The sequence below is a fragment of the Eucalyptus grandis genome, chromosome 11 (genome assembly GCF_016545825.1).
Source record: "Eucalyptus grandis isolate ANBG69807.140 chromosome 11, ASM1654582v1, whole genome shotgun sequence".
In the NCBI taxonomy this organism is placed as follows: Eukaryota; Viridiplantae; Streptophyta; class Magnoliopsida; order Myrtales; family Myrtaceae; genus Eucalyptus; species Eucalyptus grandis.
Window position 1 is genome coordinate 1,294,448 of NC_052622.1, and position 70,317 is coordinate 1,364,764.

The 70,317-nt window shown below is 38.4% G+C and overlaps 7 protein-coding genes and 1 pseudogene across 9 annotated transcripts; 5 read left to right on the plus strand and 3 right to left on the minus strand.

Annotated features, from left to right (window-relative positions):
• Positions 1-10,507: 10,507 nt before the first annotated feature.
• On the minus strand, positions 10,508-11,446 carry LOC104424381. The gene has a single exon (XM_018865165.2). It carries the CDS (start codon positions 11,346-11,348, stop codon positions 10,944-10,946), a length of 405 nt encoding a protein of 134 aa, XP_018720710.1. The 5' UTR covers positions 11,349-11,446; the 3' UTR covers positions 10,508-10,943.
• A 3,799-nt stretch (positions 11,447-15,245) lies between these two features.
• Positions 15,246-18,456, minus strand: LOC104426954 (L-idonate 5-dehydrogenase). 2 transcript variants are annotated; one of them, XM_010040121.3, is made up of 7 exons: positions 18,335-18,456; positions 18,051-18,169; positions 17,337-17,404; positions 16,997-17,233; positions 16,173-16,463; positions 15,791-15,978; positions 15,246-15,611 (listed from the first exon to the last, which is right to left on the minus strand). In XM_010040121.3, exons 1-7 carry the CDS (start codon positions 18,397-18,399, stop codon positions 15,419-15,421), a joined length of 1,161 nt encoding a protein of 386 aa, XP_010038423.3. In that variant the 5' UTR covers positions 18,400-18,456; the 3' UTR covers positions 15,246-15,418. The 2 variants fall into 2 exon arrangements, with proteins under 2 accessions (XP_010038423.3, XP_018720709.2); XM_018865164.2 differs by having other exon boundaries at positions 18,242-18,348.
• Positions 18,457-18,944: 488 nt separating this feature from the next.
• LOC104426955 lies at positions 18,945-21,958 on the plus strand (annotated as a pseudogene).
• A 1,917-nt stretch (positions 21,959-23,875) lies between these two features.
• Positions 23,876-27,411, plus strand: LOC104424382 (sorbitol dehydrogenase). 2 transcript variants are annotated; one of them, XM_010036783.2, is made up of 6 exons: positions 23,876-24,092; positions 24,295-24,362; positions 24,818-25,054; positions 25,336-25,626; positions 26,152-26,339; positions 26,643-27,411. In XM_010036783.2, exons 1-6 carry the CDS (start codon positions 23,984-23,986, stop codon positions 26,833-26,835), a joined length of 1,086 nt encoding a protein of 361 aa, XP_010035085.2. In that variant the 5' UTR covers positions 23,876-23,983; the 3' UTR covers positions 26,836-27,411. The 2 variants fall into 2 exon arrangements, with proteins under 2 accessions (XP_010035085.2, XP_039160330.1); XM_039304396.1 differs by lacking the exon at positions 24,295-24,362 and having other exon boundaries at positions 26,643-27,155.
• Positions 27,412-31,120: 3,709 nt separating this feature from the next.
• On the plus strand, positions 31,121-34,860 carry LOC104424383 (calcium-dependent protein kinase 26). The gene is made up of 5 exons (XM_010036784.3): positions 31,121-31,491; positions 31,906-32,799; positions 32,895-33,191; positions 33,840-34,238; positions 34,316-34,860. Exons 2-5 carry the CDS (start codon positions 32,211-32,213, stop codon positions 34,582-34,584), a joined length of 1,554 nt encoding a protein of 517 aa, XP_010035086.2. The 5' UTR covers positions 31,121-31,491; positions 31,906-32,210; the 3' UTR covers positions 34,585-34,860.
• Positions 34,861-35,586: 726 nt separating this feature from the next.
• Positions 35,587-36,717, plus strand: LOC104424384. Its single transcript, XM_010036785.3, has 2 exons — positions 35,587-36,175; positions 36,263-36,717. The coding sequence occupies exons 1-2, from the start codon at positions 35,714-35,716 to the stop codon at positions 36,536-36,538; spliced, it is 738 nt and encodes a 245-aa protein (XP_010035087.1). The 5' UTR covers positions 35,587-35,713; the 3' UTR covers positions 36,539-36,717.
• A 488-nt stretch (positions 36,718-37,205) lies between these two features.
• LOC104424385 (post-GPI attachment to proteins factor 3) lies at positions 37,206-41,406 on the plus strand. The gene is made up of 5 exons (XM_010036786.3): positions 37,206-37,483; positions 38,467-38,728; positions 38,843-39,039; positions 39,869-40,056; positions 40,774-41,406. The coding sequence occupies exons 1-5, from the start codon at positions 37,389-37,391 to the stop codon at positions 41,058-41,060; spliced, it is 1,029 nt and encodes a 342-aa protein (XP_010035088.1). The 5' UTR covers positions 37,206-37,388; the 3' UTR covers positions 41,061-41,406.
• A 9,604-nt stretch (positions 41,407-51,010) lies between these two features.
• LOC104426956 (ethylene-responsive transcription factor ERF025-like) lies at positions 51,011-51,535 on the minus strand. The gene has a single exon (XM_010040122.2). It carries the CDS (start codon positions 51,533-51,535, stop codon positions 51,011-51,013), a length of 525 nt encoding a protein of 174 aa, XP_010038424.2.
• Between the last annotated feature and the right edge of the window lie 18,782 nt (positions 51,536-70,317).

The window sequence follows — 70,317 nt, forward strand, 5'->3', positions numbered from 1 at the left end:
CCAAACAAGCCCAAAAAGAGCCGAAAATATGTTAAGTGAATTTCTTGCCGAACATATCTAGCTTCCAAGTGAATTTCCATTTCAACATAAGACTGGACAAATTTTTCCTAGGACGCATGTATTCAAGGAAGCTGTTGCCAACCAGATTCAAGGCCCGGGTTGTATTTGGGTTGTGAATCTATTAGGCCATAAAAACATCGAACCAAACTATTTGGGTTTCAAGGAAAAAAAAAAAAAACCAACCCAATCCATTGATGCCCAAAATTGGCATTACTTGTTCTCTTCTGAAAACATGACCTGTACAATTAAGGTTTGAAAATTGTTGCATCCGATATCAATTGCCTATGGACCGTGATTGATACAGTTTAGTAAAAACGAAATTAGAAGGAAAAGTGTTTGGTTGGGGTGGTTTTGCCTTCTCATGGAGAGAGAGACCTCGAACTTAAAAATTGAAGCAGAGATTCTTGAAAGATATGAGCTGTGATGTTTGGCAAAAGGTAGTCAAGCACAAGCAGTCACAGGGCAACCTTCCTTTGGCATGTGATTGGTGATGACCGAGGATGACAGCATTCTGATCATGCATTTCATACATGCCAAGCGAGAGATGCCCTATCACTAATTTAGCTTCCTGACGACCCCCATACTCAATGCCAATTTCCTCTCTCCCAATGTGCTGCTCGCCACCTGGAGTTCGAAATCGCTTTGCGCATGATGAATTTGGCTCTTGAAGGAGGTCGGTTTGTAAAGCGAGGTAGAGAACAGGATGTGCCAATTTGAAGGGCCTTAGCATATGCTCTTGGATATCCAATTCACATCTTCATACTTTCCTCCACTTCTTAGTCTTCATAAAGCAATGCTATCCAGATTTTCTCCCCGTGCTTATGCGCGTGAGAAGTGGAAAAAAGCAGCTGCTCTTCAAACGCATATGGATAAAAGTGTGAAGGTGACCTCACACAAGCATAAAATCATGTGAAGATATTCTCGGAATCCAACATATTTATAGCATATGACTTTATGGTTATTGGCAGAATTATATCAACGAGATAATCGACATAATAGAAGATAGATAGAATAATGGGAATAACGGGAATAACAAGCATAAGAAAATTAAGAGAAGATGTCAGAATTCGAATCCGTACTTTATGCTCTGAAGTCACGTTATGCAAATTAGTGATTTTCAAAATTCTAAGCCATTTGAGCCAACGATTTATTTATATCATATGGGTCAAAGCTTTTTATTTGTTAGTTTTCATTTCATCAGTAAGAGACACCGAACTAAGAGCGTTCGTAAGTTGGTCTGTTTTCTCAAAATCTAAAAAAATTTGTCAGATGACAAATTGAGCTAAGTCAATTCCTGACTCCCCAGCAAGTTGTCAATCTCGTGCTATAATCTGATCGGCCAAGTCAAGCGTGCTAACAAAAGAACGTTCCGGGCCCTGTATTGGGCCGTCTTTCAAAACCAAACGAGCCCAAAATGACAATCCACATCGATTGCCATGTGCCCGATGATCGGTCCACTTTATCAGCTCTGTGGCATGTGCTATCCATCAGTGTCCTTTTCGCAATCCACCTTACTCAATCTAAGATCGTGAAGAAGAGGCCATTTTTCATAAATCTCTTCATCTCAATATTTGAGTGATTTCCCAGTTATTTTAAATCCGATTCTCTTTTATATAAGAAGTAAGATTTCTTTCATGAAGAGTATTTAAGAGAAGCTTGCGTAGTGAAATACATCATGAGTGTTTGAAAGCATGAAAATCTCGCATTAAGATTTTGTGCAATTCATTTGTGAGATTGATAGACTATTTTGTGAAAAATTGTGTAGGCTAAATTTTGTGTGGAAAAAATTGTTAACAAAATTCTAAATATATTATATGGATGCCAATTCAATCACAATTTTTTTTAATTTAACCAATTTACTCATAATTTTTTTGACAATTTGCTAATGTAATCTTTTTAGTCAATTGTGATCGAGAGTTACTAACGTGGATGTCAATCATTCTACATTATACGATTAGTGTTGATGTGGATAATTTTTTGCATTTAAAAAAAAAGCTATTTTTTTTTTCTATTCTCTTTCCTTTTTTTCTTCTTCTTCCATGGATCGCTCAGTCTCGATGATGGCCGTGATTGGTCATAGGTGAGAGTCAATGTGGGTCATCCTCAACATCTAGTGATGTCTATCTTGCATGATCCTGAGGTTTAGTGGGCGAGGAGTTTGCTTTCTAGATCCTTCTTTTGGAAAACAAGTTTTCATGGCCTCGGCTTATCTATAAAACTCACCAAGTTTCCTAATGCAGTTTCACATAGAAATTAGATTGCGTGTTCTTTCACTAGATTCGATGAGGTTGACTCTTGCCAAATTTGGCAAGAGAGATTCTTGCCGACCCTTGTCTGGGGTCCATTATCGACTAGTGCTGAGGCCCAACAACTTAGGGTGAGCAAAAGAACGAAATCGAACAATTGGTTCTGAGCTTGGTCTTAAATTTTGAACTAGTGCCTGATCTAGTGAGAGACCCTTGTTGGCCCTTGATCGTGATCGATTGTTGACCATCACTGAGGCCCAACAACTAAGGGTGAGCAAAAGAATCAAACTGAATTGGCTAGTTCTTAGCATAATCTTAAATTTTGAACTGGCTAATATTGCCCACTCAAGCCACTAGATTGGATGGATTTTTTTTTTTTTTTAATTCTTATTATTCCAAATTTCCAAAACCTTAATTCTCATTCTATTATCGCTCAAACTTAGTCACATGCTTGTTGTAGTCACATGCTTGTTGCTCATGCCTCTCACTCTCACTTTTGTTAGTCTCAGTCACGAGTGTTCACGCCTCCCTTGTTGCTCAACACTTCTCATACCGCTTCTCATACTTGAATCTTGATGATCATTATAGCTTTTTTCTTGATGATGATTATCATTTAGTTGATCATAAGGTTGTTCTATTAACATCACTTGTGTAAAAGTTTGGCTAGAAAATAGGAAGAGAGAGAGAGAGAGAGAGATACGACCGATTCTTGGAGTCACCCAAGAGCCAGGTTGGACCAATTGGTCTGATTTCCAAGTGGGTCCAAGACTAGGTGGGCTTATAATTCTCATATGTGCGAATACGAATACATCTTTTTCCCCCTTTGTAGTCAATTTGGTTCCACAAACAGAATTGCCCATTTTGTTCCAATTCCCATTTCTAAGGTGGGAATCAATGCACTTTGGAATCGATCATCCTTGCTAGTGACTAATAGAGGAATAAGAAGAAAAAAAAAGAAAAAAATCATAAAAATTTAGAAAAGATTAAAAAAAGTAAAAATTTATCCACATAAGCATAAATCATGTTATGTTGGATGATCGGTGTCTATATTTGTGATTTCTTTTCAAAATTGGCCAAAATGACTATAATGATAAATCATTAAAATACTAAATTAGCCAAATTAAAAGGTTTATAATTGAATTGGTATTCTTACGACAAGTTTATGACTTTTTTGATAATTTTTCTCATTGTATGAGCTATTAGGTATAAATGAGGGTTGGGAAATACCGAAAGTATTTGAATGTTCAAGTATAGTTGTAATTCCCGTTGTATCGTTTGATTTAGAGTGAAATTCAATATTGTTCTCTTTGTGGATGTATATAATGTAAATTTAATGTTTGATTTATTTCTTTGTTATGTTTATTTTTTTTATTAAATCGCTTGTTTTAATGACTGCAAATAAAATTGTACATTTTGTTCATAACTCAATGGGTTAAAATATCATTTGAGCCAAAGCAAATGAAATTGTACCGCAAATTTCAAAACACTAAGAAAATGAACTTGTCACTTGAACAAAATTCTAAAATAGATTTGGACCGAAGATGGAGTCCACAATAAAATATAAAATCAAACTAGAAAATGGAAAAAATGGCACGGTCCGTCCTATCATTTGTGGTCCTATTTTTCCACCTTTCAGTAAGATCTTAAGTGATTTTCATGAATATGATTTGCACATACTAACAATCCAAACAAGTATTTCGCATCTCCTAGGTTAACCGATGTAGTCATTTTTGCAGAGTCGATGCTTGCAAGCATCGCAAATGACGATATCCCTTTATTTTCGCGAACGAAAAGCAAGAATCTCCAAAAATATACCATAAAATTACATCAGAGCTTTGAGTCGAACGTATCAAAACATCTATGTTTCGTCTCATGTTGCCTCGCTAGAAAAAAAAGCTACACGATACATGCGTTTTTGGTGCTTTCTTCGAACGCCATCAAACGACGAGTCGTGTAGAGGACCCAAGCATTTCTAAATTTGCTCTATGTGCGGCTTCTCCACACTTATTAATGTAGATGCGACTCCACCACCTTTCTTTTTGCTTTTCTCCTTTTTCTTCCGTCAAAAAAGAAAGTCACTTTAAATTTAGATGCGACTTTGACCATATTAAAATCCTAATGTCTGCCACAACATACTTGTTGAGTCTTCTCACTCTGATCTCTCAAAATTGAATTTACAAATCCAATCATTCAGAATATCCTAAAATTTAGAAATGAGAACTCATGTTTTCCCAAAACAATCTTCGAAGCAAATGTTTGAGATCGGTGTTAGACAAACCATTTTTTGGGTAAATTTTAAGTAGTTGTGAAATGGGCGAACGGCGTATTTATAATATATGACTGAACAATCACAAAACAACATTTTCTGTCTTTTAATTTGCATTGCAACGAGCAAAATATCTTCCCCACCTAAAAAGGGGTTGAAACATTCTAATTTCACGCATTTTCAGTAAAGTTGAGAGCCGAAAATATATAAGTGAATTTATAATTGAACACATCCAACTTCCAAGTGAATTTCCATTTCAAAATAAGATTCAGCAAAATTCACCTAAAATACATGTATTCAAGGAAGCTGTTGGCAATGCCAATTTGGCATTCCCGAACCCAAACTGGTTCTCTGTTCTGGTTTTATCTGGGCCATATTTATGCATAGGCCAGAAAAGACATCGAACTAAACCATATAGGTTTCAAGAGAAAACCGGCCCGACTAATCAACGCCCAAGGTTGGCATTACTTATTCTTTTCCTGAAAACACGACCCGTGCCATGAAGGTCTGATGGAACACTTTCGCATCCAGTGTAAATTGTGTATGGAGCATGATGGAATAATTAGTAAACGCAAAGTTAGAAAGAAAAGAAAAGGGACCGAGGGGGTTATCAAATGCACCTTCTTATGAAGACTAGAATTGCTGCCACCAATTTGAGCAGGGTGTTAAGACAAAAAGCTGAATTAAGCTGGAGCAGTCACAGGGCAGCTCTCCTTTGGCATGTTAATGGTGATGACTGAGAGTGATAGCATTTGTGGATCACCCACTTCATACATGCCAAGCGAGAGATGCCCTATGACTAATTTAGCTTCTATATGACCCCCAAACTCAAATGCCAATATCCTCTCTCGCAATGTGTGGCTCACCACCTGAAATTTGAAATGGCTTTGTGCATATGGTGAATTTGGCTCTTGAACGGGGTCAGTTTATATGCCATTTGAAGCCCCTAGCATATGCTCTTGGATATCCCTGAGGTTAAAAAATAAAAATAAAATAAAGAGGGGGTTTTTCAGCAATTCACTACTTTATACCTTTCTCCACATCATGTCTCCATAAAGCAATGCTTTCCGGATTCCCTCCCTGCGCTCTTGTGTGTGTGAAGTGGAAAAAAGAAGACGCCCTTCAAATTAGGGATGAGTACGATTTGGGTGGGCAGTTCTCACTTTGAAATAGGAAATCGTCCATTAAGAACCGGTTCTAAAATATTGAAATCGAGAATTGCATGTTGGTTTTATGGATTCACCTAGAAACTAGACCACCGGTTTGGTCCGATTCTCAAAAAGTCCATGGAACCAGTCTCTGATCCCTACAAAATTACATTCACAATTAATATCATTATGAACCTAAGCACCAAAGCTTGTTCGGCTTTAAATTCGGGTTGAATTGTGAGTCGTCGATTTTGATTAAGAATTAAAAATTATAGGGCGAAATGAATCAACGATACTCATAAGCTAAGGACCTAATTTCTCCGAAGGTCATAGCGTGGTTCTCTTAGGGTTTCCCAACTCTAAGAACATGTGGGGGAATTAGACTTTAAGTTAGAAGTCCTAACCTCCACAAAAGCCTCTAATTGTTTGATCCATCTTTTTTTTATGTGAACCTAATTTAATCATGAGAATGACTGAGGAAAGATCTAATTTTGCTCTTAAAACAAACTATTGACTTTTAATTTTGTATTACGATGATAAAACGCCCAATATTTATGGACATCTACAATTGGTCTCTTCCATCCTTTTTGTTTGTTTATTTATTTTGTTTTGACTAAGAAAGTAAGTAAATGGATTATTAGAATGAATAAAAAGTAGGAGGTCAATTCTATGACGCACCCTAGAGATAAAATTAGTCAATAATATCCAATTGTACAACTATATATGCGCAAGCACGTGTACATATACATTGGTCGAAAAATTACAAAATAATTAGGTAATTGAGTTGGAATTTCTTCATATATATATTGGTCTGATTCAAGTGAATAGGTAGGCGGTTCCATACCTGGAACTAGGACCCAGACAGATACTTATTGATTCTAGTAAATTGAAATCAGGAACCAGATTGATTCCCATGAAAACTGTCGGTTCTAGGCCAATCCGATCCAATCCAGTTCTAGGCAGTTCGGGCGGTTCTTGGTTTCTTTGTACACCTCTACTTCAAATACGTATATGAACATACATAAATTGTTATTTAGCGTGAAGCTGGCCTTACACAAGCATATATTCACCCAAACAATGTTCTCTTTCCTTTTGTTACGCAAAAGTTGAATGCATATGACCTAATTGTTGTTGGCAGAATCACATTAACGTGATAATCGTTGAAACAAGAAAAAGAGACAGAATAGCGTGAATGGCAAGCATAAGGAAATTAAAAAGCGAATGGTAGAATTGAACTCCTATCTTTTGCTCCAAAACATGTTAGACAAACTGTTTTTCAAAAAAATTCAAAATATTAGGCAACGGCCAATAATATACTTATAGCATAAGACTTGGATCGGTAGGAGAAACCAAACCAAGAGTGCTCACAAGTTCTATTACTTTCTCAAATTCTACTATAAATTCCTATGAAAAAAATAAGGAAAACTTCTAGAAATGTCGTAAATCAATTGCACTCATGTCAATTCAGTTATTAGCATTTTAATTTGGTCAATTTAATCATAAACCTTTTGACGGTTTACTAATTTAATCCTTTCTACTAGAAATGTAGAGATGAATGCCAGTTGTGCCATGTCAAATGTCCAATATTAAAGTGGACAATTTGTATAATTTTTTCTTTTCTTTGTTTTTCTTTCTTTTTGTTATCAAGTCTGGCAAAGGTTGCCATTGATCTTTGCTGGTCACAAGCGAAGCTTGACCAACCCTCGCTACTCATAGGCAAGGGCCAATCGACTCTCGCTCGCCAATCAAACCTGGGGTCGTTGGTAAATCTGACAATTAGGCCATAAACCCATTTTTTAAACCATATATGGGGTAAGTAGTTCTATAAGTTAGTTTTATTTAGTAAATGAGTTTGCAACTTAGACCCAATCCACCTATATGACTCTATCTTCATTCTCTCTCGCTTTCACTCAATCTCTTGCTTACTCACCTTGCACTTTTACCTAATTTATGTATGAGTGTTTTTACATTTGGTTAAATATAATCAGTTGGGTATGAATTAAGTTGGACATGAATAACTAGATTTGCATTGTACGGAAACGCTCAAAATAGGTTAAATGGGTCTATTTGAGTTAGATCAACTTCAACTTGACTTGACCTAACTTGATCCACCCGTTTGACAAATCTAGTCTTTAGCCAGTAAGCAAGAGCTTGATGAGGGCCTTGTGGCCCTTGCTGGGCTTAGAAGAAAAAAAAATGAAATTTTTTTTTATAAATAATATTATTTTTAAATTATGAAAGATTCATACTTTTCTTTTAAAAGAAAAATTTATAAAAATCGCCTATATCAGCGCCGGTCATATCATGTAAGATGGCTAACGTTCACGTAAGCAATTTCGGCATAATTTGGCTGGGATAATTAAATTGGCAAATTGTTAAAAGGGTTAGAACTAAATTAGCCAAATTAAAAGGTTTATCATCGAATTGGCACAAGTATAATGAGTTTAGAATTTTTTTGGTAATTTTCCTGAGAAACAAATCAAGTGGGGAAGTCTGATTTCAAAATCTAAGAATGTGTCAAATGGCAAATTAAGCTAATCTAGTTAAATTCCAGACTCCTCAGCAAATTGTCCTTCTGATGCCATAATCTGATCAGCGGATGGTTGAATGAATTCAACTTCGATTCGAAGGTTGGTCTCGGGAAAAAGATGCTAATGCTAGTTTCTAACTATAATCACGGCGTTGAAGCAAAATCCATTTCACTCCGAAAGGAATTAGTTCTGCCCCCAAAATCAACCTTAATCCATTGGGTTAGTAATGGGCCGATCTTCGAAATCTCAATTGAGCCCAAAACGAGAATCCACACTGATTGCCACGTAGCCCAAATGTACAGAGGGTCGGTCCATTTATCAGCTCCGTGGCATGGGCTCTCGTCGATTCCCATGAATCTTCCAATCTCAATAGAGAGATGCCTCATCCGCCACCATCTCACCAGATTAGCTAGACTAGACTAGACTAGACTTACTATGAGTTTACAAATTTTTCATCTCGGACATCTTTGATGGATCATACACAAATCCATGATAATGAATTACAGATCTATATACTTCTCGAAATTCATTCGTAATTAATTTCAATAAAATTCATGAAACAGTAGGTACCGATTAAAACCAACTATGATATCTTCCTCTCACTCACTTTACACCAATAAAGTCCAAGGAGAAAGTCAGAAATTTAAAAAAAAACTTTTTGGAAGGAAAAAAAAAGGAGGATAAGAGGCCAACACCGCCAAGTTCGGTCCATGTCGGATATGCCGCTTTACGACCGTCCAAAATTGCTTACCGAGATGGACCATTTTAATGAGCGGATGTTAAACGCCAAAATCGCCGCCACATGAATAAACAATTCTTGGGCTTTATTTTAAAATCGAAACAGTGCTGAGCACAATCTTAATCGAAGTGGCGCATGTATCGTGGTTGTCTCTCTCTCTCATTTATCCAATTTCATGCTTTTTGACGGGGCAAAATAAGTGATGATTCAACTAATTGAATTTGAATTTTCTTCGAATGCACGAGAGACATGGAGAAATATCAAGGTTTTGTGGTCAAGCGCCGGCCCGACTACGACACACCTCATGTTCGAATCACTGCATCTTCTATTCAAAGTAATTTCGACACGCTCGGCTGTCACCCTAGGGATTTCGTCCGGGGGGTTTTTATCCAATTTATATGGGTAATATTGATGAATAGTAAGGATTACTAGGCAGGAATGGTCCTGTATTCATACTATAAAACGAAACCAAAAGAGAAATATTGTGGATAGAGATGAAGGTATTTATCAACGAAGCCGCACGAAATGAATACATCATTGATGCGAAAGGCGAAAGGGGGAGGTTTAAAGTCAATTTCAGCTGGCCAGAAAGGGCAAAATTAGTAGATGAGTGCCATTCAATGCATCTACTGTATTCCCCGTGCATCGATGGTGCTATGCTTTGCCTACACGTTGGTTTCAAGAGCGGACAAACAATTTCGACGTCACCGCATATGTACGAATGACAATTTGGGTTTGCAGAAGGTATTCCACATACCAATCACGAGACTAGAACTGTTACGATTAATCGATCGTATTCATGTTATCTTAGTTCTACTACTTGCAATTGCAAATAGCGAAATATCATAATTCTACTAGTTAGAGGGTTTCCATTTTATTTGGGGGAAACGATCCTATTTAATGTAAAAAACCACTTAAAAAACTTTATCCAATCCTTATCGTTTGGAGAATATTATGGGGAGAACCTTTCTTCACTAGATAAACAACTTAGTTATTATAATGACCCTCATTTCCTCATCCATAAAAATAAGTGCAGGAGTCCCAAGTGGATTTCAGGCATCAGATATCCGATGGGGCTTCCTGCGAAGTATTTAGTCATTTGGCATGTGCCGTTCTGGACGCCGGAAGTGGCGCCGATGATGAATCCAAGACCTAATTGAGGTTTTTCTTTAAAATCTTTTGAAGTCCTCGATTGATGAACTGCAATAGTCTTCTGAGTTTTCTTCTTCGCACTACATCGCTCGCCGTGTGGGACAGGGAAGCGGTAGCCCCAGAACAATGATTTTGAGAGCTACCGAGACATCCAACGAGCAAGCGTTTCGTAGGCGATAAGCAGAAAGAAACAAATATGGTCGTTTTCCTGCTTCGCTAGAAGACCCAGTCGCTTGAGGACTCCACATGATTCTGACTATCAAAAGTTTGATCCATAATGTTTTAGACACGTCACAACATTAGACGAACATATCTTCAATAATTTAATCATATAATCAGCATAATCAGGACTGAAGATTAATCCATTTCAAGACATATTTCTCTATTTTCTGTTTCCTTTTATCAAAGAGAAGAAATGGGAGGGGTGGGAGTGCATCTGACAGAGAAAAACACTAGCGGGGACGATCAAGAATACAAACTAGCAAAGGTCATCATCAGACGTATACGTGTCTCATCATTCGAGGAGGTGTAGAAGTCCCTGCTGATGAATTATTGCAGCACAACTATATACTTTTTATGTACACATATCATGGAGTTCCTCTCCATCTTTTCCTCGGAAACTGATCAAATTCTACCCTTTCCAGCTACTACAAGCTCTCATATGCGTTTCGGCATCGCGCGTGTAAGACTAAAAACACCCAAAAAAAGAAGAGAAATCCTAATCAAAACCACAAAATTCGAGGAGAGAAACAGAGACTCTGGCTCTGTCTGGGGACACCATGCACGCCCCCCTTCTCTCTCTCATCTCATCAAGAGCTTCCTCGCCTTCTTGGTGGGGGTTATCTTGATGACCAAGCCCGGGAAGACGTCGTCCGGGTCGTGGATATGCGGGTTCCGCTCGACGATGAACGGGTCGCCGCACTTGTCGCTGATGGTGTGGAGGGTCTCTCCATCGCCGACCACATATATCTCGTCGCACGGCCGGTCCAAGAACTGGCTCCCCTTGAGGCTATACGATTGGCCGTCACCGCGATCGCCGGTTCCTATTCCATTGGCGTCGTTGCTCTCTCTGTTCGAGGCCACCAGGATTAGGGCTATGAGGAAGAGAGCACACAAGGACGAGGCGGCATCGGCTATTGCTATGGTGGCTCTGAGGGTGCTCTTGTTTGATGAAGAGGGAGAAGAAGGAGAAGGAGAAAAAGCCATAGCTGTGTAAGAAAGCACGGAAGGAGGGAGGAAAAGAAGGAAAATTTACTGTTTTTGCTTTGGGATTGGTAGCTTTTCGTTTAGATGGGATTTAGGGGAGGGGGCATGCCTATATATATGCTAGTGTTTGATGACTTTTGATGCTACGTGTTTTGATTTTTTTCTATTTTTTCGTTTATGTTGGTTTGGGTGCGTGGGAGGAGGAGTCCATGGAGCCCGGCCGTATGTGTTGGGGGCGACGTTTACTTTGGCCACATCGTGTTTCGATTCAGAGGTGTTGTTCCTTTCGTGCTGACCTTGGAAGAAGAGGGCTTGAGCTTAAATTTTGTTCTTGTGGTTTTCACACATGAATGAATCAGCTTGCCGCTACCGAATTCGTGAGAAATGGGTCGTTTGAATGTCGTGCCAATAACGTTGGGGAGTTGAAAAACGGGGGAGTTCTATAATATTTAGGGTTAATGCATAAAAAATTTCAAATTATATCAATTACGATATACATATTTTAAAAATCTCGACTTACCCATTATGACATAAATACATTATAAAAAATATTAAATTTATATCAGCATGATAAATATAGCTTCGATATAACTAAACAACTGAATGGTATATTTGAGTGTGTTAGTTGTTGTTTAGTTACATAAAAAAATTCAGGATATTTATGTCATATTAGTTAATTTGATTTTTGTGTCATTGTATGCATGATTTAAGGTTCTTTTATGGTGTTTGTCCATATATTGAGAATCTTGACATGTGGGTACGAAACTTTCCAGACATGTGGGTCGATTTGATTGGCGAGGAAGGCGGCTTCTCAAACCCCCAAAATTTAGTGGAAGAACTCGTCACCATCCTCTGGGGCATGGTTAGGTGAGCAACGTTTTAAGGACAGCTTCCCAATTCCTCCGTCCAAAAAGTGGTAGTTCGAGAAGAACTTAGACCATATCGTGGGGATCACATATAATAATAATTGTGGTTATTATATGGTAGCGTTGGTCTTCTTCCTTCGAGATGCTTCTGAGTAAGCTTTTTTCATAGCGAAGTTATTGTTCTACTTTAACCGCATCAAGTCATTGCTAGTTATCCTAAAAAAAAAACCTTTATAATTCTATCGTTCCAAGTTTGACGGCTTTCTTTTGGCGATCCAAGCTATAACTTTTACTGATTATATATAATTCTATCAGCCAATCAACAAGCAGAATCAAACGTGAGTTTAGGGGGTCAGGATGAGGATCTTCGAAGGTAGTTTTCTGTACCGTTTTATTTGACTTGGTCTCAAAATTCTAAAGACCGTCGTGGCAAACGAATTGTAGTCAACTAAAGAGTTACAAAATCTTGCTTGACACGTCCTCTTGGGGGCAAATTAGAGGGACGCCTAAGTCAGTAAAGGGGTCCATCGATGAGGCCGGTCGTTCTATGGAGTTGTCCAAACCAGCAAGAGAGAGAAAATCGTCCTTCTTTCTTCCTTATAGACAGGTGGCTAACTGTCGCACGACGATTCAAAGAGGACCTGTAAAATCCCTAACTCGATCAAGCCAAGACAGTGACCCAACTACCAACTATATCTAAACTAACTAAATTACGTATCCTCCCCCATCTTTTACGGGCTACCCCTTGCTTGATTTCAACTCTCTCTCCTGTCGCTATTCAATCTCGTGCCGAGAAGATAAATAATGCGGATGAGGGGACCCAGGAGATCGAGCCCTTTCCACTTCGCTCTCTCCTTTGGGAGACTTGGACTTCGCCTTCTCCACGCGTGGCCCCGGGCAAAGTGGCCAATGAGGGACCATCTGACCGAGTCTTCCACTCGCCTTCTCTTGGTGGAGGTCGAAAAGGATACCATTTTCTCCGCCCGCGGCTTAAAAAAGCGATCGATACGTCGCGTGCGACGGGTGCGGCCGGCGTCCTAGACCATAGTTTGGACTGCTTCATTGGACGTCGAGAGGTAGTGAATACGAAAGTCAGACTGGTCGGACACGGCAGGGATTTTCGAGGGTTATCGTTGGAAATATTCATTAGGCCTTCTCGTGTGGGAGAGTTTAGACCAGGTCTAAGGGCATGGCATACGAACCGCACAAGCTGTTGATTAGTACTTCAATCGGTTTCCATCTCAACGCACTAGAAATGACACATTAGAATACCTTTATAAACATTCTTTTAATCGCATATGATAAAGTGGGTGATCTTGGAGGTTTGTTGTTGGCCTCTCCTTCTACCCTAGTTAGAGAAATCAAATGGACGCACGATTTCCTATCTTGGTTACTATAGGTTTCGGCTTTTAGGTGTGGATTCATGCATCGAGGAATCTGCTGGGTTTGACATACTTGGTCTGGGAAAGCTGAGTTGTAGAAGTAGGCAATGATGTAGACACTGTGTGGCTCTAGGCAAAAAGAGAGAATAGGGTTTCTTATTGAAGATGTGTCGTGATCATATTTTTTTATCAGCAGCAGCATGCTTGGAGTAGTTTATGTTAATTTTTGGTCATTAATCGTATCGATGAAACTCTTCAAGTCCGTTGGTTTCTTGATTTCTTGTGGTGCATGGGATGTTGATGGGCTTTATTGTGGGTTAATAATCACTTTTTGATTATAGCCCACTCGCAAGCCAGTCAAAGCTCTTCTCTATTGGGTTTCACTACTTAGTGATGAGAGGATAATATCACATGATTAGATTCATTATACGGGAAGATTACAAAGAGAAGCCGGCAGCCTAGAGTTGTGGCCTCTATTAGCCTTAATCACTGCTTTTTACTAATTTAGGAATGTTGTCACGTGATATTCTCGAGAGACGTCCGAACAACTTTTTATAAGATAGAATACGTGTCTAGATAAAATTTTATGACTACACTATGAAAAAAATTATATTACTCCTTTCAAGTTCGTTCTGTACAATTATCGACATGACATATTAGGAAAGAAATGTAACTTAAGGGCGTATTTATTTCGCAGAAAATAAATGACTTGGGAAATATTTTGTTAAAGATAATCATTCGTATCGCTTAAAAAAACGAATGAACAAAAAGATATTTTCATTATTTACAAAAATATTTAAATATAAATTGTTTTCGATAATGAAGACATTACTCTTTGAGTAATTCTTTTAAGTGATACCAGTAATCATTCTTAGGAAAATAATTTTTAGATCATTCATTTTTCACAAAACAAACGACATCTAAAAACTTTTTAAATCTCATAACCTTCTTAATTTAATCTTTTAAAGGCATTTCTTTGGGTACGATTGATGACCTCCAAGGACCAAGCTATTACTAGTTACTAAGCTACCTTGTGGTCCCAGTAAATAAGAATTGAGAGTATAACCACACTTTACATCTCTAATTTTTGAAAGTTTCACCCTAGCTAGCTTCTTATTTCATATGATCAAACGATTGGACAATGCAGCATCTTCCTTTTTCGACATTTTTGTCTCGTTTCGTTGAAAAATGAACAGATTTAATTTCGAGCCCCTACAGCTATTGAGCTAGACTGCTATGACTTCTGAGAAGGGTTTCGCAAGTCAAACTTTGATGATCCTTATTTGTCTATTTACCTACATATTTTTATCATTTCGACAACTTGTGCCATTGGAAGTAAGCGTATTTGCCGCCTTATAAATCGTTTTAAATGTTCATGCACTATCACATTAGTTTTAGTCTCAAATCATAACATCTCGAACAAGGAATTTAGTGCTTTAACTTTAGAAACTAGCGAGAGCATGATCCCCTTGTACCTCTGTTCTCCATTATTTTTCTCTCTAGTAAAGCGACAAAGCAACCACTCGATGTCACCGTCAATGTTAATGTTTCGCTCTGCTCTCGAATGGATCAGCGTTTCTGAGGCCTTGGAAGTTGGTATGCATCAATCGGATGCTTGATCAAGTAATTGTCATCTTCCTCACATATCATTTTCAAGCTAATTACGCGTATAATGAAATGAAGCAAAGATCAGCAGAAGCATATCTTGGGCCTAAAATTGCACTCCACGATGAGGGCCTTGGCCTTCTTTGACAAACATAGCCATGTTCAGATTTATTCAACTGTATCATCAGGAACGTATTAATAGCGTTGAATATGGCTCCTACAGGTTAAACATCACTTTGATGGCGTTCCCGCCACCGGCGCTGGTCTCAAAGGCTTGTTCGATCTCCTCCTGTGAGAACCCGAACCGGTGGGTTATCAGAGGCTTCACGTCGATCTTGCCGGTCTGTAAAAAATCGATGCAGAGAGGATACGTGTTTCTATACCGAAATATGCCAATCACATCAGTCTCCCTGCATAAGAGATGAGATTCAGCAAGTGATGACTTTCAAGAAGTTCTGCGTGAGTGAATGGATGCGAAGTAAAATGGAGTAATGCTTGCATGTAGACAAATTGCAGAGGCAGAGGGATGACGTTTGCATTAATCTCATTTGCATTGTCCTCGAAACATCGAATCAAGCTATGCGTTTACCTTGCTGCTGCAGGAGTAAGAGGAACTGTCATCTTGCTCAAGGCTAGTCCGATGAGGCACACTTTGCCACCAGCACGAGTCGCATTCAAAGCTGTGGTCATTGTCTTGTCATAGCCAACACAATCGAAGCTCACATCAATGTCGCAGCCCATTGCATTTTGGATGCGCGCCACTTCTTCATCCACTAGCTGTAATGTTTCAAATTAAGTTACTCAAGATGAACTGGAAGAACTTGAAAACACGTTGAATATACAACAGAATGTTTTTTCACTTGAATAAAAACGAGGGCTTTCCCAACAAGGCCGTGCAGCGGGCCAGGTCTCTAGTATGGTCATGTTCTTTAGTTTACAGAAGTTTAAAGCTTGAAAATTATGCTTATCACCTGAACATCTGTTGAGACTTGAACCACCTCAGAGGCACCAAGCATTTTCGCAATCGATAATCTGCACTCGTCTACATCAGTGATGACGATTCTCGGAGCTCCAAAAGCACGGGCTGCTAATAAGGTAACAAGGCCAATCGGCCCTGATCCTATTATGAGTATGTTGGTCTCAGGATTGATATTTGCTCGGCGACAAGCGTGTACACCAACACTGAGGGGTTCACACATTGCTCCTTCCTCCAAGCTCACATTTTCCGGTAGCTTGTAACACAGATGTGCAGGATGCACCACCTACTCCAAACAATTAGACAGGGAAAAAGAAGAGTTTTCATCGACTATGTTCACTTTATTTCTTTGTTAGCAAGTCAAATTTGCTCTACCAACTTGAACAATCTGAAAAGTTCAAGGAACTCGGAATAGGGAGCTCTACAGCAGCCTAAACTGTATTTGAGTTCCGAGAAGAGTAAAGAAACGTAAGGCCGTTTCCCAAAACTTAAGATTTGTTGCAGAGTAAGAGCAGTGTTGGCAGCACTATCGTCTAGGCATATTGTGCTATGTTGATGCAATGTAAATATAGCAGGAATGGGAATTAATAATCTATGCACACTTTACCTGTCCTTTGATGCAAGAACAAAATAACACAGCAAGAAACATGTCTGATATATGAGGAAAGAAATGTTAAAACAATTATTATACATTTAGTAAAGCCAATTACATTCATGTAAACCATAATACTGATAAAGGCTTATATAGATTTCAATCGGTCAGGCAAGGGCAGTATTTGGCTATAAAAGCCTGAAAAACTCAAACATCGGCAAGCATACCTTATTGGCAAGCGAACCATTAGTTGGCGGAGATCCGAAGAATTTCATTTCTGGGCAAAGATTATAGCGGCCATCTTTGCAGTGACGGCATCTGCCACAACTGATTCCAGGCTCCAAGGCTACACGGTCGCCAATAACCAGAGACTTCACCTCGGTCCCAACTTCTTCTATGATCCCAGCACACTCATGGCCTATTACCATAGGCTTCTTGACGATGAAGTTTGCACACCGCATTGTCTATAAAAAGGATTTACAACAACAAGCAGGAATGAGGTCAATGAAGGTATTTTGCGGACGCAGCTCAATACCCGAAGAATACGGTATGAGTAGAGTATTCCACCTTGAAGTGATGAACATCACTTCCGCAGATACCAAGAGCCTTTACCCGGACCTTAACATGGTGAGGACCTGAAATTGTATATAGAGCGTGAGCAGAACAACAAAGCATAAACTCATTTCCGTCAGAGTTTGAACATTTGAATAGTGTGGAAATCAGAAGAATCTTGTTCAAAATAGCATAAGTAACCTAATTATCGGAAAGCCAAACTAAATTCATGCATTTGGTCAATTCAACGGCCTCAACTTTTAGGAGCTCATGCTTACATTCGGTGACAGCATAAATAGCCATCGTCATAAGAAAAGCTCAATTAGACACATTCTGCTTCTGTGGCAGATACATAATCTACCATAAAAAGATTCTATTCACTCTTTCATCAACATTCTCTCATCGAAAAGGACTATCGATCTCGTTTGAAGGCACAAAGGGGAAATTATAATAGAGCACGAGCCGTGAGATCGCTCAATGGGAGTCCAAATTCAGCAAGAAGCATCATAGATAAAGCACTACAAGCAAAATGCAGGACGATCACCATATAAATGTCCCATAGAAAGAGGGGGTTCCTACCCAATTCGAGCAAAGCCAAAAATTTCTAATTCAGCACAATCAAAGACCTTAACAGGCCGTGGCTTGTGGGTTGGGGGTTGCTCCAGCTTCTTAATCATAGTCTGAATTGAGTTTAAGACTAAAGAGCAAACACGAGAGACAAGAACCAACCGAGAGGAGGGAGGTGGTAGGGTTGAATTTTGAGGTTCTTGACACCCAGAAGCCAAGCTGCCATATTGGTCTCCTCCTCTGCATCTGCTTTGGCCTGTATCTCCATGATGATCACCAACCTGAGAGAGAGAGAGAGAGAGAGAGATGATGATGATGATGCTAGAATGAAAAAAGGAGGCTTTGGAATTCACTGTTCATGGAAGTTGTATATTGCAGTCAGTTCAACTTCATCCCATCAGTCCTACGAGGACGACCAGATCATCGGGATGAGAGGGATGACTCACCTCCTATGCAACACCACATGCGGGGTGCTTTTGTCTGTTTCCTTGCGGAAGCTCGAGAATGACATTTCCGTCTCCACACAAACCAGTCATAATAAAGAGATTATCTTGACTATTGAGAGATTACAGAAGCGGTCGGACCCTTTAAAAACTTCGGAGCAAGCACGCTCGTTCGAGCCCACTGAACGGTTTGCTTTCTCGGTGTTGGTCTGGCTGGCCAAATATGTTTTCTTCTACTGACTATTCATTCATGTCTTTCTATTTTCTAAACTTGAAAATTTAGAAAAAAGATGAGGTAGCAAAAACCATAAAAATTATATTTGATTCTTGCTTCCGGTATTGAGTTGGAGATTGATAATATTTTAAGAGATTGAAAACAAAATTTATGTTAAAATCACACGAAGTAAAAGTACAAAAAGAGCAAAAGATAAAGAAACTACTCTCTGTACAAATGAACTAAAACAATTTTTATTTTATTTTTGTTCTTTTTATTGTTTTGATGCGCTTGTTCCTGTTGGATAATGGCAATGACTGGATTCTGGAGCCCGCAGAGGATGAATAGGAGCGAATCTGCCAAATTTAGCAGTCCCGATAGAAATTTGTTACCCATTTCGGCTCGAACAGAGGAATAAGATCCTACTCTTGTTCTCATCCAGCACCTGCTCCTCCTTTTTCCCTCCTTCGTCTCCAGTTCATCCCAGGCTCGCAAGGCATTGACTTCAGTTGACACCTAAAAGAAAAGAGTGATCTTTTCGAGTGCCTTGAGCAAGAGAGGAGTAGCAAAAGGGCAAAGGAGAAAACATGGCTGCTTGGCTTGTTGATCTCAACACCCTCAAGATTCAACGTTTCACTCTCGGTCATAAGCTCTTAATCTCTTTTCGATGTTCTTTCTGCCTGTGAGGGTGTTGATGGTTTCTTTTGAATGTAATGTGCATTCTTTTCGTCGGTTTCTTGATAATCCATGTGCGGCATTTTGGATTGATCTGTGCTTTATACGTGCAAATAGGCCCCCATGATGTCAGAGTCAGGATGAAGGCTGTTGGCATATGTGGGAGTGACGTTCACTGCCTGAAGGTTGTGGTTTTATGACTGTAATCTGTCTTCTTTATTGCTTTCTTCCCCTTCTGTTAATGATAGTCTATTGGCTATGGCTCGGGTTGGCGACTTAATTTCATGTAAATTGCGCAAAATAAGCTGGTGAAGGGAAGAAAAAAGGACTAGTTGGTACACTGTTTTTTTTTAAAGGGCTACTCAATGAGAGAGGACATTTTAGACACCGGCACATTAGTTTAAAATAAAAAAAGAATGATTCATACAGCTCGGTTGAGGGATTCCTTTATATGCAGGACCATATGGACTGAAATGCAGTGAGGAAGATTTTTCTTCTTGGTTAGCAATAACCATGATTCCATCTTTAGTAAAATCACATCTCACAAGTTGCACTTGGCTAGTAAATGGATTTCTTTTACACTTGCTCTCTTTTGATTGTTTCTTTGCCTCGCAGACGCTAAGATACACGCTTTTTATGGTGAAAGAACCAATGGTGATCGGGCATGAGAGTGCAGGGATCGTAGAAGAAGTGGGGAGTGAAGTCAGGACATTAGTTCCGGGTGATCGAGTGGCGCTAGGGCCTGGGATCAGCTGTCGGCATTGTGATCATTGTAAAGAAGGACGACACAATCTCTGTCCTGACATGGAGTTCTTTGCCACTACTCCCGTACACGGTTCTCTTGCCAGTCAGGTAAAAAAATAGAATATTGTTTCACCATCTGCTGTTTGACATATTCTCTGATAGTAAATGTCGTGTCATGACATAGCTATTGAGCAAGATTTTGTAAGAACATCTGGACATATAGCGAATGGAGATTGATGAAAACTTCATTTGGACATCCTTTGGCATAACTGGGCATGATGCATGGAGCCACACACAGTTACATGAAACTGGGTCCCATATACTGTTAGATTGGTGAGATGCATCTAGACCCTTGGGCAGTGTTGAGAGTACCTCTCTTTCTATTGACAGGTGGTGCATCCCGCAAACCTTTGTTTTAAGCTTGCAGACGATGTGAGCTTGGAGTAAGGGGCAATATGCGAGCCCTCGAGTGTTGGAGTTCATGCTTGTCGCCGAGCTAATGTCGGTCCAGAGACAAATGTTTTGGTAATGGGTGCAGGGCCTATAGGGCTTGTTACTATGTTAGCTGCCCGTGCTTTTGGAGTACCCAGAATTGTCATTGTGGATGTCGATGACCACCGCTTATCAGTTGCAAAATATCTGGCTGCAGATGATATCGTGAAAGTTTCTACAGATATGAAGGTATGCTATACCAAATTTGAAGTAAGCATCATTCTGTTGTTTTTCATTGAACTAACAAGCTGAAGCTAGTGATTGGGGTCTGCATGTTAGGGCCTTTTGCATAATTTGTGTTGATTATGACTTGTTACTGGTTGAGGTGCTCATCTGCCTATACGGTTCAGTCTGTCAAGTTGTTTGTGAAATAATTGGAGAATAATAATTAAGAAAACTTGCCTCTCTTGTGCTATAATACAGCCTAGAAGCACGCCTCTGTAGTACTGTTTGTAAAGAATAAGTTGTGGAAGTTCTTCGACGAATCTATTTTCATTACCATTTCATGGTTTTGGTTTGCTTTTCCTCGTTGTTATCAGAGAATGGCATGACCGAATGGTTCGATCTAGCAGTCTGTAAGCCCTTATAAGTTCATATCTCAAACTTGAGAAAATGACATTCTCACTTGCTCTCGAGTTCATTGTCTTGAGTTTGCCCTTCTGCAGGACGTATCCGAGGTGGTAGCGCTGATACAAAAACTAACGGCAACAGAGATTGACATTGCTGTGCTGGTTTTAATAAAACTATGTCAACAGCATTGAATGCCACTTGATCTGGCTGCAAAGTTTGCCTCGTGGGAATGGGTCATAACTAAATGACTGTCCCGCTAACTCCTGCCGCTGCAAGGTCTATTTTTTCCCTCCTGTATTATTTTCCCCAGCTATGTCACAAATGCCGCTGCAATGTGCTCTGCTAATGTTAGCCAAGGGCTGGCCAGATATGGGCCCGAGCTTTTTACTGCCTAACGATGCTTCGATGGATATATTTGTAACTGAGCAACTATATATCCAAAGATAGCGTGTCAAAATGGCGGCAGGTTAATCGTCGAGAGACAAGTGCTCACATTTGAAGACTAGCATAAGAAGTGTTCCACTGTTACATCTGAATATAAGGAACAAACTCGGTATCTTTGCTCATCCGTGCATACTTTGATGACCTGCAGGGAGGTCAATGTGATTGGCATATGGTACAAGAACACATGGCCTCTCTGTAAGAACAGAATTGCGGCAAGAAATTTCCATCACGCAGTGAAGTGCCTTGGCTGGTGACATGTAAATATTAGTAGACCACATGTTCAATTCCTTATAACGTGAACCTGAGAACAATTACTAGACTGTAAGGGCTCATCTGAATGCATGATGAAATAACGTGGCTAATCTTCAGCCTGTTCGTCCTGTTTTAGCATCTGTTGTGGTTGAAAAAACCCGGCGGTGCTTCATGTGTCGGTGGACTGAGCTAGTTAACTTTGCTATTCAAGCCGAAATATCATGCCAAAAACTCGTTCATCAAACCCACATTGGCATTAGGGAGATCTCTTGAAAAGGTTTCTTGTCGGATCGTGAAGCTACTAAAATCACGGTCCTGTCATGTTTTGCTAAGGTCTGCTTCGGTTGTCACCTTTTTCACTATTTCACTTCTCTGTTTTCTGTTATGTTATCCTGAGGAAGTGCTCCAGTAAGGAGATGAGTAAGAGACTTGCTGAAGGTTTATTTGGCACGTAGAAAACAGTGATTTTGAGAGAAGCTAGTGAATCTTAATACAGAGAGGTTCATGTCAGAAAGGTAAAAACAAGGGAGACCTTTCCTGTTACACAGGCTGGCGGGGGAATTAAGAGTACAGTCTCATCCTTTGCCATTAGAGGAAAATGATGCGTGTTTCGGAATGCAGGCTTTAGTCAAAGTCAAAGGCTCCATTTATTTTATAAAAAATAATTTTTGAAATAATATTTTCCCCATTTTTCAGCGTATAGTTCGCTTAATCAAATTAGTCGACAGAAAATGTTTTCCTAATTTATAAAAAAAAAACCTTATACTTGAATTTAGGAAAATAATTTTCTTTTAAAAAAATTAGAAATCATTTTTCAAAATATGAATAGAAATTGGCGCTTGGGTGCGAGAATCCCGATGCTTGTTCCTTTGCTCTTCACAGAAAACCGGGTCAAGTCCACCAAGGCCAAGATCGAGTCCAAAGAGGTCAAGCTTAGGGATGTGTAAAAGAACTGGAAATTGGTTGACTCGGATTGAACTGGCGATTTCCATAAAGATTGGTCTGTCCCAGTTTCAAAGGTAGACCCACCCACCTAAACTAGACTGGTATATATATATATACACTGATGATGATTTCTACAACTTTGAAGGGAAATTAACCTTTCATTTTTTTGCCAATAAAGTATTGTTAATGTTTTCTCTCAATTTCAAGGTCTCTTACGATGGACTTGCTTCTTCAATGTCTTAACGATGACATTGATGATCTCTTCTTGTTGTCTAGATTGAGATTCATCTCCACTATTATCATCGTCCTCTCTTTTGAGCCTAGTTTTCTCTTGCTTGTTCTTCAATGCCTTTGCGCTAACATCCATGGCCCGAAACTTCAGCATAATCTCACGGTAAAGATTTCAATTTAATGGGTAGAATCACCAACTACACTCCTACACATATATAAGAGTCCCTTCTACATCATTTTTTTTTATGAGGATCACATGCTTAGTGTGGCGTCCGTACAATACACGTTAGAAACATTTTACAATCATGCAATCAACACGTGGCTCTCGGTTCCCATTTTTCAGTTCACAATTTCGGGATGAGAACCGCCTGATTTAAAACCGATCACCTTTAGTTGAGCTTACCTTCCGTGGCCACTCACCTCCACTTCCATGCCTCCTCAATTCCCGCTGGAACTGTCGCCCACAATAATAAATCCCTTTATTAGTCCTTTCTTTCAAACTTTCCCCCAAAAAATATGAAAATAATATGTGATTTTGCATTCCGATAATGAGTTGGAATTTTTCCAATGATTCTCGCTATTAAAAGGGAGATGGATAAAATCTAAAGAAAATTAAAAATAAAAAAATAAAATTCATGCTAAAAGCCACATGAAGCAAAAGTACAAAAGAGCAAAAGAAAAAGGAAACTTATTTTCTTGATAATTGAAGTAAAACAATTGCTAAAGTAATTTTCATTTTATGGCAAATCGTCATTGGCCTTGCCATTGGTGAAGCAGAGTCAGGAACGACGTGGAAGTCTTAACCTTTTTGTTTTTTCCTTGAGCTTCTTTTTCTGAGGTTGCTCGTTCACGTGGGCTGGTTCCCACGACTGGATTCTGAAGCCAGCAGAGATCGGATCGGATCGGGTGGAATCTGACAAATAAGGCAGACCCCACTTGAGATAATAACCATTTGTTCCATATTTCGACCAGAACAGAGGATAAAAAACCCCTGTTCGTCCTGGATTCACAGGGCTTTGGACTTGACTATCAGAGGAAAGGAGTGAGCTTTCCGGGTGCCTCGAGCGACGAGAGAGAAGTAGCAAATGGGCAAAGGTGGCATGTCTCGCGAGGGTGGCGATGAAGAGAACATGGCTGCTTGGCTCGTTGGTCTCAACACCCTCAAGATTCAACCTTTCACCCTCCCTCCACTTGGTCATATGAGCTCTCAATCTCCTTTTTGATGTTCTTTTTTCTTTCCTCGGGAACTTCTAGTTTCAGTGTTGATGTTTTGCCTATTTGGGTTGTGAGAGTGTTAATGGTTATTTTTGTGTGCTTTGTGCATCCTTTTTGGTCGGTTTCTTGATGACTCGTGTGCGGGATTCTGGGTTAATCCGGTGCTTTTTATGTCAAATAGGCCCCTATGATGTCAGAGTCAGCATGAAGGCTGTTGGTATATGTGGGAGTGACGTTCACTATCTGAAGGTTATGGTTTTATGACTGTAATCTGTCTTCTTTATTGATTTCTGCTCCTTCTGTTAATGATAGTCTATTAGCTAAGGCTCGGGATGGCAACTTACTTTCATGTGGATTGTGCAAAATAAGCTGGGGAAGGGAAGAAAAAGGACTAGTTGGTACACTGATATGACTCTGATGAGTCACAGATTGGGGACTTGATTTTACGAAGGGCTATTCAATGAGAGAGGACATTTTAGATACTGGTACATCAATTAAAAAAAGAATGATTGATCAAACTCGGTTGAGGGATTCCCTTATATGTTGGGCCATATGGATTGTGAAATGTAGTGAGGAAGATATTTCTCTTTGGTTAGCAATACCTATGATTTCATCTTTAGTAAAATCACATCTCACAAGTTGCACTTGGCTTATAAATAGATTTTTTTACACTTGCTCTCTTTTGATTGTTTTTTGACTTGCAGACCCTAAGATGTGCGCATTTCGTGGTGAAAGAGCCTATGGTGATTGGGCATGAGTGTGCAGGGATCATAGAAGAAGTGGGGAGTGAAGTCAAGACATTGGTTCCAGGTGATCGAGTGGCTTTAGAGCCAGGGATCAGCTGTTGGCGTTGTGATCATTGTAAAGAAGGCCGATACAATCTCTGTCCTGACATGAAGTTCTTTGCCACTCCTCCTGTTCATGGTTCTCTCGCCAATCAGGTGAAAAATTATAATATTGTTTCACTATTTGCTGTTTGACATATTATCTGATAGTAACTGTTTTGTGTCATGCCATAGCTATTGATCAAGATTTTGTAAGTACATCTAAACATATCACAAATGAAGATTGATAAAAACTTCATTTGGACATCCTTTGGCATGACTTGGCATGATGCATGGAGCCGCGCAGTTACTTGAAATTGGGTCGCATATATAGTGAAAAGGTGAGATGCATCTAGAAACTTGGGCAGTGTTGAGAGTACCTTCCTTTCTATTGACAGGTGGTGCATCCGGCAGACCTTTGTTTTAAGCTTCCAGACAATGTGAGCTTGGAGGAAGGGGCAATGTGCGAGCCCTTGAGTGTTGGAGTTCATGCTTGTCGCCGAGCTAATGTCGGTCCAGAGACAAATGTTTTGGTAATGGGTGCAGGGCCTATAGGACTTGTTACTATGTTAGCTGCCCGTGCTTTTGGAGCACCCAGAATTGTCATTGTGGATGTTGATGACCACCGCTTATCAGTTGCAAAGGATCTGGGTGCAGATGATATCATGAAAGTTTCTACAGATATGAAGGTATGCTAGACCAAATTAGAAGTAAGCATCATTTTGTTGTTTTTCATTGAACTAAGCTGAAGCCAGTGATTGGTTTGTGCATGTTAGGGCCTTTTGCATAATTTATGTTAATTATGACTTGTTACTGGTTGAGCTGCTCATCTGCCTATACTGTTCAGTCTGCCAATTTTATTTTATTTTTTTGTTTGTTTTTGTTTTTGATAAGCTGTTCAGTCTGCCAAGTTGTTTGTGAAGAAATTGGAGAATCACAACCAGCAACTCTTGCCTCTCTTCCGCTATGATACAACCTAGAAGCATGCAGCTGTAGCATTGTTTGTGGAGAATAAGTTGAAATTCTTTGACAGTTCAATTTGCATTACCATTTCATGGTTTTGGTTTGCTTTTCCTCATTTTAATCAGAGAATGGCATGATGGAATGGTTCAATCTAGCATTCTAAAAGTCCTTATAAGTTCATAACTCATACTTGAGAAAATGAAGTTTCCACTTGCTCTCAAGTTCATTGTCTTGAATTTGCCCTTCTGCAGGACATACCTGAAGAGGTGGTGCTGATACAAAAAGCGATGGCAACAGAGATTGACGTGAGCTTTGACTGTGCCGGTTTTAATAAAACTATGTCAACGGCATTGAATGCCACTCGATCTGGTGGCAAAGTTTGCCTCGTGGGAATGGGTCATAACGAGATGACTGTGCCGCTTACTCCTGCTGCTGCAAGGTATATTTTTCCCCCTTCTATGTTATAGATGCCACTGCAATCTGCTCTGCCAATGTTAGCCAAGGGCTGGCCAGATATGGACGTGAGCTTTATATTGCCTAGCTATACTACCACTGACGTGCTTGTTACCAATCAACTATAGATCCAAAGATAGTGTGGCAAAATAGCAGCAGTTTGGTCGTTGAATAACAAGTGCTAATTTTTAAAGACTAGCATAAGAAGTGTTCCACCATTGCATCTGGGTTTTAGGAGAGAACGAATTTGATGTCTTTGCTCTCTCATGCATGCTTTGATGACCTGCAGGGAGGTTGATGTATTTGGCATATTCCGATACAAGAACACATGGCCTCTCTGCCTCGAGTTTCTAAGGAGCGGCAAGATAGATGTGAAGCCCCTCATAACCCACAGGTTTGGGTTCTCCCAGAAGGAAGTTGAAGATGCCTTTGAGACGAGTGCTCGTGGCGGCAATGCCATCAAGGTCATGTTCAATCTGTGAGGACAGAATTGCGCCACGAAATCAGAAATCACAAAGTGAATGAAGTGTCTTGGTAGGTAAAATAACTACAACGAATGACGGTAACATGTCAACAGGCATCCACATGTTCAATACCTAATAAGGAAGCCGAGAGTAATTATTAGACCATAAGGGCTTATCTAAATGCAAGATGAAATGGTGTGGCTAATCTTCAGCCTGTTCGCCCAGTGTTATCATCTGTTGTGATTGGAAAAACCTGGTGGTGCTTCATGTCTCGGGGGACTATAGCTATTGAACTTTCCTGTTCAAGCTTAAATATCACATCGAGAAAAGTTTGTCTTTCTTCGGCCCATGAAGGTAGGAATGCGGAGCTACTGAAATCACGGTCCTGTCATGTTTTGCTTAGGTTGTTGCCTTTTTTTTTTTTCCCTCATTTTCCTCTCTGTCATTTTAGCCTGACGAAGTGACATAAAGGAGATGAGTGAGAGATTTGCTTAAGGTTCTTTGGCACGTAAGAAGCAGTATTTTGCGATCAGCTAGTGACATGTTGCCTGATGTTAATACATACGGGTGATATGTCAGAGGCAAAAAAAAAAAGAGGAGACGTTTCCTTTTATGCAGGGCTAAGGGGGAATCAGGAATAGAATTTCATACTTTACCATTAGAAGAGAATGATGGCTTTCTTCTGATCCGTCCCTAGACGGAATGCAGACTTTAGTCAAAGTCAAAGTTCTGTCCGGGAAGACCCGTCCAATTGAGGAAAAGGCCGTCACAAAATGGAAGCTGACTAGAAAGGAAAAGGCAAGAAAAAAAGCTGTTCTTTGTTTCCCACGTAGGGTTTGAAAGGATTGTAGTTATGCTAGTTACAACCGAGAGATGCTTTTCACATGAGGGGGAATTATCAAGAAAGTTGTAAATTTATTATACTTATATCAATTCAGTCATAAAACTCAATCCTAAATTTGTGTAATTGTACTAATTTAGTTTATCTGACTAATTTTGACGGGTTGGCGATGGCATGAATGCTAGTCAGCGCCAGCCATCTGACCAATGCTGACGTGTCAACTTTTTAATAATTTTTTTCCTTTTCCTTTTCATTTTTCTCTTCTTCCTCTTTTGGTAGTGGCCTATGAAGCTTTGGTGAGGCAGCTTCGCCTAGATCTGGGCAAGGCCAACCTCGACATAGCCTTGTCAACCAAGAACAAAAGTTAAGTTGCCTCGCTTGCAGCTGGTAAGAGCGAAGTTGCCTTGCTCACGGCCCCCAAACCTCACCTAAATCTAAGCAACGTGAGCGAGGGTCGCAACCCTTCCTGGCAACCGGCAAGGGTTTTGCGGTCCTCACTAGTGTTCGATGAGGCTCGTTGGCCACTATGGGGAAAAGAAGCCAAGGAAGAAGAGAAAAGAAAAAGGAAAAAATATATATATATATATATATTGTCACGTTAATGTTGACTAAACAGTCAGCGTCCATGTTAGTACTAACTAATATTCATCACTTTTTATTGATTTTGAGCAGCAAAAGAACACTTTAAATGCCAAAATTTAGCATAAATGAACACTTAAGTGTCAAAACTTACGGTGACACTTAAGTGCCACTTTTTTATTTTAATGAAAAATGAGATACTTAAGTGCCACATTAGCAAACTCCGCCGGAAATCTTAAGTGACAATTTTTTATTAATTTTTTTTTATTACATGGCTCGTCGGAAGGCTGATTCAGCCAAAATACACAAAAAAAAACGACGTTGCTTTGGTATTATTCGAATTTCAATATAAAAATTAATGATATTAAATGAAATTAAAAAAAAAAAAAAAAAAAGAGGAAGAGGAGGAAGGTAGTTGGCGGCTGAGGGCTCAGCTGTGCTGCCACCTCCCGCCATTGTCGGAAGGTGGGGGAGGGTTGACCGGCCCCCGAGCCTAGCCAAGGGCCGGCAACTCTAGCCAACCGGTGTCAAGGGCATTGTTGTTGCCGGCTGCCTTCCTCCTCCTCCTCCTTCCCCTTTTTTTTTTTTTTTTATTATTATATTATTTTAAATTAAATTTAATTAATTTATATATTAATTATTTATCACATTAGCACCAAAACAACGTCGTTTTGCATTAAACTCGTCGGAAAATTGCCAGGTCGCCGTTTTGGCTAGATTTTATCACCGTTGGCACTTAACTGATCCATTTCACTCCGATTTTGACACTTAAATATCACTTTCTTAACTTTTTGGTACTTAAATGTCAATTTGTAATAAGTTTTGGCACTCTTGGTGTTTTTGTGTCAATTTTGAACTAAAGTTAAAATCTAGACCCAAAAAAAAAAGAAAAAAAGTTAAAACAGGAAATTGGGATGAATGAATTGTATGTTTGGGATAAAATTCCATCAACAAAGACATTGTTCTACGGAAGAAAAGTGAGTGACAACCTATGCCGTTGTTTGCCGTTGTTTGTGCAAGGCGTTTTCAGGAGATATAAATATTTTTTGGTGAACACTTTTCTGCAAGCTTTTTATATCCAATCTGAAGAGCAACTCTCAAAATAAAAATTAAATTGGGAGAGAGAGAGAGAGAGAAATTGACTTGCCTAACGCCTGTGGATTAGGCCAACCAACTTAGGTGCCGAGCTGCCACGACCCCAAGCCCTTGAGCTCTGCCAACGAGACCTTGAGGTTGCACAGCCTTGCCTCAGGCAGTCGGTGTCGGATTTGGCTCATTGCATGGTCAAATTTGGGCTTGCCGGCGACGGCACATGAGGCAATCATATAATCAAAGTAAAACTGGTGGAGATAAAATTGGAATTTACGTAATTTAGTGAGGGAAATCCAAAGTAGCTTTTTGAATTAGTTTAAGGAATTTTAAAAATGCTAACTTCGGTCGAAAATCTCTGAAATTATCTTGCCAAACGCCTCAAATTTCCTTATTAAAATTGTGCCAAACGCAGCCTTACTCTTCAAGGGTAATATGAAAGTACCACTCCAAATTTATTATTGAACATTCAAATATAAGACTACAGTAGAAACGAGCATTTGGTGCTAATATTATTCCACTGGTTTGATAGTTAAGTCCTATCTCTATGGCGTCATCAGAGGGCAATAGAAATCCAATAGTCATCCACACAAAACTGAGAATCCATTAGGTTGGATCTCATCTGTTCTTAACAGTTACATTCAAAGGTCACAACAAACCCAAACACATTCTTAAAAAACAAGGCATGTGTTTGTGCTGGCTACAAAAGTAGGATTGAGACTGTCCATGTAGATGGAATCATTTGCAAGTGACTTTACTTATCATAATTTCACATGCATTGAACCAGTCTTTCCATTCAACTTTTTATGTCCATTTTTCTTTTTAAGGGAGAGGCCTCACCCTAATTTATTAACCTAAATTTTATGTTTGAGTGCGTTTGTCTTGGAAAAATTTCAAGATAAAAAGAAATACTTTTCATGAAAATCACATTTTCAAAAATATTGTTTTCCCCTTTTCAAATTGGAGCATTCATTTATCTTGTTTTAAGTATGAAAAAATTCCGTTGACTATAAATAGTTTTTCGTGGACCATTCATTTTCAACAAACTAAACGTGTGAAAGTCCACAACATTAATTCGAAGAAAATTTCTTCACTCAAATAAACTTACCCTTTGTGCGAGTTTCTAATAAATTGAGTCATCCTGTTGAGGGGATTTACAATCATCATTCGATGTCAAAAGAGTCAGTCTCTTGCAATACTCTAAAAGTCAGAATCTTTGCCAATGCTTTGTGCAGGTTTCATACGTATGTTCTCCTTTTGAAAAATTTATGTTTATTAAGGCTGCTTGTCTACTCTTGCAACATTCATTTTCTAGGAAAATAGTATGTTTTAGGGTTATATTAATAAGCATGAAGCTGTGAAAGGAATATCACTATTAATTTCCTGTTCCAACAACGTTAATTTCACTACTTATTACTTTAAACATTACCATATACATGTGATTTTTTTATAACTATGTTAATGGCTTAAAAAATTTCTATTAACCTTTTTCTGATCATATTTTCTCATTCTCATGGGTAGACATTACTGCTGTTATCAATAAATTCTTGAGTTTCTCACCAAATACTCAACGTGCAGTCACCTTTTAGTATAACATATGTTGGATTGGAAGACTGGGGTACTTTCATAAATACCAAAGTACGAGTTGCCAAAACCAAGAAAAAAATATACGCGAGGGGCATCGTTGCAAATTACAGCGGTTGACCAGCTTTGCTGAGAACACACTAAATCATAATCAAATTAAAGTAAACGCAATTAAAGAAAGAGTTCACATCCGAGGAGTGGGAGGCCCTTTCATTTTCAAAAAAAGCAGGGGAAAAAACAGAGCACCAAAAAGCGCAGCAGCACCGCGAATCGCCATTTCCAGAGGAGCAGAACAGAGGAGAGAGAGAGAGAGAGAGAGAGGGGAGGTGGGGGAGAGCCCCGCAAGCATATCCAGAGAGACACAGGGAGAGAGAGTGAGGGGAGCTAAATCGGGTAGCTTCTCCTGCTCCAACGGCATCTTCTTCCTCTCTCTCTCTGCTTCTGCTTCTGCCTCTGCCTCTGTCTCTCGCTCGCTCGCTCGCAGTCTCTGCCCTCTTGCTCTCCATGTAAGCGCGATTCCTGGATGCGGAGTGGCCGTGCGTGCACTGGGAATTTTCAGCAGAGAGCATTTTCGCTTTCGGGTAACTTTTCTTTTGTGCGCGCGACTTGAAAGAACGTTTTTTTAGCCGATCGGCATTGATGATCAGTCGTCTGAGCGATTCAGCTGCGATTGAGGTCCGTTACTGGCTGTTTAGGGGGCATTAGGGTTCTCAAAGATGGAAGCTTTTTTGGTTGCTCTCGCTTTCAAACCCTCGAATTTTTGAAAATTTTGTCGTTTTGCCTTATCGCCCTCTATCTTATCTGCTGGAAGCAGGTTGCCCACTGGACCAAAAAAAAAAAAAAAAAAATCCTTTTTGGGACCTTGAAATCAACAGCTTTGGAGTCGCTCACGTTGGTCAGAGTAGCTAGCTGTTGTTTGATATGAGTGGGTTTTAGTTTAATCCAACGAGAAGACGATGTGATAAAGTTTGTTGCTTTTTTTGGTCATGTTTCAGATCCAGATGATTCTCTTCGGGATTGAAGTCCATTCAAAGTTGCTTCTCGCCTCCCCAGGAAAATGATGTCGTGACCATCACGATAGGAGGAGCCCTCGTCAGCTTCAGCAACTGTTCACACGAGAAGCTTCCTTTCGGATTTTGACCAACGGTATGCTTTTGGAGAATACAAGGATCTTTGACTTCAAAACTTGGCATTCTTAGTTGCTCCGAAAGGGTTCGAAACGTTTAAGGGCAGACATAAAAATCTAGAATAGCTTTGGATCCTACCCAAGAATCTGATAGTCATTGGGTAAGAATTTGTTATGGCTGTTGCCAAGAGCAACAGTGGCAGCGAATCATCAGTAAAGGCGTGCAACTACTATAAAGTTGCTGGCTTGAGGGAAACGATTTTGGGTGCGGAGCAGATCTCGAATTTGAAGGATAGATATGCACTTGGTGAGCAGTTGGGCTGGGGTCAATTCGGTGTGATCAGAGCATGTTCTCATAAGTCAACTGGGGAACTCCTCGCGTGCAAATCGATTGCCAAAGAGAGACTGGTGACGTCTGATGATGTACGTAGCGTGAAGCTTGAGATCGAGATAATGACTAGGTTATCTGGGCATCCAAATGTAGTTGATTTGAAAGAGGTTTACGAGGAGGAAGATTTCGTTCACTTGGTTATGGAGCTTTGTGCGGGAGGGGAACTGTTTCACCAGTTAGAGGAACATGGCCGATTCTCTGAGGCTGAGGCTAGGGTTCTTTTCAGGCATCTTATGCAAGTGGTTTTGTATTGTCATGAGAAAGGGGTAGTCCATAGAGATTTGAAGCCGGAAAACATTCTATTGGCAACCAAAGCCTCATCTTCGCCCATTAAATTGGCTGATTTTGGACTCGCCACTTACATTAAGCCCGGTATGGTCTTAATTCTTGCTCTGTTGATAATATTCATTGCTACCTGTTCTTTCTCCTCCAAATAGTGAGTTTTATGATTCAGCATGTTTTGACAGGCCAGAGTCTGCACGGGACTGTTGGGAGTCCATTTTACATAGCTCCAGAGGTGTTATCTGGGGGTTATAACCAGAGTGCTGATATTTGGAGTACTGGGGTCATCCTTTATATTCTCCTCAGTGGGATGCCACCATTTTGGGGGAAGACCAAATCACGTATATTTGATGCTGTTAGGATAGCTGATCTGCGATTCCCGTCCAGTCCTTGGGATGGCATATCTGCATCTGCAAAGGCTCTCATCAAGGGTATGCTCTGTGTTGACCCTTCTCAAAGGTTCACAGCTCAGGAGGTTCTAGGTAGGTCAATTTACATTGTTTCCGCTTAATGTAATTTAACACAAAGCTGCTAGTTTTATGAACCTATGTGTGTGTACATCTACCTCATGTGACTTTCAGTGAATGTTTGTGTGGCATCCCATACTTAACGGTGAGGCGAAAGCCAAATTTCAATTATTAGATGACATTAGTGTGATGCAAAGGCTGTTCCATGTTGTTCCTTATATTCTCTGGAAGGAGGTTATCTTTGCCTTTTCTTCTCGGAGAAAGAGTACAACAAAAAGTTTATCATCTCTGCAATATCCACTATACCAGTGCTTAAGGATCTGCCTAGGAAAATCTTGTATGTAATGCAATGTTGGATCCTGACTATCAAATCTAAAAAGATTGAAAGCATCTTGGTGGCTTGTATGGTATACTGGTAATAGACCAGAATGCTTCACTCAGCATTAACTTTGATGCGATTCTTGAATAAGCATTGTAGGCCCATTTGGGTGCGTATTTTGTCTTCACTGGACATATTAATGATGCTTATGCAAGATAAGTAGTTGAGCATACTACTTTGATCTCTGACTTGATACCCATGGTGTACATATACCATGTATATGTCTTTATAAATGATTGTATCTTATGTGTATACTAATTGTGCATATTATTGTCCTTGTGAAGAACATGCCTGGATGGACGGTCATGGACCAAATGTTGAAGTCCTAAATCTGTGGGAGCATAGGGTTTCTGAAGGATTTGATGATCGTGGGGTGTCATTTTCTGCCACGCATATGCCTAGGGATCAAGATATCAGCTTTGGCAACAGAACACAAATTACATGTGAAGCTCAGTCACCCACATTTACGTGCAGATCATCTTTTTCTTCCTTCTTTCCTGAACCATCAACACCATGCCTTGCTTCTGGTGGTTTTTCCTTCCGCAGCTGTGGTAGTTCTGGTGCCCTGGAGTTCTCATCTCCTATTCCCTCAATGCCAAGCTTTTCTTTCTTCAGTCCTGGTTCAATGAATGGACAAGAAAGTGCTCCATCAGGGTTGGCATCATATGCGTCTGCAGATGGAGGTACATGTTTCTTCATTTACTGTTGTTGACTACTTTAAATTCTTGTTAGCTGATACCATAGGTTTGCGTATGTGCAGAGGCAAGGTCAGGTAAGCTGTTTACCTTGCCAAGTTCATCACCAGTCATTTTCAACCATTTGGTGGGAGAGGAGGAGCATAAGATAGCTGAAGTTAAGAGGGGCGGAGGAATGACTGAGCATAGAGTATGGGGCATTCATAGCAAGAGGAATAGAACGATTGGCCTTGGTGAGCAGGAGCGACTAGATCTTGTGGTGACTGAGTCAGTAATCCGGTGGTCGTCGTGCACGCTGATTCCCACTTCTCTTAGATCTTCTCTTGTCTGCTGAAGAAATTGGACATGGTGCAATTTAATCTACCTATTGTATATGTGCTAATTCGACAGTGCTGTGTGACCTAGTTAGCGGAAAATATATGTGAGAAGACAGAGCATTGTCCTCATTAGATGTACAAGTTGTAACTAGAGATGATTGATTGATGAGGAGTAGCCAAGGATTACACATTCTTGGGTGAGGGTCTTTTGAGTCTTGAGCGTTTGTAATGGTGGATTTTCTCAAGTTTTCTTTTCTCTTCTCGGTTTCTTTCTCAAGATTATTTTGAATTCTTATCTGAGAAGCCAACATTGAATTTTTGTGAGTTTGGAGCCAGCCCAGTTGCATATGGACAAAACATCCCCCGTTCAATTTTGATGGGCCTTCCCGGTCCAGGCGGCTAGGTCGAATGCGCTAAAAAACTTGTTTAGCTGTCGTTTGTCTCATGTCCTGGCACGTGAATTTGGATTCACATGGAAAGTTACTCAAATCTGACCATCTTCTTGGACCAGTTCATCAACGGTCTTATCTTGTCAGAGCTCGAGCTTTGTTACATCAATCTCTGAAAATTTGCTTGCCTTGAGAGGTGAGGGATGGCAGTACTTCCCTAGACCCCTTGTCTGCATCCTCATCCGGTGTACCAGGACGGGGCGACCTACCTGCATTGGGTGGTTGGGTCAGGTTTTTCCTGATCAATTAAAGCTAATCAAGAAAGCGGACCACAACGGGACGATAGTTTATGGGACTTCCATCCGGTTCCGAAGTGGTTTTTAATTGAATTTTTGACCAATTCAATCCGAGTCTCTTATATTGTCACTATACTCCTTGATGCGCTCCGTGGGTTCGTATTCTAGTCAAATGGGCTAACTCTACATGCTCATGAGCGATATGCATCAAGGCAACATAAAAAAAGTGGCCAGGAAGGGTTCCAACTCAGCTCATGTCAGCCTCACGTTCTGATTACCCCAAGCTTTATCCCCATATATCGGATTGATTTCTCAAGGACAGAAATATATCTGTGCTTTTCATAGCTCCACATGGACCAATTCCACACAAATTCGTCACCAGAAGGGACAAAAAGAAATGAAGAAAACCCTCTTCTTCTTCCCCTGCCTCTCCTGAACTCAATAACAGAGCACACGCCCAAATGGGTTGCAAGATCCATGCCTTGAACTCCCCAATCCTGTGCAAATTCCCAACGATAAAAGCAAGAGTCGCTCCAAAATCCATCTCCTTCGTTTCTTGTTCTTCCTACGCTCAGAATGATGGAGAACTCGCTTCGACAGCCGCAGCCACTCAAGTCCCACTCTCCAGGCCTAATGCTTACAGAGTGGACTTCAAGACCCTCGGGGCGTGCAAGCTCGGCATCTCCAGATATCCTGATTTCGAGTACAATGCTCAAGGAGGTACCGGACGTGGGCAAGGTTCAGTGGCTTCGAACGGGGACCTGACCCGAGAAATATTGGTGTCCTTCGACCTCGACACGCTTTATATCCCGTCACTGACGAGCGCGACTACTAAATTCTTAGGATTGCCATTGCCACCTTTCCTGAAGATAGACATTGCTCCACAGCTGTTTGAAGGCAAGATTTGCGAAGAATCCGGCAAGGTAAAAATTCACAGTAAACTAGATAAATGATGATTATATCGAGGATTTCATCGGTTCGAACTTCAATTTGCAATCCTGTACTGGCAGGTCAATCTTCAATTCAAGGCTAAGTTTTGCTTCTCGGTCGGAAGCCTTTACAGAGCCCCGCCGCTGATCGTGGAGACCGTGTTGACATCGGAGGAATCGAAGGGGACCGTGAGAGGCGGCCGAGGAGAGAGATTGGACGAGGAAGGGAATTGTAGATTGGTGGGAGTGGCAAGCGTTGATCCCATTGATGACTTCTTGATGAACTCCTTCCTAGGACTTCCCACCGAGTGCCTTGCCGACCTCAATGCTGTCATATCTCTCTCTAGTTCATCATAGGGACATTTGCTTTTGTAAGGTCATACCATGTTCATTTGCTCTACAAACATTGGTGTTCATATCTACTGAGAGAAAGTATTAAAGTTGTTTGTACATTGAAGTAGTAAATTAATTATAAAGCCTATCAAAATATGAATTACCGCGTGCAACGCGGCATGTGGCTCTATTTATGATTTGAATCTTTGCTTGATCCTACAATCCATCAATATCTTTCTTAATGGTAAGCTCTATATATCAACAACAAGTGACTCACATCACATATCGGGAAGAAAGAATGATGGACGAAACTCACTTTAAATTGTCTCTATTGTCCCTTATTTAGCCATAGTTAAGCATGTAATGCCAAGACAAGAATATGAAAATCACCCGAATCTTTTAATAAGTAGCAAGTCAAAATAATAGGAGCTTAAATTGTCAAATTATTCATGAATCGCTAATTCGAGAGACCACTTAAATCATGTTTCATTTAATAGTATCTTAAACTTAACGAAGGATTTGATAAGCGAGTTTTCACATGGGTCATACTAAATCTATTTATCGATTTAGTCAACGATAGATCGATCATCCATGGTGGGGGAAAAAAAAATTAACGTCACTTCAACCCTACTTCCTCTTTTTAATGTTCTACAAAACTATGTGCAAAATGGGTTTTACAATAGTGTTTAATAGTGGCTAATCCATTATACTTTGGGGGAAGACAAAGAAGAAGCCATGGTTGTCAACATCTGAAGATCTGCTCCTCAGGAAAATTCTGCACTTCTCGGCTCTTCTCCATTCTCTATCTCTCTCTCTTTCTCTCTTCAATCTGATCGTTTCCCCCATGGAACGCCGCTCGTGAGTTGACCACCAGATGGGTCCCTCTCGCGCGCTCCTGCTCTTCGCCGCGCTCTCCTCTCTCGTCGCCGCCCTCGACGCCAGCGCCGGCGACGCCGATCCGATTTACAGGTGGCTTTTCTTCTTCTCCGGCCAGTTGGGTTGTCTTCATTTCGCTCGATTGTTCTGCTCGGGATGGTTGTGGATCTGCTGGATAATGGGGTCTGCTGATTGGTGATTCTTGGTCTCGTGGATGGTCTTGGATTTGTTTTGGGTGGGGGGGGGTGGTGCGGGTTCCGTCTTCGTTTGAGAAGCTGGATTTTTCGATACAGTGCTGCTCGTCTGTGTTTGAGTTTAGAGAGAAATGGGTTCTAGATCGATGCGTCTAACTAGGAAAGAAGATAGAAAAGTTGAAAGCTTTATTTTTGAATTATGTGTTGTTAGCCATCTGGTGGTTTATGGAGGTTCAAGAGAGGCAAGTCGAGGTGTGATATTTAAGAAGCCATGGATTTTGACGCGTTGACGACTAGAAAGTTCCGCTAATTAGATGCAACAATTTGCCGATGGTGTCCATTCTTTTGGTTATTTATGTCTATTCTAAGTTTCTTATGCGCGTCTGTGTATGCATTTCGTTATCTGCTTGTCCATGTGAGTTGCTTTCCCCTCCGTATTTGTTGTTAAGGGATGAGCAGGTTGTGTTTGTAAGTACATTGATTGATGTGCAAAGGTAGGGAGTCTGAGGACGTAGTTAAAAAGTTCAAATGAAACGAGATGCATCTTCACTCACTTTGTATTTAGTTCCCCGTTGCTTGGCTTTTCTTTTGTTTCATGTCCTATTATCACTAGAATAAAGGTCCCATTTTGCTGAATGCAATTATTCCAGTAAGTGATTACTAAACCTTTGCGTTGCTTCTGCTCTTCGCTTGTTTTCTTTTTAGGATTTGAACTGAATGCCCTTTTCCTGAAAGATATTTCTTTCTTCTTTGAGTGGTTGTAGATTTGTTCTTGTCAGTTGGCCTATCAACTTGCTGGTTTGAAATAAGTTCAATCCAGAAGGTTGCTCTTTGATTGGAATACTTTCCATTTCATCATGGCCTGTCTTGATGTTTTGCCAGGTCTTGCGTAGAAAAGTGTGAAAGTTCTGGGTGTGTGGGAGACAAGTGCTTCCAACATTGTAAATTTTCTTCTGATGGGAAACCTATTGATGGTCCTTGGTATTTGCAAGAACCACTTTACCTTAGATGGAAACACTGGGACTGCCAGAGTGATTGCCGGTATCAGTGTATGCTTGTGAGGGAAGAGGAAAGACAGAAACTTGGCCATGAACCTGTTAAATATCATGGGAAATGGCCGTTCAAGCGTGTCTATGGATTTCAGGTTTCCGCATTTAATTTTCTTTCTAGTATTATCAAATAATGATGCCTGTATCTGATCATATTTGATAGCATATACACTCAACATGCACCTAAACTGATTTGCTTCCATCATCAGGAACCTGTCTCCGTTGCTTTTTCTGCACTTAATCTTGCAGTGCACTTTCATGGGTGGCTATCCTTTTTCATCCTTATGTACTACAAGTTACCCGTGAGACCAGATAAGAGAACTTACTATGAATATACGAGCTTGTGGCATGTCTATGGTCTCTTGTCCATGAATTCCTGGTTCTGGAGTTCTGTATTTCACAGTCGGTAAGCATTGCCAAATTTATGCTTTTCATTTTGGTCAAGTTTTGTATCATCGAGTGCCACCTCTTGTATCATGATTTTTGTCCCTGCGTTAATGAGTGGAAATTGGCTAATGAAGTTCCTGCATAGGTTGGAGCGCTAACTCTGTTGAGCTGTCATTCTTACATGGAAAATGTTTGAACACTTCCCATCATGGATCGGTTAGATTGAACATTATGCAGTATTGTTTGGGAATTGATACCTTTTCCTGAATTGCAAATACAATGAAAGAACCACCAATTTGTTACATAATGTGACCACTAATTTGGCATTTTGTTTCTTTCTACCTGTCAATGTGGTAATTAATCATCGTGCCATACTTAAGAACTTTAAACATAGGAAACAGCCTTTGATTTCAAGAACTCTACTTCCAATAGCCTCTCTAATTTGAATATAAAAAAGAGAGACATGAAGCAAGAGTGCATCTGAATAGGTGACCAGAATTATTAACAGATCAGAGAAACTGAACTGGCTAGATCAAATGCAAACCAGGAAATAGTTCCATCTTCATTCAGTTTGTATTTAGAGTCGAGTGTTCCATATTAAAGCTGACTTTGTGTATTGGGATCCAGTCCTGGAAATGAATCATAATAAGAATTTATGCTACTTCAGGCTAGCAGTTCGATTTGACTTATGTTTCTGTTTCTGTTGGCATTGACTTCTCACGTTGGTGGTAATAATGTCAAATCTGTTGCATCTCCCTTATAATTGGTTGTAAAATACCTATATTTGCTTATATTGTTATGTTTCAGGCCTGCTTCTTGATGTTCTTTTTAATGTACTTACTTCGCAGAGATGTGGACTTCACGGAAAAGCTGGATTATTCATCTGCTGTTGCATTACTCGGGTTTTCTCTCATATTGGCAGTACTGCGAGCATTTAATGTGAGAGACGAGGCTGCTAGGGTCATGGTTGCAGCTCCTCTTATTGCATTTGTGACCACACATATCTTGTATCTCAACTTCTATAAGCTTGATTATGGTAAATACTTTCTAGTTTCTATATAGTCAGTTCTCATTCATGCACCCATTATTTCTACAGTTTTAAGAACGCCCTTCAATATTGTGTTGGCACTCCTATGTGCTGTAAATCCATGTTGTTCCATGATGCCATGAATTTGAATGCTTGAGTGCCATGCTTTGATGCTCTTATTGTCAGATTTGTGCTACCCTTGATATATGTATATTAATGCCTAGTGCCACACTTTGATACTCTTATTATTTCTACATGAATGTGTTGGAAATCAGTTTTTATCCTCGATATATGTACATTAATGCCTAGCGCAGTTTCAAGAAATTGCTTGACCTGGATTTATTGACATGACGTTGGGAGTACTGACTTGCAATCTTCAGATGCTTATCTGTAGCTTTTGTGGGGGGATCGGTTTGCTTGCAAAAACTGTGGTCTTGTATATTTGATCTCCCGACCTGGATAAATGATAGTCGGTGGTCTTCAATGCGTTTGTCATGAAGTTAGTGGTCATCATTGGGTAACCGGTAGACAACTTGAGGTTGGTTTTGAATCAGTTTTATAATTGGTGACACCAACAATGTTGCTGAAAGTTACAAAATTAAAAAACAGATGGGTGCATCAATCAATCCTACTGATCTATTTAGTCACATAATGGATTGAATTCTTGTCTTGCTTGATATCGCAAGTCTGTTACCAGAAATGGTCTTAACGATCACTCTATTGCAGGTCTGAACATGAAAGTGTGTGTTGCGATGGGCATAGGTCAGCTTCTTTTATGGGCAGTATGGGCGGGTGTCACTCGGCATCCATCGCGCTGGAAATTGTGGGTGGTGGTTGTGGGTGGAGCTGCAGCAATGCTGTTGGAGATCTATGACTTCCCACCTTACCTGGGATATGTAGATGCCCATGCATTATGGCATGCCACTACCATTCCTCTGACATATTTGTGGTGGAGCTTTATTAGAGATGATGCTGACTTTATGACAACGACCCTGCTCAAGAAGAAGAAATAGGCACATGCACAGAAAACACGGTTTGTCAGAGTCATGACGGCAGATGTAGCTCCTCAGTTAAGTCTTCGAACGTTACAGCTCTTGCCAGCATTCTCTCTGTTTGCTTCTCGTTTGACGAGAAGTCGGTCTTAATGCGATGTGTGATATGCTTGTAATGGAACTGATCTTTGTATTTTATTTCCCCCCACCAGAAGAAAACTAGCAGATGAGAATTTTGATCTGGGTAGCTTAAAATTCAACTGTAGATTTGTTTTGGTTGTGTCATCGAGGATAAAAGATTCAGATTGTGCTTTCAAGGTTATGATCCGCATCTCATAAACCAGTTTCGATGCAACTTGCTTTTTGATGTGCTCGCGCCTGTTCTGATGTCTGTTTAAGATTATTTGGAGCGGTAAAGGACTAAGATTGGATCATGAACATTCTCTTTGAATCGGTATCATTATGAGGAAATCACTGTTTATACTGAGAAAGGATAATGCTTGATGTCTAGTGACTAGCCTTTTAACCTTTTGGTGCATTTATCAGCTTCTGTCATTCTTGGAATCAAATTTCATGTCATGGGTAGTGATCGACATTAGAAAGTGGGATCGCAAAGACCTGTCTATGGGACTCTGGACAAAGATGTCTAAGATACCTTTTAGCTTTTATCGACGCACGATTGGGTTTTACGACACTTCATAAAGTTGCCTGTCCAAGATTTTCGAACGGGGTGTGCCGGACTGTGGGGCTTGACCTCTGCCCCACTTTTGTAACTCGCTTATAAGCGGAGGAAAATTGTTATAAATTTACATTACCCACAACAGTTCCGAAAGATTTTATTTATTCAATGCAACACAATCTTTTGAGGACCAAAGATCTTTTTCGTTACCACTAAGAAATCAAGCTGCTATTCAAACTACCGAAATGCCCCAAAAACAGAGCTGTCAAGCGAGTGGGTGGGGGTAAAAAATGATTCTCATCAAATTGACATGTGTAGCCCGTATTAAGTCATTTTTATGCAAAATAATTTTAGTATGTACTTGATCTCATCCGGCCTCTAGTTCTTAGTAATTTCTCTTTAAATTGTTGCTTCTAAAAGACGGATGACCCTGTAGACCAGCTCATTGAGTCAGTTAGGGAGCTTGAGTTCTAGGTTGGGTCATGGGCTAGGATTTCACGCATCACATGAGCAACGTTAAAACATGGGTGAGCATTTTGCTGACAGATAATAACACTTATGTGGACGGTTCAGGCTAAGGATAGGTCTATCTGTTTTAATATACCACCTACATTCGACTTGACTCATTAACACTCAAATCAACTCAATTAACTTGTCTCGACTCTTTCACTAGAATCAACTGTAATGTGTTTATGTTAAGTTTTGTATGAATAAATTCAATGATAAGTTTTTGTCGACGAAATTGGTATTTGCTTTTTTTATTAAATAAAAAAATTAAGAAATATATATTTACCTTTGTAAGACAGAAGACGATTGATTTTCACCGTGATGTTGTCTTCTTCATAGTTTAATAAGAGTAGGTTTGCCGCGATGTTGTCTTCTTAAACAATGTTAAGCATGCCACTTAAAATATTTTTAAGAAAGAAATTTAAAATAATTCTATAAACCAATTTATTAAAGTATAATAGAAACAACAGGACATTAACATTGACAAAGTATATCAGAAAATCAGCCCCAGGTGGTGGTCGCTGGGGATGTGCAACCCCGAGGCGGCGGTGGCGGTTGCTAGAGAAACCCGACGCTCAGGCAACAAATTGGGGAAGATGAAGATGAACAGGCAAGATGATGAATAATGACGCAGATGAACAATTGATTTGCATTTCCAAAATGCCGAAAGCTCAAAGTAGGTCTGACCAGTATTGGGCTTTTAGCATTAGAAATGCTGACATTTGACTTATGAAGTTCCGAAAATACTTGCTAAATGCCTAATATTTTTCCCAAAGATTTTGAGGGCCTAAAGTCTCTTGGGAAAGCTTTTCCTGAGCCAAACGGGCATAAGTCTCCCATGATGTTGTCTTCTTCCTTTGTTTTCGGTCAAAATCGTCACCCAGCCGCCTTCTTTTCTTTTGGGACTCCTTAATTTTTAGTCTCACTCTTTTAACTGAAATGGGCCTAATTGAGACTCACTTTAACCCAAACTGAAGGGTGCTTTATTTTCTTAAGCCATTTATACCCACAATAATAAAAAAAAAAATTCAGGAAACCCATGTCACCTGGCCAATTAAAAATTAGTTAAAAAGCGGGTTTACAATTCAGGTTGCCACCTCTACCAACGAATTATCTTTATACTGTTTGACATTTGAGTGTTTACTTCAATTATTTAGCTCCTTTGTTTGGATTGAAAAACATCATGCCTCCTCTTTTCTTTTAGGTCGTCCTAGTTCACTCAAAATTAGGGAATATACCATAGAAAAAAAAAATTAAATTATGTCCCATGTGACACCAATACTCCAATTTTTTTTTTCCATCACCCAAGCCTCAAATTTATATGATAAAAATAACAAAAATATGCCATGTCTACCACAAAATGCTAAGTTTTGCTTATTGTGATACCAATTGCCCGAACTTTTTTCTCAACCCAAAATTTGTACTAGTATCACAAAAATATGGGGGGTTAAAGTTTGGATGATTGGTGTCATTGTTAAGAGTTTGGAAAATATTATCACAAAAATTTAAAACTTATTGTACCCGTATCAATTTAGTTATAAAATTTTCAATTGTGCTAATTCAATTTTAAATGTTTTGATGATTTATCAATATAATCATTCCAGACAATTTTAACTAGAGAATACTGACGTGGCAATCTAGTTAGCATTAGCCATTTTATGTGGCGTGGACGATGATAGACATTTTATAAAAGAATTTCTCTTTATTCATTTTTTTTCTCTTTTATGTTTTTTCTTTTCTTTTCCCCATTGGCTGATCTTAGGCAATGGCCAAAGAGGTCACATGAGGCTGTCCTTTGCCTATGGTGGGCAAGGGTCGCTGGCCCTTGCTGATTGCAATAAAGGAAAAAAAAAAGAAGAAAAGAATATATAAATATTTTAAAATATTAGAAATTTAAAAAATTGCAAAAATTGTTTACATTAGCTTTGGCGGTGTCATGTATGACAGTCGGCGTTCAAGTTAGTAACTTCTTCTCAAAATTGGCTGGAATATCGGCAAATTCTTAAAAAGTTAGTAATAAATTGACCAAATTAAAAGATTGAGGACTATACAAGGGCAATAGGTCTAAAATTTTTTTTGGTAATTTTCCCTTTGGACAATTTAATGCCTTTTTAAAAAAAAAATATTTTATGCCAAAATTAAAGAACTATTAGTTCAGTAAAGTAAATATTAACAAAGATGAGTGTGTATATTCTCATCAAAACCTCGTAATTTACAAAGGAACAGTACTATCTTCACTCTCTATATGACCAAATCTACCTATTTTCACAAAAAGACAAAATTGCCTTTATTCAATTGCAATTTGAAGTTTCGACCAAAAAAAAATTGTAAATTGAAGTGGTGGCCCCAAAATTTATCTGCTTTCCTTCATTTTTTATTTTTTTTATCTCGATCCATTGTCTAGTTGCCATAATTAAGCATTTCACATGTTTTATCTTTTTTATTTTATTTTATTGTGGCTATCCTATGTATATTGAGGCATTATGTTTTCTTTTTTATTTTTAGATATTACTTCTGAGAAATAAGTTTTGCGGAGAAGAGTAATTTCCATGAATACGTAAATTATTTTTCAAGTAGAATCTAGAAAACTTTGACATGGACAATTTTTTAACATAATCACATGTTTATAAACTTTTACTTTTGTTGTGCATTTTACTATCAAACCCTTTATTATCTTGATGTTTTTTTGGTAAACACTTCATAAGATGATATTAATTTTTGTCAATGCAAAATGATGAGATTTTATTGGCATTTTTTTAAAGTTATTCTTAGGCAATGTTTTGATTTAATTAAATTTCATCTTTCAAAATTTCACGTTAGAGAATGTAACCATAAGTTTAGCTTTGAAAATCTTTAAAAAGCGTCTTTTTGTTTCATCGTCTCATTAAATGTAGATGTATATGAAAGACAATTGATAAGAAAATGTTTGATGTTGATATGCACAATAAAAGTGAGTTTATAAACAAATGATTGTGTTAAAAAACAGTCTATGTTAGAAGTTTTCTAGACTCTACTTGACATCTAATCCACAAATCTGCTTAACAACGTAGAACATAATTCAATTTCTAAGAAATTTCTCTTTCCGACAAAAGTATTTCAATTGAAGTAAGATATAACAATACATAAACATAAAGCCTCCTATAATATACATGAGATACCCCAGTAAGGAAAATGTGAAATTCTTACTTATGGCAAATAAATCCTACATAAAAATAGAAAAACTGAAAAAAGAAGGAAGGAAAATAAATTTGGGACCACCACTTTTTACAATGCAATTGAATGATTGATGGCAATTTTGTCTTCTTAACAAAATTGAGTGGATTTTGTTATGTAAGGAGTGAAAATAGCATACATGGAGATGTCCCTTCAATATCCTCACTGTCAGAAATGTCCCCTCAATGCATCATATCTCTACTAAGGTTGAATCCATCATGACTCTTTCCTTGGACCACAATGGAGTTTCTCAAAGTAAGATTTAACTCATCATATCTCTCAGGATTATGTTGGTCACTGATGGTTACGGTTTAGTGCATCTAATTTAACTTATCTCATCAAATGATTAAAGTCCTCTCCGAATAATTTCCCATGCCTCCATCGTTAATTTCGAGAACAACACTGAGATCATCATGGCTAGTTGCACTAATTCCTGCCCAAATCACATTCCCTTTGGCCCAAGGTTGTATAGAATAAGTGTTTCACAGCAAAGTGGAGTTCCTGTTGTTTTTGCCTCACGTGTTGAAACCCTAGCTGCATTTACAGGGCGAGTCTTTTTTGTCATTTTTTATATTATTTTTGTTCTATAAGTTTTCAACGTCACCTTGGATGGCTTCACTGAAATGCTTTAATTTGCTGTACACAAGGTGTGATCTGATTGGACCGTCTGGCAAGTGATGTGTGAATATGCTGCCCAGGAAACTAAATGTTTGGCATATTAATTGTCGAAAACATAGATGAAAATAAGTTTTCTCAACGTTTTAAATGGCGGAATAGAGTTGATCCGATAAGTGTGTTTGGAGAAAATCTTACAGTTGTAATTTTAGAACTATCATTCCTCATAAACTTGTCTCACCCAATGTTAAAAAACTGTTATAGATGTCTAGCGTGTGTTGCGAAACACATAAATTACAACATGTGACAATATAGTTGTAGCATAATATAGCTATTATATTATTACAATTATGCCACACGAAATCTTGACTAACTATTTGCTCCATTATTTATTTATTTTTTCATTTTATGAGCAGAAATGGCCTTAAAAAAACCAGAAAATTTTTTAAGCATCCTTCAACCCTGCCATCCAATCGACGTGAAGAAATCATCACAATTTTACAAAATAAAGAGGGGGAAAGTTAAAAAGAGTTATCGACACTTTCTCCCTTTCCTGGTGACATTTGATCTAATCATTGGAGTCATTAATATTTCATATCGCCAAGTGGATGTATTTTTTATTTTTTATCTTGAACTAAGCCAAGTGGATGTATTGAAAAATTGGCCTGTCATCGTGAGCAAATTCCGATTTAGTCTCCCAACGCGTGAATAGTTACACGACTTCGCTTTAGAATGATTGACATATGTTTCACATTACGCCCCATGTCTTTGTCCTCGTCCTTAAATTGGTCAAAGATTCCACTCATGATGCCGGTTGTTTTTTTTTTTTTAATATAGAAAAACCCATCAAAATCTACAAATTATGCACATTATGATATATTTATCTTAAACTTATTACTTTGACATAAAAGAATATCAAATTATACTCACTATAACTCATTTATACTAAATTTTTTCTTGCAATATAAAAAATTCCAAACTTGTATTTATGTAACATATTTACTCTATTAAAATTCTATAAGATAATTTTTTAATTAAAATAATGTTTTTATTTCATTCAAGTTACAAGGGCGCTATGTCAATTTGGTTTGCCTTCTCATGTCCATGTAAGCAGTTTTTAACAATGCTTATTGACAAAATCTTGATAAAAGGTAAATGCGTTACACGAGTACAAATTTTAGATTTTTGATGTCACAATTTTTTTTTTAGAGTAAATATGCTACAATGGCTACAGTTTGGATTTTTTATGGCCTTTTATTTTATTTTTTTCCCTTCTCTCTAAAAGTATCAAAATTCCTTAAAAGTTGATCCTAAAGCTCATTATTAGAAGATATTGCAGAATTTACATGTTATTTTTTTGGCTTTAGTAGAAACTATGCACCTCGATAATTGCTTTTTCCTCCTACTTTTAAGTTTTTACAGCATGAAGCCTATCAAATTTGGCGAACCCTACCCAATCTTTATTTTCTTCTTTTGAATTTCGAGTGATAACTGATGTATCCAAATGCACAAAATCATATTTCTAGAAAATTATTATTCCTCATTATGTAATTTGGTAGGTTTTTTTTTTTTTTTTTTGGATTATTAAAATTTACATTATAAGGAAAATGATATTATAAGTACTATAACTTTCATACGACACTCACTTTGGTTTCAAAACTTTTTGTTGAATTGCTTAAATGACAAATTAGAGAAAAAACAATCATTTAAGTGTCTCTGACGATACATTTTGGCCAAAAGTTTTATGTGGCTTATTTAGTAAAAAGTTTATTTATACATGGTCATTTATAATAAAAGAAATGAGTCCAACGTGGAAGATGACTAATCTCTCTCTCCCTCTCTGTGGCAAAAAAGGCCCTGAGTTTCTTCTTTTTTCATCGTCTTGTCATCATCATCGTTCACTCATTCATTCTTTGAATCGCAGAGAAAATTAACAACGCTGCACTCATCAGAGCAATGTCGATCCAGTCATCGCCTTTGACTGTGCAAGAGCTTCTTTGAGCAACGCCAAAGCATCAAGCTTAGGCGCGAGACCATCCTCTTTGGTCGCAGTCACCACTTGCGTTTGCGCCCTCAGTTGTAGAAAAGTCTCTTGATCTTGATTTGACTCACCACCACCACCACCACCACCAACAACCTCCGTAATTTGCTACTGAAAAGACAAGCGTGGAAATGTTGATTATACTAAAAATCGTATCTTTGGTCTCTTTTTCGTTTTTCTCTCCCGCAAACATATGCATTCGCTATACCCACAGAAGCTGAGCTTGGTCATGCCAATATTTATTAATCAAAGGATACGAAAAGAAATGACAAATAAAAATATAGCAAGGAAAATAGAAGCCAGAGATTGTATTTGCAAACAGAGAGGCATGAAAAAAAAGGGCTTTCTCGATATTTCTAAATTTAATTAGTGAGGAAGTAAAAGAAGGGAATCTCAAACAAAAAACCATGAATTTCGGGATGTAGTTTATCCCCAATCGCCATCACAAGATTCAACTCTTCGACCCAAATTGCCTCGATCCCAATTTGGGTTTGAAGAGATGAAATTGTTTAATTTGTCCGAATTGGGATTTATATTTAGGATAAAACATGTAGACAGCGTCGTTTAGGGCTTTTAATGTTGACTATGCACGCTAATAAGCCACATCGGTTGAGGAAATTAATAAAATTTTACCACGTTAGATTTTTGATATTCTAAAGTAGAGTTGACACTTCAACAATTGTTCTTTTGAATAAGTGGCACTTAGGGCTTGCATGGTAATGTTTCCGTTTCTCACAATTTCTGTTCTTTTATTATTCATAATAAAAAAAGAATAGAAATCCATTTGGTAAAACTTTTGTTCCTAGGAACAAAAAATAATTTTTTTATTCCCGGGAACAAAAAACAAAAAAATTATTTTTTGTTCCCCGGGAACAAATTTAGAACAGAAACAAGAAACAAAAAAAAAGTAGTTTATTGTTCCTGGGAACAATTTCTAAAAATAAGTTAATTTTTTATTTTCTTTTTTTCTTTTGTTTTTCTTGCTTATTGTAGCCTTGGGTGGCTGCTTGCCAACCGCTGGCCATCGTCAGTCGACTGCTGGCCGTCGTCGACTGTCGCCATCGTCGTCTGATTGTTGTCGCTGTCGACCACAGCCCATTGGCCACCCTCGACCTCCGATGATTGCCAACGACCGCCGTTTGCCGCTCTGCCGATCGGCGCCGGCCGCCCTCGCGGACGGCGGCCGCCGACCCTTGATTGCTGTTGCGGTCGTTGCCGCCGCCACTCATTGCTGTTGCCCGGCGGTCCTGCGGCGGCGGGCAACGACGATGAGCGGCGGTGGCAGCGATGGGCGACAGCGGCGGCGGGTGGCGGTGCAGTGAGTAAGAATAAAAAACAAATAAATACAAAAAATAAAAAATCGTATCAAACACATTTCTATTATTTTTCTATTTTAAGAATATAAATTTTATGTAGTTATCAAACACCTTATTTTACTTAGAAATTGTTCTCCGGAGTAAAAATAAAAAAGAACTATTTCTTAAAAGAAACTGTTCTTCGGCCAAAAAGCGTTACCATACGCACCCATAAAGTAATCTGTTGAAAAGTTTTGTCCTCATAGTGTGTGTTGCATGAAAATAATGACACTTTTAATGTCCTTCCCACGATTATATTATTAGAAACAATTGCTCTGGAGTCATTTGTATACTTACCTCTTATTATTTTGGTATCTCCTCTATTATGTGGGATTTATGAGACATTATCATGATGACTAATTTAACTAGAGATCCAAACTTCCAAAACCTCAGAAAAGAAGTGGTTATAAATGAAGATGAAGTAACGCAAAGTTGTTTGTTCTTATTTTTATTGTTAGCCCTTCATTGGCAAAAGGGATTAGCGTAAGCCAAGCTACAACATAGTTATCATAAAAGTCTTAAATCTCAATTTAGTTATAAACTTTTTAATTATGCCAATTATTTTTTGAGCGTACAATTGTGTTGAAGATTTGCCAAATTTAGTTTTTAACCAATTATTTGGATATTTGGCTGGAATGGTTATATTGACAAATGTGAAAATATTTACGATTAAATTGGAAATGAATCAAAATGTTTAAGACTAAATTGACAAATCATCAAAATGTTTAAGACTAAATTAATATAGTTGAAATATTTATGATTGAACTAACTTTTGTATAGTAGATTTAAGACTATTTGGATAATTTTTTTGAAAAGCTACTTATAGGTGCTTGCAATGTAATGCACTAGGGGTGAGCATAGTTTCGGGATAAAATGGGGAATTTGACAACCGGATCGATGGGAATCGATCTGGTTTCGGGCTATACGATATGTCAGGTAAATTTTAAGATTCAAAAATTAGGGATCTGACGAGTAGGTTCAATGTTCCTAAGTATGCATAATATGTTTTAGATTCCAAAAATTAAAGAATTTATCCTGTTCGTGTTCTGACGGATAGATTTCAAGTTTTAGGTAGAAGAAGGAATATGAAATCACTCAATCTTATAATGCACTAACGGCAAAGGTTTGCAAAAATCAAAGCACGTTTTACAAGTGACACATTTGTCAAATACGAGGAATCGACACGATGTGATTGCTGAGGAAAAGAAACCAGAAAGTCGTTTGGGACCAACCTTAGAAACTCACTTTGAAAACATGAATAGCGGTTATATTGATTCCGTGTATGGGACCCCAGTCGTTCATACTGAATACTTACAAACCACGGCGTTTTATTACATAATATGCACCAAACTAGACAGAACCGGGTACGCATGACATTAACTCATCACAACTCACAAACCAATCAGCTGTTGATAAATTCCGGCGACAAACCAGGAAGTCCATGCCACAGTGATATACTATTGGAATTGCCATTTTTTCACACATCTGTTTTCTAAATTCCCTCCCACAACAACATAGCTTTCCTAGTTCTGAAGTGACGCCGTGAATGACTTCATTCTTGTCACGGATCATTCCACAGGCTTTCTTCACTGAGATATTCCGGTGATTCCTGCGGTGTTGGCGGCCTCATGAGCATCCCCTCCGCCATGTCGGCCAACAGCTTCGGCATGTTCAAAATGGTGTCCTCGTCGATGAATTCTTGCCCCGAAGTTGCCACGCACTCGTTCGAGTCCATGTCAAGATCCCGCCTTGGAAGCCTTGAAGCTGCTGCCCTCGATGCGGCAGCGCGTATGTCGGTTGGCAATCTGGAAGGTGGAATGGGGTACGTGAGGGCCGAGCTAGGGAAGTTCAGGAGGGCACCAGGGCCTTTCAGGGCAAGGGCCGCAACGTCATAAGCAGCTGCGGCCATCTCAGCGGTCGGGTAAGTACCGAGCCAAATGCGCGTGACTTGTCGTGGCTCCCGTATCTCAGACACCCATTTCCTGCCGCGAGACCGAATTCCACGGTACTCCGGGTGTCTCCTGGAGACCGGAGGATGATCAACAGCCGAGCTGGAAGTGCCCGGCGGTGGGGAGTGCTGATCCATGGTGACGGCGGTGGGAGAGGCGCGTGGGGAATGTGCTGGTGTGGGAAGAGAGGACTCGAGCGGGTGAGGTGGTGGAAGAAGTATCGTAGAGTTTTTGCTTGGTTTAGCCAAGATTAGAAGGCTGATCCGCCATCTATCTAAAACAACCACAAACACATGGACAAACGTGATGAAGTTAAATCCTAGCAATATATAATATGATGTCGAGGACATCTGGCGTAAATAAATGAAAGGGTTTCTCCTTAGGAAAATGATGGTAAGAATTTGTGATGTTGGCTATAAGAACAAAAAAATATCTATAAACTAAAGATGGGGGAACGAGGGATGCGAAACGTGGCTAAATTGATATACATGCATATATAATATGAAGGGACATTATTGTAAGTCAATTATGTTGGTTCGGTTAATGTGGATGTATTGCTGCTGTTCATGGATTAGCTGCTAAGGCTACAAGCATGCAGACGTACATAATTGAACTGAGACACAGCAGTAACCCAACGATAGATCTAATTAACTTGCATTCCAAGAATACAGTTGATTTGCTCACCTAGAAAATAAAAATCTACGTCAGTGGAAAGTCGTTGATAATCTAAACCAACTTTCACGCACGCCAGAAGCTATACCATCAGTCGAGTATGAACCTAATGGAAGAATTCATGCTTCTGTTGATTGAAAGACCTAATGCATTTCTCGTTTTGTTGCTCGGTTCCATCTCACATTCCTTTTATTCAGTTTGAATAATATTGGATTTGATTAGATTCGATTCGATTATATACGGTAGGGAAGTGGATGTCGAGGTGAGTTGAGTTGGAGTAATCTAGCTTGGTACAAGAGGGCAAATAGATGCAGATTCCCATACAAGGGAAGAATCTGACTATTTTAGTTCACTTTGGGGGGCAAAATGTACAGAGATTTTAAATATGACATGAAGCTTCATTGTAGGGTCAGATCATTTGTAAGCTACGACTCGGATTAAGTGGTCCATGTGTCAGATTATTTTGCACGTACAAGTAATGTAGAGAGTCAAACATCAATCTGTTGGTGTCAAGTGCCTAAGAAGATAAAAAGTGAAATGATATGAAAGTAGAACTTGTTACGATCCAGAATTAGAAACCACGGCTGGCCATTTACCCATGTTTACTTTCGGAGCCAAAAAGAAAGCCAAAGATCGGATTTTTGTGATTAGTCCTAGGATGTCGGCTGAATCATAACATCTTGTGACTGATTTTTTAGGTTTGATTGTTCCCAAAGAAGGGACGTCTGTTGAAAACAATAGTGCATCTTTAGACTGGTTTGAAACTTTTATGACATGACAAGATTCTAGAACTTGCATCTTTAGGTAGGTGACAGATTTGCATGTCACTTCCTCAATTATGTGTAAACTAGTAGCTTTTACGTGCAGTGTATAAGCCACAGTTTGTGAATGATTAATCTCATATTACATTATCCGAAACATTGTCCCTAGTGAGGGAAAACGTACTCAATCTATCTATACAGTTCACCAAATTAATTAGTGGGGCAATCGCCCTAACATCTTAAAAACATAGAGAATTACTGCATACGATTAAGAATTCATCAACTATTTAAATGGTCTCTTAAACTTCTTAGGAAATATTTACCCGATGAACCGATGCCGATTCAATTGGATTTCTAAGATCAATATTTGTGTAGCATCGAAAGACAAACGAGAAAAGCTGATCGTGGAGGTGAAAGTGGGCTTAACCTAAAAGCAAATTAGGTGAATTAGCACACAATTACAAGATTAACCTCTATGCAAGAAGTGCTTCACGTTTGAATGACGCAAGAACACGATGCCATAATTTTCCTTTTTCCTTTATGAGGATCATGAACGAAACTATCCTGCTACTAAATTTTTTTATTATTAATTCGCACTTATTGTGGTAATTAAGTCCCAAAATCTCCATCTCGTTTTTATGAATTCTAAAACTTGCAACATAGATGCACTTTTAACTTCTCATCTTAAAAGTATCCCCATGAGAAATTCACACCTCGTCATTAAACATATTCAAAGGCCCAATTAGCTTCCCTTTTTTCCTTTTTTACTTTTCATTTTCTTCTCTCCTCATTTTTTGTCTTTCCTTGTTTCCTATTTTGCCTCCCTCAAAACACACTTTTCTCTCTCTCTCTCTCTCTCCCTCCCCCTCCTTCAGAATTCTTACTCGCCTTCAGAGCTTTATGGTCTATTATGGAAGACAAAAAAGTCATGGTCATGATGGTTATACTTGTTTTTCCTTTTTCAAAAAAGCTTGGAGTGTGGTGGGACAGGACTCTGCCAAGGTTGTTCTAGATTTCTTGCCCCCTTCTCAGCTCCTTGGTTCCTTGACTGCAACAGCTATCACTCTGGTGCCCGAAGTTCCAAATCCTTCAAAGATGACTAAGTATAGATCCATTTGGTGCTGTAATGTGCTTTCTGAAGAGAAAGGGGGTCGCTTCCCTCTTTTATCAGTCCGAGTCAGAGTGCACCCATTGAAGGAAGAAGAATAGCTGATAACATACTTCTTGCTCATGAAATTGTCCAACATAATCATGGGAAAACTACCTCAGCTAGGTGTTTTATTAAAGCTGATCTCATGAAAGCTTCTGGCTCGGTTCACTGAATTTAATCTGAATATATTGCATGCTGTTGACATCCCTCCTGTGTATGTGAGATGGCTGAGGCTTGCAATACTAATTCTAGATTTTCTTTTAATCTTAGTGGATCTCTTGATTTTTTTATTTTTTTTCCCGGGAAGAAGGGACTTTGACAAGGAGGTCCTTTATCTTAGTCAAGTATTGAGGCTCTTTTAATCAGTTTTACGGCATGTCACCCTCAAATTAAATCCCACGAAAACAGTGACTGGAGATGCACTTCTCAGCTTATCTGGATTCAAGCAGAGCACTCTTCCAGTTGAAAGGAGTCTAAGGACATTTGTTGTTCGAGCTAGTCTGGTTCAAATTGTCCATGTGAGTTACTTCTCCCTCTACGTTTGTTGTTAAGAGATCAACGGGCTGTATTTCTAAGAAATCACATGAGTACATTGATTGATGTGCAAAGGTAAGGAGTGTAAGGACGTAGTTAAAATGTCAAATGAAGCAAGACACGTCTTCATTCTATTTTTACTTAGTTCCCCTTTAGTTTGCTTTTATTTTATTTTATTTCCAATCATTAGGAGAATAAATGTCCTCTTTTGCTGAATGCAGTTATTCTAGGATAAGCTGATTGAACCTTTGTGTTGCTTCTGCTTTTTTCTTGGTTTCTTTTTGGAATTCAAAGTAGACAAGAAGTAGAAAAAAAGTCCTTTCCCCGAAAGATTTTTCTTTGTTTTTTTGAATGGCTGTAGAGTTCTTTTAAGTCGGTCTATCTACATGCTGGTTTGAAATAAGTTCATTCCAAAAGCTTGCTCTTTGATCGGAATACTTTCCATTTCATCATGGCTAGTGTTGATGTTTTGCCAGGTCGTGTTGAAAAGTGTGAAAGTTCAGGTTGTATGGAAGACAAGTGCTTCCAACATTGTAGATTTTGCCGACATGTTCAGCAACTTCCGTGGTGATTTATTGCCATCACTGGCGAAATTTCTTAGACGATTACACGGCTTCTCAACGACCAGTAGCTTCCAACTACCAAAAGCAATTGTGCCGAAATCCCCAACCGTGGAGTCCTACGTGCTGAGCTGTAACTCTTACGAGCCGCTCGTGATCCATTGCAAGACAACCGATTGTCCTTGCCGTCCTTGACCATCGTGTGATCGTGTCACATTGAGCCGTCAACTCCCTCACTCACTGTGTATAAGCTGTCAATGAGTCCTCCTTGGCCGTGAATTGCCGCACCACTGACACCCGCTAACATGTTGCCGCCGCTCGCCACCATTTGTCGCTGTTCACGTCGAGGAACCAGTCACGATTTTGATCCGATTGCGTTGCAAGCAAATTTGGAAATAAAATCCTCAAATTAGGTAAGATACACATCTTTAGTATATTTGCAAATATTTTATTGCCTTATTTGAGTAGTTAGATATATTCTGAAATTATATGATATACCCTATTGGATGTTAGAATATTTTGTTAGATATTTACTTAAATAACATTATATCCACAAAATCCTAAGATACCCCAAGTTAGGAAACTTTCCTAATTTAACAACTTACTTGGACGACCATCCGATCTCTAACCACGAGATATGATGCTCGGGTACGGAAAATCTTTCATCCTATCCATGACCATTTGGATACGGTTGTTGATTTACTTGTTTGCAAGTTTGAACAGATAAGTCTTCTATCAATATCCATAACCACTTGGATACAATTGTAACTTTATTTCTTGTCCTTATTGAGATATATAATATAAGATCGTGGATTACATTATTTAATTAATAATCTATCCATTGTTTGATTGCTTTCCTTAAAAGAAGAAAACCAAAAAAAAATAAAAAATCTTTGAATTAGATTCGATTCTTGCTAGAATATTGCTTGTTTTAGGCTAAATTGCATGTTTAGATTATGTTATTTATTTGTTATGAATTTTTTAAATAAAAATATAAACAAAATTGCTAGATTTCCTTAATTAAAATTGCAGGCAAAAGATCGCTTCAAGTGCCATAACTTGACACAAATGAACATTAAGTGCAAAAACTTACAAAGTGACACTTAAGTACCAAAATCGGAGAGAAATTGATCACTTAAGTGCTCCTCTGGCCAAAATGCTGACGTGTCAATTTTCTAGCGAAGCGAGTGCAAAACTTCGCATCGTTTTGCACATTGACATGGCCCGACACGCAAAAACGACGTCATTTTAGTGTTGACGTAATAAAAAAATAATATAAAAATTCATTAAATTAAATTTAAAATTAAATTTATTTAAAACATTAAAAAAATTAATATTAAATTTTTTTGAAAAAAAAAAAAAAAAAAAAAAAAAAAAAATAAAAAAAAAAAAAAAAAAAAAAAAAAAAAAAAAAAAAAAAAAATTAAAAAAATTTACAAAAAGAAAAGGGGGAGGTGGCCGAGGTTTTTTTTTATAATTTTTTTTTTTAAATTTTAATTTTTTTTTAAAATGTTTTAAATAAATTTAGTTTTAAATTAAATTTAATTAATTTTTACATTAATTTTTTTTTATCATGTTAGCATCAAAACGACGCCGTTTTGCACTCGCTTTGCCGGAAAATTGACATGTCAGCATTTTGGTCGGATTTTGGCCAGAGTGGCATTGAAATGATTAATTTCTCTCATATTTTGGCATTTAAGTGTCACTTTCGTAAGTTTTGGCACTTAAGTCATGTCTCTTTGTGCTAAGTTATGGCATTTCAGAGGTTTGCGTGTCTAAAATTGCATATTTAATTATTATGTAATTTTAATTTCGAATTTCACTTAAAAAAGAAAACACAAAAACTATCATACATGTGTCACCTTTTAGTCATTGGATCTTTAGGATCATTTAAATATGTGACAAATTAGGATAGTTGCATTAATATTTGCTCGTCATTAGATTAGGTCAAGTAAGTACATTGCATGACATATAGTTTGCATATTAGGTTGCACGTTGCATGTCATATTAGCATAGATACATTTTTATACCTCATTGCATTGCATTGCACTTAGATTAGATTTCATTAAATAAGAAAAAATCCTATAAGATTGAGTGGCTACGTGCTGTTTAGGAATCATATCTAGAATTATTGATGTGAACTCTAAGTTAATATTGCGTATGCTTTCGTTATTATGAGGTAAGTCCTACAATTTATTTATCATTTTATTAGGTGTTAAATTGGTGGATTGCGCACTTGTGTGATCATCTCACATGTTAGGGAGTAATAAAATAAACTCAAACTGCTTGATAAACATTTTTTCACGAAAAGAATGATACCGAAAGAGCATTAAAGAAATCTAATGTAATCAAGTCCCTATACTCAAAATTTCTGATTCGTACGAGTAAAATAATTCTCTTGTTATTTTACTTAAGTGTCTAATCAACCTACTCTAAATTAATTATTGACAATTCTTAATTGAAAAATCATTTTCATATTAAGAATTTGAACTTAAGTCGTGAATTGGTATGGGCCTGAGAGAGTCCAAATTAAGTTTAGACTTAATAATCCATTAGCCAATCTTTAAATGGTGCACCCAAGATTAGGTCGCGACAAGTATGCACATGCTCTTGAATCCTCCAAAACTGCGAAAACACGGGAGATGTCCCTTCAATATGTTATGTTATCTCTAAGAAAATCGTACATCATGTTCACGACTTGTGCCTCCCAAAGTGGAGTTCCCCACAGCAGATTTTTTTTTTTTTGGTTAAATAATTCCCCACAGCAGATTTGATCCATCATGTCTCTAAGATTTATGCTCCGCGGCTTAATGCATCTTATTTAGCATATCACGTCATACAATTATAGCCCTACTCCCCATAATTTCCCACCCCTCCATCCCTCCTTTTGGAGAATCGGAACCTGGGGTCATCATGACTTAGTTGCATCGGTTCTTGGTCCAATCACATCGTTCGGGCCCACAGCCAACAAGAACGATCGTTTCATGATATAGTGGAGTTTCTATGTTGCATTCGCCTCTCGTGCGGGAACCCTATCGATGTTTGATAGGGGGTTTTTTGGTCTGTTATTCTAACATGTGTCTACTTCTATTTTTGGTGGAGGAAGATGAAAGCCTTCCGCTTTCACACGAGTGGAATAAACATGTGGTTTCATTGTACCACGAATGGCTTCAACTGAAGTGCTTTGACGTGTTTTGTCAATAAGCTGAGATTACATTGGACGTCTGGTAAGTGATGTGTGAATTGCTATAATGATTTAGAATTGCCATGTCTGGCACATTAATTGTTTAGGAATTAAATACAACTTCAATAGCGAAAACAAGTTGTTTCGACCTTCTTTGTATGGCCTTTATAAATTGGTAGCCACATGTATGGAATGGAGTTGTTCTACCGTTAAATGTGTTTGGGATAAATCTTAACGCTACAGCTATTAAACAATCTCGTATGAGGAAGTCATCTCGCCCAGTTATGTGGTGTTGTAAATTTAAGAGTTAAGTGTTCCGAAAGTTCTAAAATTTATCATAAAAGTGCAATTAGATCCTAAAACTATTAAAAATTATAATCATATCACAAAACTTGTTAAATTTGTACAGTCAAATTTTTCGTTAACTCAAAAATGCTGAAGGAGTTAATAAAATGATTTGATTGAACTAATTTAACAAATTTTATAACTTAATTACACTTTTCGAAAGTTTTAAGATTTTTAATACACTTATTCCTAGATTTAAAATATGTATTGCCAAACAAGCACGTTACGGCATTTGGTAATATAATCACAACACAACATAGCTACGATAAACGAAGTCTTTACTAACTGTAGGCTCCATTATTTGATTTTATTTTATTAATTTTATGAGTAGAAATGGCAATTGCAAAAACATATTTCAAGCATCCGTGAACCCCCCCCCCCAAGCCCAATTAACTAGAAGAAATCATCAAACTTTTACCAAAATAAAGAGGGGGAAGAGTAGAACCAATTAGGCACTTTGTCTTGGTGATATTTGATCGTGTGCATTTGATGTTTGCCATCTCCAAGTGGATGTATTTGAAAGTCGACCTATCATAGGCAGACCACGTGAAACATCATATGTAGCTTGGCCATGAACCCAGGAATTTTTTTCAATGTGTTAATAGTTACATAATTCCACTTTAGAATGATGACATAATATTGTCCTTGCCCTTGCCCTTGAATGGTCAAAGATCCCTCTCATTATGCAAAAATTTGATTTTTTTTTCTAACTTTTTCTTTTTTAGGATCAGATCAAAAAAGTACGATCCTTCTTGCTGTTCACGGAAGTTCTTCCTTCCAAAAATATGTTCCCGAATTTAATTAATTTACATACTCCTCAATGAGCTGATCAGGTATTGCCTAGCTCAATATTCATGTAAACTAAGGGTGCTTTTGATTAGACTTTTGGGGAAAATCATTGAGAAAATGCAAGGCCTTTAAGTCAAAGGGGTTTTTCCAAAACGCAAATTGCGTTTAGTAAGTTGTAATCCGAAAGTGTATTGTGAAATGTCCTTTGACAAAATAGTGTTTGGAGAAATTTACATTTACAAAAGACTTCATGATAAAAAGAAAGGAAAAAAATGGTTGGCTGGCAAAGGGTAAACGGCCGTTGCGACGTCTCAAGTTGCAAGACCTTACGCGGTTGCTCGACACCACCGGCAAGGGCCGCCTAAGGTTGGGTGACCCCCAGCGACCACCGGCGAGGGCCGCTTGGTTGCGCGACCTCAGGCAACCCTTCATGGCGGTCGCAGTGTGGGTCACCAGAGGTCGCAGCAATCGACCTCCCCGTGACCCAGGCGAGGTCATGGGTCGCAGTGACCCCTAGCAACCTTTGCAACGAGGTTGTGGGTTGTCGGAGGTCGAGGCGACAACTCGCCGTGACCTAGGCGACCTCTGTGACAGTCGCGACCCAGAACCCTAATCTAGGTCGCAGTGAGGTGGTGGAGGTTGCGCACCGCGACCCAGGCAACCTTTGCGACCTAGATCTGGGTCATGCAACTGGTCGGCAATGGTCACCGAGGTGCCACGACCACGCCGGCCTCTCTTCAGCTCGTCGCCGACCCATTGCAACCTCGTTGGCCTCTTTGACGAAGAAGGATATGAACAATGCCCGGGGTATTTTGAAAACGTTGAAAGCCCAAGCTGCCTTGTGTTTTTAGCCTTTGTGAAGGCCAGCATTATTTCAAGGTGGGTTTCAAAAATGTTCCCAAACACCCAATATTTGAGCAAATGGGCTTTGGACCCCCAAAGATACTTGGGAAAGCTGGTCCCAAATGCAGCCTAAGTCAATAACACTGCTAAAAATACTTTGCAAAATTTGAATGTTCTTTTTTTTTTTCCTGAAGAAGAAATAATGGAACCTATCTTTTAGAGCGTGAAGTCTGTGAAATTGAGCAAACCATGCCCAACCATCTTTTGCTTTACAGAAGAGTATCGGACGCTTTCTCAATTACATTGGCCAAAAAGCTATCAATTTTTTTTGCCTAAGATGACCAAGAGTTTCTCTAAAAATTTACCATCAATCTTGATTTTCTTAGTTTCAATAATGTAGGAAGATGTACGATATCATGCACCAAAAAATTATTATTCTGAACTTTATGTAATTTGGTGGGTCTGTTTTATTTATTTAGAGCCGATATATCATCTGAAACAACTACTCTGAAATCATCTCCGTAATTATCCGTTCTTATTTTGGTATTTTTTCTCTTATAATGGGACTTATGAGGGATTATCCTGATCTGCTAGTTTAATTAGTTAAACTAGATGATCCAAACGTAGGAAAACCACAAAATAGAGTAGTTAAAAAAGAAGATGTAGTAGATTGAAGTTGCTTGTTCTTAGGTTTATTGTTAGGCCTGCGTTGCCAAACGTCGTACACCGCGATAATTCAAAGGTTTCTAAAAAACAAAGCCCGTTTTACAAGTTCACACACATTAGTCAAGGACGGGGGAATCAATGCGATGTGATTGCCGAGAAAAGAAAACATCAGAAAGTCGTTGGAGCAAACTTAAGAAATCTTGCATCGGACACCTGGATGGCAAGAACCATTCAGATGATCCAAACGTGGGAAGAGCACACTCGAGAGGGTGAGGTGGCGGAAAAAGAGTATTATGGGGTAGAAGTGTATGGTTGCTTTGGACAAGAGTAGAAGGCTGATCGCCCAGTTATCTAATACAAACACAAGCACATGGACATACGTGAAGGTGTTAAATACGAACGATATAAAATACGAACGCGTTGCTCCTTAGGCTTATAGCGGTAGGGCTCTACGATGTTAGCTACTGCCAACAAGAAAAAATTAATAAATTCAAGATGGGGGCAAACGAGGGGATTAAATGCGGATGTATTACTGCTCACGGCGGCTAACGTACTTGGACTGAGAAAAATCAATTGAGTCGTCATTTTCTCGTTGTTCCTTTTTGGGTCCCCCGCCCTCCCCGCCCCCCCTAATCTAGTACGTCCTAATTTACCATAAATCTTGATAATCTAAACCAACTTTTATGCACATCAAAAGGCGTACCATCTGTATTACATCGACCTAGCGTTTCACGTGTGATTATATTATGTTGTCTCAAATCCTAGTGCCGAGTGATCGCATCAATTGAGTAGGAATCGGATGTAAAGATTTGATGCTTCTATTGTTGGAAAGACATAATGATTTCCTCATTTCGTATTGCTCAGTTCAATCTCTAATGTTCCTTTCATTTACATGAAATCATATCAGATTATATTATATTATTGCAGATCCGGTAGTGAAGTAGATGCGGATACTCCAATTAACCCAAGTGTAGAAGTGTAGAGAAGTATATGTTCGGATGAAAATGTCAAACTGCCCCTAGTCAAATCTGCCACAGATTATTTAGGCCCTGTTTGGCAAAAAATGTTTATGTTCCGGAAAAAAAAGAAAAAAAAAAGAAACGTGTTTGATAAAAATTTTGTTCCCGGGAACAAAAAATCTATTTTTTTGGTTCACTGGAACATAAACAAGAAGTGGAAAAAAGTTATTTCTTTTTCTTGGGAATAATTCTGAAAGACAATTTTTCTCTCTCTTCTCTTTTCTTCTTCTCTTTCTTTTCTCCTTTTTGTTTTTTCTTTTGGCTGGCGACCTTGCCGGAGGGTTGCTGGCCCTCGGAGATGCTGCGCACAGCGAGGTTCGAGCTCACCCAGCCTAAGCGAGGTTGGGCCTCGCTGACTGGCGCGAGGTCGGCCTTGTGCTCGCCCAGCCCAAGCAAGAACGAGCCTCACCGGCCGGCACGAGGCTCAGCCTCACCAAAGTGGCCTAGTGAGGCTCGCCCGGCCACCGAGGCCATCGGCGAGGCTTGGCCTCACTCGATCTAGTAAGGCCGAGCCTCACAAGTGCTTGCCGGGCCACCGGGAGGCTCGGCCTCGCTAGACCCGGGCGAGGTCGAGCCTCACCGGTGGTTAGGCGAGGCTTCGACGAGCTCATTGGCTCTTGTCCTGGCCTAGCAAGGCTCTGGTGAGCTCGCCGGACCTTGCCCAGCTTGGTCGCCGATGGCTGGCGACCGGCCACAAAAAGAAAGAAGGAGAGAGAAGAAAAAGAAAAGAAGAAGAAAAAAAGGAAAATATAATAAAAATATTTAAAAACTAAAAAAATAATAAAATTATACAATTTTACCAAACGTATTTTCTTCCCAATAGTAGAAATTTTGTACAGTTACCAAGTGCGTTCTTATATTAATAAATTGTTCCCAGAAATAGAAAAAAAAAACTATTTCTGTTCAAAAATTGTTTTATGGAACAGAATATATGATGCAAATTGCGTAATCCCAAAATCTCAAAAACCAGAACAAGAACACAAACAATTGAGTAGAAAGATTAATGCACATGTATTGGGATCCATCATTCTTGAAGTGGAAGCGGAAAACTAATGTTTTACGTGCAAGTCCTTCTCCTCTATTGCCCTCCGTATAACTAGCTTAATGAGACGACCCCCTCATCCTTTAGCGTTAGGTAAATGCTCATTATGTGAGAATACATGTAAGAATTAGGGTTAGAGGAGAGACTTGAACACTATTTATAGAGTTTCCAGCTAGATCCCTTCATTACGGGTTAGGCTCAACTCGGCCCACACTAGCCAGCGCAGTATAAGACTAATTAAGAAACCTTCTATCTCATCTTAGACCAACCTCATTTTATAGTAACCATAAAACGGTAAATTACAATATTAATTAATATAGTCCACATTAGGAAAACTCTTACATTCTCCCACTTGGATTGTATGTACGCACTTTGGTCTAGAGATAATTCTTAATAATCAATCTTATCCTATAAAGTCTAAAACACCGAATCATGGCGATAACTGCATGTACACACATAGAGCCTTCCACGGTTACGAGTGTTTTTAATTTTATTGATATGGATTCAATATGATAGTGTGGCAAATGGATAACATCTTTCATAGAGAGATTCTATTTGTTAGTCACCATTTTCTTACCTTAAACGTCACAAAAACTTATGCTGCTAGAGAATGTCTTTATGGTTCCAATGAACCCACATATGCCTTGTCACTACGGTTAACCTTTCTATATGCATAACAAGACATATGCATAAGGCTAATAACCGGATGCCCCTAGCCTTCACTCAAGCTTTATACAGTACCTTGAGACTTTATCAATATGTATTCAATATAATAACAACACATTCAAAAATATTTTATTAAATGCAAAAGTTAATACATATCAAACTGTTACAAAGTGTAACAAACACAGATAAAACCTTTATCACAGTAAAGCCAAAATAGCTCCCATGAAACAACAGTATCTCATGATACTCCCAGGCCTATGCTAATGATATGTCGCTCAAATACACATGGGCATAGGCTTTTAGTTAGTGGATCTACAATCATATCATCTGTGGAAATATGTTATATTATAACGTCACCTTTTTGTATCGTTTCTTTATGGTAAAAAATATTTAACCACCACATATTTAGACCTCTTGAGACCTTTGTTATTAATAATACTACAAATTTATTGTCTTAATACAACCGTATGGGTCTATACATAAAGTTAAAAACGATCAACTTCTTAATGAGGTTTCGAAGCCTATTAGCCCAAGTAACAACCTAAAGGAATGTTACAAACTCTGCTTCCATAGTAGAAGATGACAGAAAACTTTATTTACTGCACTTCCTGCTAACATAAATATGTATTCCATTATTGATCACATGTCATCCTAACAACCATCAAAGTTTACATCTGAATACCCTACTAGCTGCAAAAATTGAACATATTTGTAAATTAGCATATAATCTCTTGTTCTCTTTAAGTACCTTAAAACCTTCTTGACAGCAACCTAGTGATCGCATCCTGGATTTGATTGATTTTTGTCTAGAAGTTCCTTCGCAAAGACGATATTTGGTCTAGTGCAAATTTGAGCATACATTATACTATTAAGTGCACTAACACAAGGTACACCATTTAACTAGATTTTATCAATATCTAAATAAGAACAATGTGATAGATTCAGTCCATCACCCTTAATGACATGAGCAATTCGTAATTTGAATATTTCCAGTAAATGTCCTCTGAGATAAATCCTATATATATAGCGAGAATAATCCTTACGGACCTCAATGCAAAGGACAAAAGATGTCTCAAGATCATTACTTGTAAGCAAAATATCATATACATAGAGTATGAGAAAAATAAATTTCCTCCCACTGGCCTTGTAGTATATATATATCCCACTGGCCTTGCAGTATATATATATCCCATTTCTTATTCTGTCCCCTAAAATTCTATTAGAACCTCTTTTAGAAAACGAATTTAGTAAGTTCAAATTTTGTAAAGATGAATAAATAGGCTTATATAAAAAAGACGCTATAAATATTCCGAAAAAAGCTATACTGACAGAAAAACTTGCATTTGTCACAAATTCATACCAATCCACCGAATTATTTGAATTCGGATGTAAAAGGTTTATAGACGGATTTAACAATTTAGATAATATATCCAAATGAATTTCTTCTTGATTAAAAGCAAAGGGAATTCCTACGACCCCAACAAACAAAGTAAATAGCACTAATATAATCATCTATATATATATATATATATTATATATATATATATATATATTGAATTACTTTGTTCCCAATTGAACAAAATAATAACACTATGAAACTTTAATAATATTGTCTAGAAACTTTCTTAAGACTATGAATAAGACTTTTCAGTTTACACATAAGTTTACTTGAATTTGCTGCAAAATCCTCCAGTTGTACTATAAAAATTTATATCTATTTGACGTAACTCCATATCAAAAAGAGCTATTAATGTCACGTTCACTCTGAAAGAATCTTTAAAAAATATTGGAAATAAATAATTATTTCTTTACTATTAACTATCCACCCCTCTTTCAGAGTGAAAACTTTAGTTACCAATTTGGCTTTAAATTCCACAATCTTTCTTTGAAATCCTTTTAGTTTTATACGCCTATTTGTAACTAACGAACTTGTGATCTTTAGGCAAGTTAGTAAGTTTCTAAACACTATGATGTTTCATAGATTGCATATTATCTTTTATGGCATTTAATCACATACTTAATTAAGAATAAGAAACAACAATCATATATGTCGCTAAATCAACCATGTAGTGGATATTGCAATTATGTTATCACAAATGGACTATATAGTCTCATGGAATAACTCATCGTCTTTCCCTAACAAATCTCCTTAGTAAAGCTATAACCACTTCATTTTACACTTGAGAGGTTTGAGAAATTTTATGATAAATTATATCAAGAATAGTACCTTAAACCCCAACAAGTTTAGTCTATGGTACAAGAGATTCCACAATTGTTAGTATAGGTAAAGACAAAGACATAGTAACCTCCATCGTACTACTATCTTTGATAGTCCGAGAGCAGCTATTCTCTACAACTACGTTGATCTCTAGAAACTTTATTATATGTGATTCCATAATTCTTGTACCTTCTTTAGGGTCATAAAATCAATACCCTTTTGAACAATCTAGGTAAGATACAAAATAATTTTAAGTAGATCTAAATTACAATGCACTTAATATTGGATTAGATAACCACCTCTAAATTTAATATGATTCAAATAATTTACGTCAAATCCATACTTAAAAGAAGTTTATGAAACAATTTTAATAAGAAACACGTTTTGTATGTGAAAAATGTTGTTTTTAAAATATCAGTCAATAGAAGACCGAATAAATAGTCTTACTAATCATACTCATCATTATATACATTATGGTGCATTATGCTTTTCGGTCAAATCTTTTTGTTAGGATTTTCGAGCATAGTAAATTAAGTTATTACCCATGAATTTACCAAGTATTTGATAAATGGCCCTTTAAGTTATTCCTTATTGTCATACTTGCCAAAATACTCACTACCGATATTAAGCTTAACAACCTTTAAGACTAATTCTAATTGATTTATTCTTTACCTCAGTCATTTTACTTAATTATTCCTTAAACAAAAAATTTGTGGAAACAACCTTTTCAACCTTATATGAGACGTATATATCATTAGAACTTAAGCACAATGCAGATGTGTCACAATTTCAGTATTAGACAAGATATAATTTCAAGCCACTAAGGCTTCCATTATTTTCTTAGCAGTGCAGCCTGCAGGCAAACTACTTTTCAAGTGTTCCTAAATGGAACGCTTTATGGATAGTAAACAAATTTTATTGCTTTTTCCCAAGCAGCAAATCATATGTCAACTACTTAAAATTTGCTCAATAATGTTGGAGAAAACTTCCTTATTTGTTTTGAAGCTGACAAAACATTTCCATCAGTCTAGTATGAAGATTTGCAGACTCTTTTGTCAAAGTCTGAAGACCGCCGGACCGCCAGACTCAAGACTCAAAATCTGCCCTCATTGACAGATTCTAGACCAACGGAGAAGACTTATCTAGAATTGAGTATTTCTCTAAGGATTTGATTCGAGTGGTTAAAGAAGATCTCATGGCTGGATATAGCATCTTGGAATCTATTATTTTTCTTGAAATTAATTCGGGTGAATTGGATTCGTTGATTGACGAAGCATACTTGGAAGGTTCTACTTATGGAAACCTAGATCTTGATTGTATGGACAAGCAGGATTGGTGGGCTATTGTCACATTCCTTAAGTAACTCAAGATTTCCCTAATTGATTCTGTCAAATGAGTAGATTGGAAGAACTCCTTTGGAAGGTGTCAACGGTTATAAGGCCTGGATGAATATATAAGGAAGATGCTCTAGTTATTTGAAAAAGTGCGCGATAGATAAATTCCAAAGTCTGAAGCTTCTTGTTCCTTGTCAATTCATTTGTTGAGTGTAAACTTGTATTCAGAAAAAGAGTTTATACATTTGTGAAGACTTGAGGAAGAGTAGCAAAGTCTCTACACTGTGGAATCAAGGACGTGATACTGTAACGACTCTTTTGATTCATAGTGAAATCTAGCCGGTGGGCTGTCAGTGCGGGAGAGTGGATGTAGGCTTGGATTAAGCCGAACCACTATAAACCTTGTGTTCTTATTCTCTTCCCTAAACTCTTTTACTTTGATCGTAACTCTATTTGATTATTAGAGTCTAATTTCCTTTTCAAAGTCTGTTGCTAAACAGACTTAGGTTAAAATAAAATTTTGTACTTACTCTACAAAATTTGTTTTCACACTTATTCACCCCCCTCTAGGTGCTTGTACTAGCATTCACAATTAATATTAGAGCTTGTGTACTCATTTAAATTGAAGTGTTTTTACTTCAGAGTTAACGATCCATGGCTGGTATGTTGGCTCCAGGACTTGTTGAAGGGCAACGCAACACCGGATCGCCTTATTTTGATGGAAATGAATACAACATATGGAAAAACAAGATGAAGGCATTCCTAAGATCAAAATATCCTTTGGAATGGGATGTGGTAGATAAAGGAATCATTCCTAAAGCTGTAACAGTCCTAGAAAGAGGAAAAGAAGCTATTGAGTCTAGCGAGATGACTCGAGAAGAGATAACTAAGAGACAAGCTCTCGATGCAAAAGCAATTTATTCCTTATATTGTGCATTATCTCCTACTGAATATAACATAATATCTTTTTGTGAAACAGCTAAAGAAGTCCGGGATAGGTTGCACATCACCTATGAAGGAATCGATTGAGTGAAAGAAACCAGAATTAATATTTTGCTTGGTTAATATGAAGTCTTCAAGATGAAACCAGGAGAATCTAACACTGACATGTTTAGTCGTTTTACAGAAATCGTGAATGGTCTTGAGTATCAAGGTCAACCAATCTTTGGACCCATGAAAGTTAACAAACTGCTGCGAGGACTTTCCAAAAATTGGAATCACGTAAAGACCTCAATAAGGGAGACACAAAGGATCAGGCTACTCTCCGTTGACGAATTGGTTGTCACTCTTTAGTCTTATGAAGTGGAGCAAATCAATGAAGATGAAGATCCCAAAGGTAAAAAAATCTATTGTTTTAAAATCTAACGATGACTCTGATAGTACAGATTTTGAAGACGATATGGACGATGAAGAGCTTGCTCTCATGATAAGAAAGTTCAGAAAACTGAACAAAAGGGGAAGAAGATTCAATTGGAGAAACAAAGTTCTCAAAACTCTTAAAATAAATTAGGAGAGGACAATGAATCCAGTAAAGATGTGATTTGTTTTGAATGCAAGAAAAATGGACACATCAGACCCAACTGTCCCATGTTGAAGAGAAAGAAAGGAAAAACTAAGAAATACAGAAAGGCTCTCAAAGTAGAAACTTGGAGTGATATAGAATGCGAAGAGAGTGATGATGATTATGCTCATATTTGTCTAATGGCACAATCCGAATTAGATTCAGACTCTGAGACAGACTCAAACTCAGACAGTGAAATCGGGGTAAGCAATTTAAAAATTCATATAAAGTCTCTAAACATATTGATGAATTGTGTCTTAGTCACAAAACCTCTCTTAAAAGAATTTCTAAACTAAAAAGGGAAAATTATGCATTGAAGCAACATGAGATTGTTTAGAAAGAAAATGTCAAAAATTTAGATAAAAGTGTTATTACTTTGAAAGAAAATGCAGACTCTCTTTCAAAAGAAAATGCACTTTTGAAAAATGACATTTCAAGTATATCAAAAAGGTTTTCTATAGGATTTGAGAAATTAGAAAATATTCTTTTAGCACAAAGATCTTACTTTAATAAATCAGGCTTGAGAATGATTGCTGAGTCATTCCTCTAATTGATTTTTCAAAAGTAAAGGAAAGAATTAAACAAAGACCTATAAAAGATTTTTATAGAAATCATTTTCAAAAAGTCTTTGTAAAACCTGTAGGCCGCAGTGCTCTTAAATGTTCTAAGTGCAATAGCTCAGAACATTTTGAGAAAGAATGTACCATGGTTTGGAAACCTGTTAAGAAGGTTTGGGCAAAGACCGTATATTGCACTAACTCTATTGGACCCAAGAAAGTGTGGGTACCAAAGAAAGCTTGAGTTTCTTTTTTAAATGTCGGTCACTATCAACAAAAAGGTCAAATGGTACTTGGATAGCGGATGCTCAAGACATATGACAGGAGACTCAAGTTGTTTCATAAAGTTATGAAAGTCAATTGTGGAAAAGTTTCTTTTGGTGGAAATAGTAAAGGCAGAATTGTTGGATACGGAACCGTAAAGATTGGAAGTCTCACAATCAGTAATGTTTCCTTAGTGGAGTGACTCAACTACAACTTGCTAAGTATCAGCTAACTGTGCAACACAGGTTTTAAAATCAACTTCAAAGAAGGAATATGCTCAGGAACTAGTAAAGACTCCTCTCAGACATTCACGAGAACGAAGACATGGAAACATCTATCTTTTGGACATCAAGCCGGAGAAATCCCAATGTCTAATTTCAATTCAAGATGAAGCTAATCTCTGGCATAGAAAACTTGGTCACATCAACATGAAGCAAATAGCCAAGATCTCTACAAAGAAGCTTGTTTGTGGACTACCCAACTTGACATACCAAAAATCTGATCTATGCTCACCATGCGTGTTGGGAAAACATGTAAGAAATTATTTCAAACCAATAAATCAAGTTTCGACTAATCATGTACTGCAGCTCCTACATATGGATATTTTCGGACCAATTAGGACTCAGAGCATTGGTGGTAAGAAATATTGCCTAGTAATAGTGGATGATTATTCACGATTCACTTGGGTATATTTCTTGGCAAGTAAGTCTGAAACCTTTTCTTATTTTACAAAATTTGCTAAGAAAGTTCAAAA

Coding starts and splice junctions, on each gene's coding strand:
- LOC104424381 (XM_018865165.2), bottom strand. CDS start 11,348: ATGGCTTTTTCTCCTTCTCCTTCTTCTCCCTCTTCATCAAACAAGAGC.
- LOC104426954 (XM_010040121.3), bottom strand. CDS start 18,399: ATGTCATTCTCGAGCTTCCGCAAGGAAACAGACAAAAGCACCCCGCAT. Junction 18,170..18,334: donor CATGTGGTGTTGCATAGGAG/GTGAGTCATCCC, acceptor TCTCTCTCTCAG/GTTGGTGATCATCATGGAGA. Junction 17,405..18,050: donor CTACCACCTCCCTCCTCTCG/GTTGGTTCTTGT, acceptor ATACAATTTCAG/GTCCTCACCATGTTAAGGTC.
- LOC104424382 (XM_010036783.2), top strand. CDS start 23,984: ATGGGCAAAGGTGGCATGTCTCGCGAGGGTGGCGATGAAGAGAACATG. Junction 24,363..24,817: donor GTGACGTTCACTATCTGAAG/GTTATGGTTTTA, acceptor TTTGACTTGCAG/ACCCTAAGATGTGCGCATTT. Junction 25,055..25,335: donor ATGGTTCTCTCGCCAATCAG/GTGAAAAATTAT, acceptor TTCTATTGACAG/GTGGTGCATCCGGCAGACCT.
- LOC104424383 (XM_010036784.3), top strand. CDS start 32,211: ATGGCTGTTGCCAAGAGCAACAGTGGCAGCGAATCATCAGTAAAGGCG. Junction 32,800..32,894: donor CGCCACTTACATTAAGCCCG/GTATGGTCTTAA, acceptor ATGTTTTGACAG/GCCAGAGTCTGCACGGGACT. Junction 34,239..34,315: donor ATATGCGTCTGCAGATGGAG/GTACATGTTTCT, acceptor GCGTATGTGCAG/AGGCAAGGTCAGGTAAGCTG.
- LOC104424384 (XM_010036785.3), top strand. CDS start 35,714: ATGGGTTGCAAGATCCATGCCTTGAACTCCCCAATCCTGTGCAAATTC. Junction 36,176..36,262: donor TTTGCGAAGAATCCGGCAAG/GTAAAAATTCAC, acceptor CTGTACTGGCAG/GTCAATCTTCAATTCAAGGC.
- LOC104424385 (XM_010036786.3), top strand. CDS start 37,389: ATGGGTCCCTCTCGCGCGCTCCTGCTCTTCGCCGCGCTCTCCTCTCTC. Junction 37,484..38,466: donor GACGCCGATCCGATTTACAG/GTGGCTTTTCTT, acceptor ATGTTTTGCCAG/GTCTTGCGTAGAAAAGTGTG. Junction 38,729..38,842: donor AGCGTGTCTATGGATTTCAG/GTTTCCGCATTT, acceptor TTCCATCATCAG/GAACCTGTCTCCGTTGCTTT.
- LOC104426956 (XM_010040122.2), bottom strand. CDS start 51,535: ATGGATCAGCACTCCCCACCGCCGGGCACTTCCAGCTCGGCTGTTGAT.